General features: G+C 43.8%; 1 protein-coding gene across 1 annotated transcript; it reads right to left on the bottom strand.

Moving 5' to 3' along the window:
• Positions 1–58,054: 58,054 nt before the first annotated feature.
• Positions 58,055–71,661, bottom strand: LOC126284435 (uncharacterized). Its single transcript, XM_049983358.1, has 2 exons — positions 70,820–71,661; positions 58,055–58,181 (listed from the first exon to the last, which is right to left on the bottom strand). The coding sequence occupies exons 1-2, from the start codon at positions 71,618–71,620 to the stop codon at positions 58,137–58,139; spliced, it is 846 nt and encodes a 281-aa protein (XP_049839315.1). The 5' UTR covers positions 71,621–71,661; the 3' UTR covers positions 58,055–58,136.
• Positions 71,662–72,089: the final 428 nt, after the last annotated feature.

Below are 72,089 nucleotides of genomic sequence, written 5' to 3'. Positions count from 1 at the left end.
GGACTTGGAAGGGCAGTTGAACGGAATGGATAGTGTCTTGAAAGGAGGATATAAGATGACCATCAACAAAAGCAAAACGAGGATAATAGAATGTAGTCGAATTAAGTCGGGTGATGCTGAGGGAATTAGATTAGGATGTGAGACACTTAAAGTAGTAAAGGAGTTTTGCTATTTGGGGAGCAAAATAACTGATGATGGTCGAAGTAGAGAGGATATAAAATGTAGACTGGCAATGGCAAGAAAAGCGTTTCTGAAGAAGAGAAGTTTGTTAACATCGAGTATAGATTTAAGTGTCAGGAAGTCATTTCTGAATGTATTTGTATGGAGTGTAGCTATGTATGGAAGTGAAACATGGACGATAAATAGTTTGGACAAGAAAAGAATAGAAGCTTTCGAAATGTGGTGCTACAGAAGAATGCTGAAGATTAGATGGGTAGATCACATAACTAATGAGGAAGTATTGAATCGGATTGGGGAGAAGAGAAGTTTGTGGCACAACTTGACCAGAAGAAGGGATCGGTTGGTAGGACATGTTCTGAGGCATCAAGGGATCACCAATTTAGTATTGGAGGGCAGTGTGGAGGGTAAAAATCGTAGAGGGAGACCAAGAGATGACTACACTAAGCAGATTCAGAAGGATGTAGGTTGCAGTAGGTACTGGGAGATGAAGAAGCTTGCACAGGGTAGAGTAGCATGGAGAGCTGCATCAAACCAGTTTCAGGACTGAAGACCACAACAACAACAACATGCATGCTCAGCTGTGGCTCATTTATCCATGTGTTCCAGACGATAATTACTCTTATTTTTGTAATTTTTCCATAACGTGAGTTCAACAGCCGTAAAGTAAAAAGCTCATGGAGAAAATACATTTTCTAAAAAATACCTCTTATTTTCAACAAAGCGGTTTTTAACGCGTTCATCCGTGTCACCAACTTATACTAGCTCTCAACTACAGGGAATTTTATATACATCTGGAGTAGCCAAAGGATGTCATCCAACTTTTACCGTTCTTAAATAACGTTTTATCTACCTGGCAGATCTAATAACAATTTCAACTCCATAGTAGCCCAGCACTTTCTTAATGCGATCTGCAATCTTACTTTTAAGGGAAGAAAAGTTTTCCCGCTGCCGAGCCATTGTTCCTCGTTGATTTTCACAGTCTTCCTTATCAGGAAAACTATTCTTCTTAAAGGGGGATCATAGTTGATTAACCTCGTGTTGAGATAAAACGGTTCACAAATTTTATTGGCTCTGACCACCAAGGTTTTTGTAATACCTCTTTGTTGTCTGGGGTGATGGTTAGAATCTTTATGAAAGTAACGATCAATATACGTGACTTCTTTACGCATTTATGATCCAACGTCCAGTCTGGTTGTTTAATTACCGACACATGCAGATAATAAAGTTGGCCATTATCCTCTGTCTGCAAACTAGATTAGATTTTTAAGGTTTACTAAGAAAACATCTATCTCTTCTGCACCATGTGATCATACTATGAAAGTATTATTAACGCATCAGTGCCACGTATCTGGTCTCTTACTGGCTGTACCCAGTGTTCAAAAGTCTTCATAAATAAATTGGCCACAGTTGGACTGAGAAGAGTAGCCCGCCCATTATTCTGATGGAAATAGGTTGTGGTGCGCTATATCGAAATCACTACATAATCACTCTCGCATGTACAGAGATTCTATGTCGACTGCAACGTCTGCGTCAGTCATCGTTGATAGAATGTCTTGGAGGTATGTTGACTCCAGCCACATTCTGCCGCAGCCATTAGGCCAAGACATATTCGAGGTTAATGATATGTCCTGAAAATCGAAAAATTTATAGTTAATAAATACAAGTAAAATATGTACAGTGTGGACAAACCCCCAAGTGCTGATGACATTGTTGAGTTGCTTGTCTCCAGGTGAGTGAAATACTTCTCGGGCTGTTTAGATTTTGACAACATTGTATGAGCACTGACTGGAGCAAACTTTGCAATCAAATGAGTGAGTTACACTCAGTAATTAAGATGGAGAGCTCTGATTATCAACCCTAATAAGCGTCAATTCACAGTCATACTACTGACTACGTTAAAATGCTTTCTTACACTGCTTAGCACAGTTACTGTTTCTAATCATGGACACCTTCAATACTCGAGCAATTTAACTTCGTCAACAATTTCTTCAGTGATTTATTACTATCTCTTTCCCTTAATTTTTTAACCAATATCGTTCCTCTCGTCATATTTTCATTTCCCGCCTATCGTTTCGTGTGTGAAGGAGAGAGGAGAGAGAGAGAGAGAGAGAGCAAATTGGCTGGGACAGTTGAATGGTTTGAGGCTGTGACGTGTACTTCCCTCATTGTTCCTTATTGTGATGAAATATGAAATAATGATCAGAATGGCAGAAATAATGGGCTAAGAAAAGATGAAAGTAATGGTGGTTATAAATAATTCCATGATTTTGGATCAGAAGGGGGGTGGGGTGAGGGGAGGTACAGGAATACCTGGACCCATGGCAACGAATAGTACGAGCTTAAAGGATCAAATTTAGCATAATTAAGTGTGAAATTATGAGCAGAACCTGGAAAAAGGAAGCAGTCAAAACTGGGGTAATAACTGGTGAGGAACGACTAAAGTGGAGAGTTACAAGTACCTGAGAAGCTTCGTACACGAGAATGGAAGAAACAATAGAGAAACAAATGAGCGGGAGAGATAAGTAGAAACATTGAGGAAAGAGTGTTACAAACCTGATGTAAAGCAAAGATGGCCCTAAAAACAGCAAAAGGGTTATATTTAAGGTGTACTATGTTCCAATCCTGACGTATGCTCGAAGTCCTCAGTAATGAATCCAAGAAGGAGAAAAAAATGCCAACTAGTGATATGACATTCTGGAGAAATAATACTAGACTGAAAAAGATGGACAGGTTAAAGAATGGGAGGAGTAGGGATTTAGTCAAGGAAGAACCTTTAAAGTATAAGATGCAGGAATCAAGGCTCAGCTGATAGGAACATGTTCAGAGAATAGAGTATATCCAAGAAGGTGAACTTGATAAAATGGAAGGAAGAAATACGAAGATCCTGACAGAGATTATGAAAGGATTGGAAGGCTATGCAAAAGGAAGAAAAATATGACTCAAGGTGGAGATGGAGAATTGGTACAAATGCAGAAGACGCTAGAGAGGCTTATCCGTACAGAACTAGTCAGCAAATGGAAACCGTACAATTTGATGATGATGACCACCTATACATGACACTTACTTCACATTTAATCTGCACTAATCTTCCAGTATCACTGCATCACTCCAGGTTCTGTGAACCTCTATTACGTTAGCTGCTCTCTCGACTCACACTGACTACCAAAAGCACTCACTCTCTAGTCGTGAAAGTCGCATCCTCAGCACGATAGGGCTCAATGAATTTACGCCTCCTCCCAGTAGATATGGTAGGCTGCTTACATTAGTCAAGATTTTCCGTCTCCGAGGTTGACCCCACATACTGACTTGAGCTTTGCAGTTGATGGTCTCTACCATGCATACTACCACTGGCTCGAAGTAACAAAAGTAGGTCAACAGGCACTTCATCCCGTAACGTCTTTCAAGATCATCCCGACATCTAGCATTGTGCAAACATCCCACACGCAGTAGGACCCACATCAGCGGGAATGTACAGTACGTAACAAATCGTCGTACACAGCGGTCAGCTCCAGCTGTTGTGAATAGACTGCAGACACAGTGCCTATACTTATTACTTATAACAATATGAAAAAATAATGTTGTTAGTTGATTTCAGAAGATCTACATCTACAACTACATTTCTAATCCGCAAGCCACCCAACGGTGTGTGGCGGAGGGAACTTTACGTGCCACTGACATTATCTCCCTTTCCGGTTCCAGTCGCGTATGGTTCGCGGGAAGAACGACTGCCGGAAAGACTCCGTACGCGCTCTAATCTCTCTAATTTTACATTCGTGACCTCCTCGACAGGTATAAGTAGGGGGAAGCAATATATTCCATACCTCATCCAGAAACTCCCCTCTCGAAACCTGGACAGCAAGCCACACCGCGATGCAGAGCGCCTCTCTTGCAGAGTCTGCCACTGGAGTTTGCAAAACATCCGTAACACTATCACGCTTATCAAATACCCCTGTGACGAAACGCGCCGCTCTTCTTTGGATCTTCTCTATCTCCTCTGTCAACACGACATGGTACGGATCCCACACTGATGAGCAATACTCAAGTATAGGTCGAACGAGTGTTTTGTAAGCCACCTCCTTTGTTGATGGACTACATTTTCTAAGGACTCTCCCAATAAATCTCAACCGGGTAACCACCTTACCAACATCTAATTTTATATGATCATTCCACTTCAAATCGTTCCTCACGCATAATCCCAGATATTTTACAGAAGTAACTGCTACCAGTGTTTGTTCCGCTATCATATAATCATACAATAAAGGATCCTTCTTTGTACACTCCTGGAAATGGAAAAAAGAACACATTGACACCGGAGTGTCAGACCCACCATATTTGCTCCGGACACTGCGAGAGGGCTGTACAAGCAATGATCACACGCACGGCACAGCGGACACACCAGGAACCGCGGTGTTGGCCGTCGAATGCGCAGCATTTGTGCACCGCTGCCGTCAGTGTCAGCCAGTTTGCCGTGGCATACGGAGCTCCATCGCAGTCTTTAACACTGGTAGCATGCCGCGACAGCGTGGACGTGAACTGTATGTGCAGTTGACGGACTTTGAGCGAGGGCGTATAGTGGGCATGCGGGAGGCCAGGTGGACGTACCGCCGAAATGATCAACACGTGGGGCGTGAGGTCTCCACAGTACTTCGATATTGTCGCCAGTGGTCGGCGGAAGGTGCACGTGCCCGTCGACTTGGGACCGGACCGCAGCGACGCACGGATGCACGCCAAGGCCGTAGGATCCTACGCAGTGCCGTAGGGGACCGCACCGCCACTTCCCAGCAAATTAGGGACACTGTTGCTCCTGGGGTATCGGCGAGGACCATTCGCAACCGTCTCCATGAAGCTGGGCTACGGTCCCGCACACCGTTAGGCCGTCTTCCGCTCACGCCCCAACATCGTGCAGCCCGCCTCCAGTGGTGTCGCGACAGGCGTGAATGGAGGGACGAATGGAGACGTGTCGTCTTCAGCGATGAGAGTCGCTTCTGCCTTGGTGCCAATGATGGTCGTATGCGTGTTTGGCGCCGCGCAGGTGAGCGCCACAATCAGGACTGCATACGACCGAGGCACACATGGCCAACACCTGGCACATGGTGTGGGGAGCGATCTCCTACACTGGCCGTACACCTCTGGTGATCGTCGAGTGGACACTGAATAGTGCACGATACATCCAAACCGTCATCGAACCCATCGTTCTACCATTCCTAGACCGGCAAGGGAACTTGCTGTTCCAACAGGACAATGCACGTCCGCATGTATCCCGTGCCACCCAACGTGCTCTAGAAGGTGTCAGTCAACTACCCTGGCCTGCAAGATCACCGGATCTGTCCCCCATTGATCATGTTTGGGACTGGATGAAGCGTCATCTCACGTGGTCTGCACGTCCAGCACGCACGCTGGTCCAGCTGAGGTGCCAGGTGGAAATGGCATGGCAAGCCGTTCCACAGGACTACATCCAGCATCTCTACGATCGTCTCCATGGGAGAATAGCAGCCTGCATTGCTGCGAAAGGTGGATATACACTGTAGTAGTGCCGACATTGTGCATGCTCTGTTGCCTGTGTCTATGTGCCTGTGGTTCTGTCAGTGTGATCATGTGATGTATCTGACCCCAGGAATGTGTCAATAAAGTTTCCCCTTCCTGGGACAATGAATTCACGGTGTTCTTATTTCAATTTCCAGGAGTGTATGTATTCGCAATACGTTACATTTGCCTATATTAAGGGTCAGTTGCCGCTCCGTGCACCAAGTGCCTAAGCGCTGCAGATCTTAGTGCATTTCGCTACAATTTTCTAATGCTGCAACTTCTCTGTATACTACAGCATCATCCGCGAAAAGCCGCATGGAACTTCCGACACTATCTAATAGGTCATTTATATATATTGTGAAAAGCAATGGTCCCATAACACTCCCCTGTGGCACGCCAGAGGTTACTTTAACGTCTCTAGACGTCTCTCCATTGAGAACAACATAGCAGTGTTCTGTTTGCTAAAAACTCTTGAATCCAGCCACACAGCTGGTCTGATATTCCGTAGGCTCTTACTTTGTTTATCAGGCGACAGTGCGGAACTGTATCGAACGCCCTCCGGAAGTCAAGGAAAATAGCATCTACCTGGGAGCCTGTATCTAATATTTTCTGTGTTTCATGAACAAATAAAACGAGTTGGGTCTCACACGATCTCTCTCTCCGGAATCCCTGTTGATTCCTACAGAGTAGATTCTCGGTTTCCAGAAACGACATGATACGTGAGCAAATGAGATGTTCTAAAATTCTACAACAGATCAACGTCAGAGATATAGGTCTATAGTTTTGCACATCTGCTCAATGACCCTTCTTGAAGACTGGTACTGCCTGTGCTCTTTTCTAATCATTTGGAACCTTCTGTTCCTCTAGAGACTTGCGGTACACGGCTGTTAGAAGGGAGGCAAGTTCTTTCGCGTACTCTGTGTAGAATCGAATTGGTATCCCGTCAGGTCCAGTGGACTATCCTCTGCTGAGTGATTGCAGTTGCTTTTCTATTCTTTGGACACTTATTTCGATGTCAGCCATTTTTACGTTTGTGCGAGGATTTAGAGAAGGAACTGCAGTGCGGTCTTGCTCTGTGAAACAGCTTTGGAAAAAGGTGTTTGGTATTATAGCTTTACGCGTGTCATCCTCTGTTTCAATGCCATCATCGTCCCGGAGTGTCTGGATATGCTGTTTCGAGCCACTTACTAAGATTTTCTGTCAAGTCGGTACATAGAATTTTACTTTCGAATTCACTGAACGCTTCACGCATAGCCCTCCTTACGCTAACTTTGACATCGTTTAGCTTCTGTTTGTCTGAGAGGTTTTGGCTGCGTTTAAACTTGCAGTGAAGCTCTCTTTGCATTCGGAGTAGTTTCCTAACTTTGTTGTTGAAATACGCTGGTTTTTTCCTGTCCCTCACAGTTTTACTCGGCACGTACCTGTCTAAAACGCATTTTGCGATTCCCTTGAACTTTTCCATAAACACTCAACACTGCCAGTGTGGGAACAGAAATTTTCGTTTGATCTGTTAGGTAGTCTGAAATCTGCCTTCTATTAGTTTTGCTAAACAAAAGAACCTTCCTCCCTTTTTTTACATTCCTATTTACTTCCATATTCAGTGATGCTGCAACGGCCTTATGATCACTAATTGCCTGTTCTGCGCTTACAGAGTCGAAAAGTTCGGGTCTATCTGTTATCAGTAGGTCCAAGATGTTATCTCCACGAGTCGGTTCTCTGTTTAATTGCTCGAGATAATTTTCGGATAGTGCACTCAGTATAGTGTCACTCCATGCTCTGTCCTTACCACCCGTCCTAAACATCTATCCCAGTCTATATCTGGTAAATTGAAATCTCCAACTAAGACTACAACATGCTGAGAAAAGTTATGTGAAATGTGTTCCAGATTTTCTCACAGTCGCTCTTCCACTAATGCTGGAGAGTCGGGAGGTCGCTAAAAGGAACCAGTTATTAACCTAGCTCGGTTGTTGAGTGTAACCTCCACCCATAATAATTCACATGAACTATTCACTTCTACTTCACTACAGGATAAACTACTACTAACAGCGACAAACACGCTACCACCGGTTGCATGCAATATATTCTTTCTAAACACCGTCTGTGCCTTTGTAAAAATTTCGGCAGAATTTATCTCTGGCTTCAGCCAGCTTTCCGTACCTACAACAATTTCAGCTTCGGTGCTTTCTATCAGAGCTTGAAGTTCCGGTACTTTACCAATGCAGCTTCGACAGTTTACAATTACAATACCTATTGCTGCTTGGTCCCCGCATGTCCTGACTTTGCCCCTCACCCTTTGAGGCTGTTGCCCTTTCTGTACTTGTCCGAGGCCATCTAACCTAAAAAAAAACGCCCAGTCCGCGCCACACAACCCCTGCTACCCGAGTAGCTGCCTGCTGCGTGTATTGGACTCCTGACCTATCCAGTGGAACCCGAAACCTTATGGCGCAAGTCGAGGAATCCTTGAACGAACCAGGCAACGATCATTATATGACTAGAGGTTCCAGACCAGTAATAGTTCTGTTGTCTCTTCTATTTTTTATTCTGTTTCGTAGTTTACGCAGCTGAATGTTTCCCAAAGGATTATTTTACTTTGGTATATCTTGCAGGATATGTCGCTTCAATTTACCGATTTTACTCTTAGAAGAATGAAAAACAGTAACCAGCTTAAAGGTAACGTATTAACAGAAGATTCTACGCATTAATCGATAGTTTAAAAAAAGCATAATAGCTAAGTATGGCTTAGAGTAGCTGGTGTGAAAATTTTTAATTCTCGTTACGCTTTCAGTATACACTGCACAAGAAAATTAAAAGACAACTTTTGCGAAATCTGATATTTGTCTCCCATTGGGACGTTCGAAACTTGGCTCAAAGCTCCCTACAACCTTCTCGTGTAATGGTGCAAAAGCGTGGGCCCTGCGACGTCACCTTCGGGCTCTGCGACGCTTCAGACTGCAAGGAAAACGACCACAGCTCAGAAGGTCATGTGTCTTGTAAAGTGGGTCAACTATATCATATTGGCACCAAATTACATCTCAGTTCTATCCAACACCAACATAGCCGTGTCACACGATGAGAAGGTCGCCACAGGCTCTTTTGTCCACATTTTACTCATTCTTTTGACGCCTCTGCGGTAGAAATCAAACAGCCAGCTTTGAAAACTGCTTACTTCCCTGGGGCGTTGGCTTTCCCACATTCCGCTGTCGCAGCGCGATGAACAAGAGGAAAGCTTCTTGACATTCTTTGACGCTGGTGACAACGCTGAACGTTTCAACCATTCTCTGAGAACATTGCGGGGCTGCATCCCCATTGTACTTGAAAGCACTCCATTGGAGTGCAGTGTGACGGCAGTTTTTGCTCTTGTGTACAGGATGGAACCACTAGGGACAGTTCAAACCCACTCGATAAAATCAAAGGGCCCTCTAATTTCCCGACACCCACGCAACTTTTTTGAGCATGTTAAAAACGTACCTGTCGGTAATTTCGACATCAAATCAGCCTGACTGCCCATTTACTTGAGTAGTACTCTTCGACATCCATGGGTGCAGTTTGCCTACCATCAGGTGATGTTATACAGCGTAGCATACTCACTAATCAATATAAATATTTCTCATCTGCCCAAATCCGTCGACATCCATGGGTGCAGTTTGCCTACCATCAGGTGATGTTATACAGCGTAGCATACTCATTAATTAATATAAATATTTCTCATCTGCCCAAATCCTTTGGTTATAGCTTTCATCTAGTCATTCGTTACAAGCACTACTTACTTTTAATTTCACAAAACTGTTGTGTTAATGTTGACTACTATAATTGTTTTTCTTCACTAATTATCGTACAACAAACGATAAGCGTAGATAAACGATTATAGCACCGGTAAACAAGTGCCATGAATCACGAATGTCTTCGTTTGATGGTAGTTCAATCTGATATCAGTGCTGAAAGTTAATTGTTCTCTGCCTCACAACTGAGCGCAGGGAACATATCTAAGGTAAGCAGTGTGTTGGCTGACTTACGGAGTGTAATTTTCTTCAATGCTACAGTCGTGTCCTGAAGCCATAACTGCAAAGCTAACATTTTTGCTCGAATGATACGGATTCAGTAAGTTATCACAATACTCACTAAGGCCAAAAATTACTACTTTTTGTTTCCTCTCTACTACACACCTAAACCTCTCCCAATTGCGTTTTGTTCTCCTCGTTCCTGTCGGCTGACATTCTGACGTCACTATGCATTTTGCTCAGATGATTTAGACATGTGTTATAGGGAAAATAGTGGAATCAGTTGAAAAGTAACAAGGCACATCCATATGTTAGTATTACCCGGCTGCAGGTTTACAAACACTTTTTGCCATAGCTGCTGATCATCTAGCACCAACGAAAGTCTCATGTAACAGGAAAGCATGGTGAAAACTTTTGCGATCTCTGTCCCAAATTTTAGCCGATGTGTACCCTGGGAAGCCATTACCTCTGGTTAAAGACAACTGTTCGTAGTGACGAAGATTATCAGCCGAATCAAGATGGAATACCATTGCCTGAAGATGACGAATAGGAAACTTGGCGAAACGTTGTCGCAGAACGCTGTCTTGACTCGGCTGGTAACCCGAAAAACATAATCATAAAGACTGCATGTAGAACCGTTATTGTCGTTCTGCCGTACTAAATTTGCGAAAATTGGCGAAAAAGCAAGATTCCTAGGTGGATTTCATTGGTGGAATTTTCTGGGGTTAGTAGCCGATTCGTAGCGTCCCCTTTAACCACCGTTTCTGCGTGTTCCTCACACTCGTTATACTGGCATACAGGCTTCTTTGCATGAATGTAGTGAGTCAGAATCTTGTTCAACTGCTGCTTCAGAACGTCTGACAATCGCGTAACATTGCATCAGAGAATGCTGAAGCTTAACTATAGGTGTAGGAAAGTAAATATGCGTCGTACCACCCGAAACAGGACTTGCTGAGTCTCTTTGGCAGTACAGATGACACGAAGTAGTAATACCTAATAGCACACGCGACGAAAGCAGAGAGGTGGCACGAAAGCAAATAAAAGCAACGAAAACTACCCTTTCTCGATGTAATTGTAGAGGGAACAGGACCTGCACATGTATCAGTATTATGGTTCATGCAAATATTACAACACCAGGAAAAGGTTCATATGAATTGGAAAGTACGTGGAAATGAGGGGTAGAACGAAGGAACAAACGTAGCGAAGAACAAACCATTAGAAAATGTGCAAAAGACTTTACTCTCTGTCAAGGATTATCGCTGTCGATGGACGAAAAGGAGAAGACTTGGTGAAGGAAAGAAAGGCATCATCAACCAGAAATCGGAGCTAGTGACTACCAAGAAACTTCCTTAAACAATATGTTAGGGCGTGCCTATATGGAAAGCACGCTTAAAGTGAAAAACTAGGAAAGACAAAGTTGAAATATTATAGAGGACTGCCGCAGAGAGGATTGCTGACAAATAGGAAGATTAAGAGGGAGAGGTATTAAACGGAATATACGCACAAAAACGTGCTTAAAGCTCTAGTAAGTAGAAGTACCCTGACCGTGCGAGCTGAGAATTTGAAATTAACTTCAGAATGGTGGGAGTAACGGACGAGAATACTTCAGCAGGCTAAGACTTTTATCACACTTTGAGCGAAGTTTAAGGGAACATCAAGGATAACGTCAGGATTCATCACTGACATCAACTTGTAATACAAAATTTCTAAGGCTTTCGTGGCCACCTGTTGAAAAATAGCCTATTGGCTTCTGTCTCGGGTTCTCTGGCCGACGTTCGTCTGAGTTTCATCACCAGCAATGGAAGGTTAAGCTTTGACAATGCCAGCCACTCGTGCTGGAGAAATGTCAGTAAAATCATCAGACGAAAGTCGGCCGAAGAACCCGAGACAGAAGCCAATAGGCAATTTGTCAGTAACTTGTAACATAAAACTGAAGATCTTAAAGATGTGTTCAAGAGGCCAGCACATTTTAAGAGAATTTCGAGGAAAATGTAAAAACCCTTGATAAATTTAAAGAAGTTGAAACGAAATAAAAACGAAAGGTAAGGGATCGTGATCATCTAACTGAATAATTTAGATGTGCAACACACAGTTATTCTAATTTCAATTTTCAATTACCAATTTTTGTACCTTGATGTCTGCGTAATCTTTCTGGATATTATGCACATTTTTTTGATAAATAATAATAAGGAGAAATTGATTTATTCCCTAATAATAAAGAAACATGTACAAGCTGTAGAAAGAAAAAAATTTAAAGTGACTTTTTATGTATTTACAGATTTATGGTTTATGTGTTCTTTTGGATTACGCAACTATAATATTTGGTAAGGTACTGAATGAATTACGTTGCCTGCAAGAGTAAAACAAAAACTGAGGATCTTTCAACACTTTCTGTTATTATTTAATGGCTGAATATGGACAACCAGTTGACTGGTGAGGGGAGAGAGAGAGAGAGAGAGAGAGAGAGAGAGAGAGAGAGAGAGAGAGAGAGAGAGAGAGAGAGAGAGGGAGAGAGAGAAAGAGAGAGGGAAAGATAGAAAGAGAAGAGAGAGAGAGGAAGAAATAAGAGGGAGAGGCGCTCGTAAATAGGTACATGGATATATACATAAGTGGAAAGATATACACAAGTTCTTGCTGAAAAGTAATGGCTTCTAATTTTTGATGTAAAATTTCTTAAAGCTTTTTAAGTAAAACATACGTTATTAACGTTCGGTAGCTTTGTTCTTCGTGTCCAGAGTTTTGTTCTTCGTGTTCAAATATTTCAGCCGTCTTCCCATAGAAGGTTCCGAATTGTAGTGTGTAATATAACGGTGTAGAACGTTAACTGTATCTGTGCATGAGAAACAGCGTGCTGTAATTGAGTTCCGAATTCGTGGGGTTCTTCCACATGTGGAGCACCCTCTCCTTCAGCATGACAATGCCAGACCACGCATGAGCCCTGCAGCTATGCGTCGCATTGGTTTCACTGTCATCAGTCATCCTTCTTACAGCCCGACTTGCCCCATCCGATTTTCATCTGTTTCCAAAACTTCAAGAACACCCACGAGGACTTCACTTTACCAGTGATGAAGTGGTATAAGCAGATGAGACTTGTACCTTCGCCAACAAAGTTGAACATTCTAAAGTGGTGGGCTTAACAAACTTGTCTCTCTTTGGGAGAAATGACTTCTTTTCCAGGGTTCTTATGCTAAGAAATAAATATTTAGACATGAAGAATAAACATGTAAATTTTAATAAAGTTTGTTTTAATTAAAGAGCGTGTTTTCACAAATTATTGGATTGATTACTTTTCCGCAAGTCCTCGCAGATGCAGAACACTAGACGGAAAGAGAACCCGACAGTAGTATTGTGAGTCCATCAGTCAGTAAGTGCCATGGACTAGGCAGGCTGTCTTAGAAAAAACAACGACAATCTTGTAATATTTTATTATTTATGTTCTCACGTCGCGAACGGCCGTGCCGCAGTGGTAACACTGCTTCCCGTCAGATCACCGCCGTTAAGCGTTGCTGGGCTGGGCTAGCACTTGGATGGGTGACCATCCGGTCTACCGAGAGGTGTTGGCAAGCTGGGTGCACTCAGCTCTTGTGAGGCAAACTGAGGAGCTACTTGATTGAGGAATAGCGGCCCCGGCCTCGTAAACTGACAAACGGCCGGGAGAGCGGTGTGCTGTCCACATGCCCCTCCATATCCGCATCCAGTGACGCCTGTGGTCTGAGAACGACGCGGCGGTCGGTCGGTACCGTTGGGCCTTCATGGCCTGTTCGGGAGTGAGTTATCTCAGGTCGCTCTAGAAGTGTAACTTCTATTGACGACTTATTACAAATTCATCATCAGATGAACTGCTTCATAAGAAGCTAAGAAAGTAAATTACATATTAAATTAGTTTTTTACACTGACATTCGCACGTCACACAATAACTCTTCAGCTGGACAGGTCCGCAGAGGCGAATACAGTGGAAACATATCTGCGCTCCGAATGTCGGAAGCGAAGGCTGTTACAGGTGATAACGTAATATGAACATGGTAACTCTTAAATTACAAACATGAGGCCAAAGATATTTAAAATATCAAACGGGTCGTGCAAGCAAGTTTTCTGACTGAAAATTACTAAAAACACTTCCTTAATTACGGGTGCAATAAGCGAGAATGTACACTAGAAGGAGGACAGATTATTCCTGACTGGAGACGCGATTTGCATCTTGCAAACCAGTGGGCTCTCTGGCACTCTCAGCAGTGTACAGGAAACGGCCAGTGTGAAAAAAACTTATCTATGAAGCTACCATTACATAAGTGTGAGTCGCCAGAAAAAGGAGACCTGAAAAAGAAAAGGCAAAAAAAAGGAGAAATGTTTTAACAGATAAGAAAGTATTTCACAGACGATTTTGTTATGGAAATATGTTTTTTGTTTAACAACTGTATGGCTATCTTTTTTAAATAGGTTAAATTATTATTGTTTTAAAGTTTACTCAACTAGCGCCCTTTAGAAACATATGACACCAAGATTTTCATCTACGGGGACCACTTTCTGTGAGCATTTTTAAAAATTGGTGCCAAAAGCTGTTATTTTACTACCTACGTGACAATTTTCGCTAACGCAGACAGCTAAACACCCGCAAGTTTGGTCTAAGTACAAGTTTTGACAGGCGACACTTGCTTCTGTCGAAGTTGATTTTCGGTACTCCCGTTTCATTTTTGGGGACAGAGCTAGAAATACATTCAGATGATTTTCTTCCGTAAGTCAATTAACTACTTGCTTTTTGTTTCACATATGTCCTCTAGAAGGCTCGTCCACTCGTTTAATCAACTTCTTATGGAAGTCAATGACGTTTTTGCTATATAATAGTAAATCATGGATACTTTTTTTAATATACAGAGTTCATCATTGTATTCCTTCTGATTTAGAAGTAAAATGTATAGTCTGTCTACCATAGTCTGAAATTTCGCAAACTTATGCAACAAAAGATGCTTTGTGTTCTCATTAATGGTAGTATGGCAGTATGCTCGGTTGATACGACTTTCATCTCACAATATCAGCGAACCGTCGACATATCAATAAGCAAAATAGTGGTTGCATAACGGGGTAGACAAAATCAGTTTTTGTTCTGCGTCCAGACACACATTTTAGAGACGGAGTATAGATAAACAGCTTTTACGCGTCCGTGCTGGGAATTACGTTCATCGCATTTTTTATTTTGCGATGTTCATTTTTCTCTGTCTTCTGGCCGTTCTTATCGAGTTGGTATCTTAGCGAAAAAGGAAAGAATCCGTCACTGTCTTGCGTTAGTACTAGACTGAGAACACGTTGGATTTAAACTGACATACTGATAGCAGAGGAGCACAGGCACTGATGTACTTAATTGTGTTGAGCGCAGATACTGAAAGCTTAAGAGAAGATGTAATGCAGTAATAACATTTTTTCGTGGTATTTAGTCGCCGTATTGAATGTACTCATTTTATAACAGTTTTAATCTGTTAAAGAAAATTTATTATATATATATATATATATATACTGTGGCTGTACGTGTATATGCGTAAAGGCGTACATATCAGTGGAGGTACGTCATAAAATACGAACCTCTGAGCAGTCAATACAATTTATAGATTTTGTGACGAGAACCATTAACGCTGCCTTCAGCTGCCTTAATCAAATTATTACCGAATATCATCAAATATAGTGTCCGCCCCCGGTAGCTGAGTGGTCAGCGCAACAGAATGTCAATCCTAAGGGCTCGGACTCGATTCCCGGCTGGGTCGGAGATTTTCTCCGCTAAGGGACTGGTTGTTGTGTTGACCTAATCATCATCATTTCATCGCCATCGAATTGCAAGTCGCCGAAGTGGCGTCAACTCTAAAGACTTGCACCCGGCGAACGGTCTACCCGACGGGAGACTCTAGTCACACGACATTATTGTTGTTATCAAATATAGTTATCGGAAATATATTAATGTGTCTGTCACATCTCGTTCAAAACTTTATTATGCGAACACTACATTTCGTAACATCACTTCTCATTTTATTTTCGTATGTACCATTTATCCGTTATCTGTACAACGCTACACTCATGACAAACACTTTTCGAAAAAACTTACCAACATTTAAATTTATATTACACGCTAAAAAATTTCTTTTCTTGTCTTGGCCAATGAACATTTCGTATCTGCTTTATTTCTTTCGTCTTCATTTATTTGTTTACCGAAGTAACAAAATTCATGTAACTTTGGATGTCGGTTCTCCTGCTTTAATTCTCTCAGAATCGCTCGATTTAATTCAGCTACACTCCATTACTCTTTATTTGCTTTGATTCATGTTTATTTTATAAAATCTCTTAAGGCACTGTCAATTCTGTTCACCTGACTACTATGCCATTTGTGGTCTGTTGCCTAATTACAATATCGTTCAAAAACCTTAAATTTTATCTTCTCTGGCAGTTTCTGTTTCTTTACATAATTCTTCCTTGTTTTCCTTTACTGGGTACTGCGTAGATAGTTTACATAACGTAAATTATAGACTACAGCCCGGTTTCACTCCCTTCTGAGCTGCTGCCCCTATAACACGTCTTTCGACCGGTATAACCGCAGCAGAACTCGAGTAAATGACGTATTTAATCACTGCTACTGTATTTTATCCGTGACAACTTGAAGTTTCGAAGAGTGTATTCCAGTCAACAAGAAAAGTTGGGAAAATATCACTGACATGGCTTCTCAGTTCTGTTGCCAAGTATGATCTCGACATAGGTTTCACAAAGTATTTTTTCCAGATTTCACTTCGATAAACAGTTAACTTATTCTATACATTAATTGAAGCGAACATGGCTGCTTGGTTCAATCACCATTTAGAAATTAAAATTGAAACAAATGAGTCCTTGGTCACAAGTTTTTAGTCTTTTTTACCAGATTTCAACACTTCTAAGAGTACCTTCATCATAATTTAGACATTTAAAGTGGTCTATAACATAATTACAAATTTCTGGGAAGAAAAAAAACTTGTATTACATAAAAAGTATAACCATTGACTAACAATGCAAGACAAAGACAGTACTAACATGTCATGAAGGGCTTTAGTTATGAAATATTTAAAAGAAATGTGTGAAGGCGAGCCTCTAAGGGCTGCTCATACCTGTACAGCCATAGGTTGCAGTGGTACGAGCAACCCTTAGAGGCTCGCCTTTACACATTCCTTTTAAATATTTTATGACTAAAGCCCTTCTGGCCTGTTATTTATTTTATACGTGACATGTTAGTACTGTCTCGGTCTTCTACTATTAGTCAGTAATTACACTTTTTTATATAAAAAAGTTTCTCCTATAAGTTTGTAATATGTTATAGATTATTTTAAACGTGTAAATTCTGATAAAGGCACTCTTAGAAGTGTTGAAACCTGGTAAATAAGACTAAAAATTTTTGACTGAGGGCTCATTTGTTTCAATTTTTATTAACTGAAGACAAATTCATAATGCATGAAAAAGGAAGGTGATAAAAACACGAAACAAAATTTTAATGCAAAATAATTTCCAAAATATCCATTTATGTCTCAAAAATATCTGTGCATTTATTTATTTGATATCACAAGGAAATACGTAGAAGGCCTTATATCAATCAGATTGCTTAATGTAGCTACATACGAAACATTTGAAAAGGGCTAATGGACATTACAATAAACAATAAAAAATTAAAATTAGAGTCTATACTGACTTAGCAGCGATAGAAGAAATCTTAATAGTTTAAAGAGCTATAAGAGTAAATACAAGAAAACAAGAAAATGGTGATTTACATTGAGAATATGGAACTGTAACAATTAAAAAATATTTTACACCATATGACGTAAATATGTGAACTGATAATACAAAGTGAGAATGGGGCGTGAATGGTACTTTTTGTGTGCCCTAAATACACAGGCTCTGTAAAAACGACTTGCTTGGAGAAGCTCAATAGTTTATTGGTGCATCGTGACAGCGATGTGGGAAGTCACATTCCTATCTGAGCAGCGAGAATCCGCCAGAGTGCCAGCAGCAACAGCACGCTCCCTAAAGCGATCAGTGTGTAGTGGAAATCAAGTAACCTAAAACAGTGAAACATAACCACACGTAAATTACATTAATACAGTCAAACAATTCAGTCTATATTGTCAATATCACCTCCTAATCGCTGGGTAACTGATGGAGCGTCACTGAATTTTGTAGTTACACAAGATGGGTGATGCATATCGAGACTGTCAGTGATACGCACTCATCGATATGTCTCGTAAGCTAGTGGAAGTGCTTTGAGTTTGAGCTCTTTGGTTCGCTGCAAGACTGCGCTGTTTCACATGTTACCACCGTAATTGAAGGATCGATAATGGGGAGCTCCTGTCATCCGTATTGCATAGTAGCTGAGTCGTTACCTATTTTTTTTATTCAAATTTCTAGGGGAGGACCAGCTGTAACTTCAGAGTGTTGTGGAGGATTTGAATGTGCCTGTAATTATTGCACCGCCTGGGTGGTATTTTGCCATGAACTGCTTTTGGCTCTTGCTTAAATGTGCGCTGTTCACCCAAAGCGGCTTCTAATAACTGATTATACGTGACTGAGTTGATTTGGGTAGTTCGTGGACGGTAAAGGTGCAAAACTATTTCCTTACTTTAAATAATATGTGATAGTTTTTAAGTTACTACAACATGTCAGGTAACATTGCTTTTTTACATGTGTGGTAATATTGTTTTTTTTCTCTTTTATTGCTTTAAAACTTTTTCTCTTCTTATTCTACCTATGTAAAACTAGTGGAACGTCCTGTTAACGCCAGTGTCGAACATAATGGCCAGCTCTTGGGCAAAATTTCTGAGCAAGGCCGTCTTCGTTGCCATAAAATATGGGTTGTAATTTAACCTGTATCATGGTAAGACTGTTTGTACTAAGTTTAAAACCATGGAACGATACAGTCTTTGTTCTGAGTAATGGTACCTGTAAAGTACGTTTTGATATTACATTGATTAACTTGGCCTCTGAAGTCTTCTGATGCTAAACTATCTTATTATTGATGCCTTTTGAAATTGTTTTTATTGCATTATGTAATTTGGTCTTCGGTGTTTTTTTAAAGGTTTTGAGGCTATAGTATTCTTTATTGGCGTCTGTAATGTATTTTGTTAATAGCAAATTCTGATCCAAGTATTGACACCCCTTTTAAATAATTTTGATGTTAAATTGTAAGCTACAGTTAAAATAATTGGTGTTGTGTTGCTGATTTAATCAGTGACGCTTTAAAGAAGGATCCTTTATTGTATGATTATATGATAGCGGAACAAACACTGGTAGCAGTTACTTCTGTAAAATATCTGGGAGTATGCGTGCGGAACGATTCGAAGTAGAATGATCATATAAAATTAATTGTTGGTAAGGCGGGTACCAGATTGAGATTCATTGGGAGAGTCCTTAGAAAATGTAGTCCATCAACATAGGCGGTGGCTTACAAAACACTCGTTCGACCTATACTTGAGTATTGCTCATTAGTGCGGGATCCGTACCAGATCGGGTTGACGGAGGAGATAGAGAAGATCCAAAGAAGAGCGGCGCGTTTCGTCACAGGGTTATTTGGTAAGCGTGATAGCGTTACGGAGATGTTTAGCAAACTCAAGTGGCAGACTCTGCAAGAGAGGCGCTCTGCATCGCGGTGTAGCTTGCTCGCCAGGTTTCGAGAGGGTGCGTTTCTGGATGAGGTATCCAATATATTGCTTCCCCCTACTTATACCTCCCGAGGAGATCACGGAGTCTTTCCGGCAGTCGTTCTTCCCGCGAACCATACGCGACTGGAACAGGAAAGGGAGGTAATGACAGTGGCACATAAAGTGCCCTCCGCCACACACCGTTGGGTGGCTTGCGGAGTAGAAATGTAGATGTAGATGTAAATATTGATTTGGGTGTTACCCTAACAGATCTATTGCTAACACCATTTTCATACTCATAACGTTTGATTTATGACAGACAGTGATAACAATTCGCATTTGCTTAAACTGAACGCTTAAACTAGCGCATTCGACCAGCATGTGTCTTATGTAAATAGTTGCACGAAAATGCGAAATTTTGATTAAGAGTGGGTTTACTCACTTACCATTGTCCAGATCCCCACATCCTGTACCCTTTTTATTGGAGCGAGTTGTATGGTTATTGAGCCAGTGCGCAATAGCACACGCTGCTAATACGCAAGTAATGCTTCATTTAATTAAATTGTTTTGCTTGTATTGCTTGTAATGAACTGGAGGAGATCTGATTAGTTACGTTGGCGGTGGCAGGTAGCATTAAGTCATCATGTAAACATCAGATGATGATGATGATGATGATGATGATTAGTGTTTTAGGGCGTACAACAACGTGGTTATCGGCGCCCGTTCCCAAAAGAAATGCTGTCGAGAGCAGCCAAGATCTATTAAACAAGGATCAATGTGAAACAGTGTTTGCACGTGTGTTAATAACTCAGTAAGGGACTGGATAACAGCATTGCTGGTTCTAAGGACATTTCAACAACAATTTTTCTGAGTGCACAAGTGGTGGTTATGGACTTGTTATATTATCCGCAAGACTCTTCAATGGTGTTTGTGTGCCTGCACAGTCAAACAGATGGCTGCTGGCCGTCTCTACAAGGACTACAGTGGGTCTACACCTTTGATGACCCACCAATACCATTATTTCTACAAGGACTGCAGTGGGTCAGCACCTCTGGTGGCCCACCAATAGTAATCTCTACCATGACTACAGTGGGTCTGCTCTGTGTTGACCTACCTACCGATAGTCTTCAACATCGACTGACTCTGCTGTGGCCCATTACCTGTCTGCATGTCAAGAGTCAGCACTGTCTTTCGTTGGAAGGACAACACTACTTCTTCAAGATTGCTTAGAAATCCACTACTTCCAAGTGCAATTTCTTTTATTGCTCAGACATTGAAAAAAAACACTGCAATTTCACTGTGATGAATGATCAGGACTGTCTTTATGGACTGTGAGAAAGTTTTAGCTTTTGAACAACATTGCATCGATAAGTGTGTGCATTTCATTTCTTTGTCATTGTAATTATGAAAAAATTTTTCAAATCTGTATTGGCCACTGCCCAAAACAATTTGTAAATTTTTTGTGGGGAGCATGGGGGCTATGTAAGAAGGCTGTTTAGGATTTTTTATTGGTAACGCCGCCGCCACGTAACGCTCTGTATGAAGATCACTGGCTGTGCTGTGCGCAGTCTGTGTTTGGTTTGCATTGTTGTCTGACATTGTAGTGTCGAGCAGCGGCAGCTGGATGCTAACAGCGCGTAGCGTTGCGCAGTTGGAGGTGAGCCGCCAGCAGTGGTGGACGTGGGGAGAGAGATGGCGAAGTTTTGTAATTTGTAAGACTGGATGTCATGAACTATCATATATATTTTGACTATTAAGGTAAATACACTGTTTGTTCTCTATTAAAATCTTTCATTTGCTAACTATGCCTATCAGTAGTTAGTGCCTTCAGTAGTTTGAATCTTTTATTTAGCTGGCAGTAGTGGCGCTCTCTGTATTGCAGTAGCTTGAGTAACGAAGATTTTTGTGAGGTAAGTGTTTTGTGAAACGTATAGGTTAATGTTAGTCAGGGCCATTCTTTCGTAGGGATTTTTGAAAGTCAGATTGCGTTGCGCTAAAAATATTGTGTGTCAGTTTAAGCACAGTCATTTATAATTTTTCTAAGGGGACGTTTCAAATGTAAACATCTGCATGGATGCCGTCGGGGAAGTAAGTGGCACATGCTCCACTTGCCGCGGATTTCCTCACTGAAGTGTGTCCATGTTAACTGACGCCTCCTCATCTCACATTCAGATTTCTCGCTTACAACTGCCCCTGGAACAGGTAGCTAATCGGGTTCGTGATGTGCGTCTGCTTAACACCGATCCCAAGTATGGCTTGACATTCAAGCACTGCAAGAGGAAATATTGTTCTTGCACTGACGAATTTCTTTTCATAATTATCAGACAGAGAATGAAGTAATTCGAACTGACATGAGCAAAATGTAAATAGAATCGAAGGGCTGAGTAAGAGCATAGCTGTGAGAAAAGATTTCAGTAAGTTGCTAAAATTGCTAACAGTGATTATTCAGAATGTTCGGAAGTTATCTGTTGAAAATGTTATCCAAATTTTAGGCTAACTGTAGTCAACTGTTAGGATGCAAAAGCAGGGTGATGTATGGCAAGTTCTCCATGGCGTCATGTTCCAAGTTATTTATCTATTAAGTGTCTTAACGATTAAGTGGGCTAAAGGTTGCAATTCTGCGGAGCAGTGGCTCATTAAGAGAGCTTCGGAAAAAAGTTATTCTTGAAACTTTTAGCCCCTGTAAACTCGTAGAGCAGCATTTTTTCTGGATGCAAGCGGTGAATCAACCGTTAGGGGATTATACTGAGAGTGTACGTAGGCGTCGACGGCACTATCCTTAAATACTTCCGAAGGCGAAGCAGTGCTTAATATTTTAGAAAGGATACAACCGTAAGACTGGTTGAGGGTTTTATTTGCCGATAAGCAGTACACATTTTCTCATTTTGGTTCCAAACAGTGAACATATTTTTATAGCATTATACTGAGGGTAAACGTACAGCAATGAGGCATTCTGCTTAGATATTTCCGAAGACGAGGCATTGCTTAATAGTTTGGAAGAGAACACTGTTTCAAGGTTTTATTTGCTGATAAGTCCTACACATTTCCTGATTGTAACAAAATGGCTCTCCATCACTGCAGTGTCACTATTTGACAGTGTCTTCGAGTTTAAATGCTACATTCTATCTACCTTGCATGCAAGTCCGAGGGAACAGACACTGGCTGTACTGAATCATGAAATGTACACTCCTGGAAATGGAAAAAAGGACACATTGACACCGGTGTGTCAGACCCACCATACTTGCTCCGGACACTGCGAGAGGGCTGTACAAGCAATGATAACACGCACGCCACAGCGGACACACCAGGAACCGCGGTGTTGGCCGTCGAATGGCGCTAGCTGCGCATCATTTGTGCACCGCCGCCGTCAGTGTCAGCCAGTTTGCCGTGGCATACGGAGCTCCATCGCAGTCTTTAACACTGGTAGCATGTCGCGACAGCGTGGACGTGAACCGTATGTGCAGTTGACGGACATTGAGCGAGGGCGTATAGTGGGCATGCGGGAGGCCGGGTGGACGTACCGCCGAATTGCTCAACACGTGAGGCGTGAGGTCTCCACAGTACATCGATGTTGTCGCCAGTGGTCGGCGGAAGGCGCACGTGCCCGTCGACCTGGGACCGGACCGCAGCGACGCACGGATGCACGCCAAGACCGTAGGATCCTACGCAGTGCCGTAGGGGAAGACACCGCCACTTCCCAGCAAATTAGGGACATTGTTGCTCCTGGGGTATCGGCGAGGACCATTCGCAACCGTCTCCATGAAGCTGGGCTACGGTCCCGCACACCGTTAGGCCGTCTTCCGCTCACGCCCCAACATCATGCAGCCCGCCTCCAGTGGTGTCGCGACAGGCGTGAATGGAGGGACGAATGGAGACGTGTCGTCTTCAGCGATGAGAGTCGCTTCTGCCTTGGTGCCAATGATGGTCGTATGCGTGTTTGGCGCCGTGCAGGTGAGCGCCACAATCAGGACTGCATACGACCGAGGCACACAGGGCCAACACCCCTCATCATGGTGTGGGGAGCGATCTCCTACACTGGCCGTAAACCTCTGGTGATGGTCGAGGGGACACTGAATAGTGCACGGTACATCCAAACCGTCATCGAACCCATCGTTCTACCATTCCTAGACCGGCAAGGGAACTTGCTGTTCCAACAGGACAATGCACGTCCGCATGTATCTCGTGCCACCCAACGTGCTCTAGAAGGTGTAAGTCAACTACCCTGGCCAGCAAGATCTCCCCATCTGTCCCCCATTGAGCATATTTGGGACTGGATGAAGCGTCGTCTCACGCGGTCTGCACGTCCAGCACGAACGCTGGTCCAACTGAGGCGCCAGGTGGAAATGGCATGGCAAACCGTTCCACAGGACTACATCCAGCATCTGTACGATCGTCTCCATGGGAGAATAGCAGCCTGCATTGCTGCGAAAGGTGGATATACACTGTACTAGTGCCGACATAGTGCATGCTCTGTTGCCTGTGTCTATGTGCCTGTGGTTCTGTCAGTGTGATCATGTGATGTATCTGACCCCAGGAATGTGTCAATAAAGTTTCCCCTTCCTGGGACAATGAATTCACGGTGTTCTTATTTCAATTTCCAGGAGTGTATTTGCAAATTGCGAATATCGTACCAACAGCTATACAAGTTATAGGAAACAATGAAAATTTTTTCGAGATATGGACTCGAAGTCAAATCCTCCTACTTTTTATTTTCAACAAGGGAAAAGGAAAACACATCAATGTTTATTTTGCACAGGTAGTTTATCTGAAGAAAACAACATCAACACAATGTACAATAACGAGAAACACAAAAAAGACTGTCCTCCCAGCGGAACAAATATCAGTGCCTCACACCCGCGGCAGCGAACGAGGGCTTTCTTTTAAAAAATTCTATTTTTATATTTATTTATTTATTTACAGGGGAAAGGGAATCACATAAATGTTATGTTGCACAATTGGTTCCTTGGGTAAAGAAAACAATAACAACACATTGTACGATGATGAAATACAGGAAAAGACCGCCACCACCGCGCAACAAACTAAAAGTCCACACACTTGTGGCTGCATATGAGTGGCTACAAGTGGATCCCTGCATTCAACGTCTGGCAACGTCGTCTCGAAGAGAAATGCCGTATTTCTCTACGGCTGTTCCTGTGCTACGTTTTCAGTACTCGCTATGAAGTTATCGTCTCATGCCTGGTATGCCCCAGCTGCTGGAAGGGTGCAAGAAAGCACCGCCCAAAAGATTGGCATAGTATTATCGATAGCATGTTCCAGTAGAAAAGCCAAAAACCGAGATTGCCCTTGTCACGACTGTGGAACAGCCATGTCACAGCATTAGTCTTAGTGTGAGTGGAGAACGTATCATCCAGCCTTAAACGGGACTGTGGGAACACTGCTTGTGGAGCCGTGCGAAGAGAAAGGGCAAGCATTTTTCTTATCGGTTGTCACACCTCTGCAGAAGATCCACATTACGAGCAATGTGTATCTGTGTCAGGCAGACGACAGTGTTGACAGAGTGTGTAGTTGGCAATATCAACGGCATGGAGTTGGTTGACCGCCATATACCAGGTCGTCCGTGCGTTTTGAGTCGACAAAGTGGTAGTGCACTGTTCACCACAACACCGAACAAGCTGCCAAAGTTTGACGTTGTTCCACCGCGTTCCAGTTACGTTCTCTCACCGTCAGGCAGGAGCTCTCGTACACGAGAAATTGGTGTGGATATAGTGGACGTAACTATAGTCACCGAAAAAAGTCCTGACATGGGAAAGGGATGAGGATATACAGTTATGCATCACTGCAAGGGCGGTAGTGAGGAGGAGGGAGTCAGTTCGTCGATCCACTAATCTGTGCCGACGTCGGGTCCACAACTTCATCCCCGTATTGACATACAAGGCCACCGCTCGTACGTGGATACTGGTGAGTCGTAGGTTGGCATCGTTGGAGTGTGGTGAGTGAATCGTACCGAGCTTTTAGTATCAGAATCGCGCTCATGAAATAGACAAAGGCCGCCGTCAACTTGTGAGCCATCAACTTACATCCATTCTGGACGCCAGGTGAGCGTAGACGTAAGCAACCCTTTGAGTCATGTCTAACATCCAGAGCTGATTGCCTCGGACGCTTGTGCGTGGGTGTAACTTATAACCGCCATCTGCCTGAAGATAATCCTCAGGCATTTAAGTGTATCTTGTAACTGAAATGGGCCCCACTCCCTTCCAGGAGGCTACTGCCTATTACCATTGCTGTGGACTTCGTTAAATTCATACAGCGGCCTACAACACCTCCGTATCTGGCAATCGATTCCAATGTCCCTTGCAATTCGTCACACGGTCACGTAAAAATAGCAGATAGTTCATGTACGCTCGCCGGATGAACGCATGACCTCTCAACGTAATTCACGTCAGCCGACAATACAATATATACAACACCAGCTCGAGGGCATTGCTGTGCAGAATGACCGATAACGCGCCTCCCTGCTGTACCGAGCAGGCGATGACAATTGGGCCAGCCACGTGTCCACTGATCATCACTCGCGATGTAGCACCTTCGAGTAGACGGATCATACTGCAAATAAAAGCCAGGAGAAACTGCTGTAGTACCGCTTCGATGTAGTCGTGATTCACCCTAACGAAGGCGTGGTGACGGCCCTTGTGGCCGAGCGGTTCTAGGCGCTTCAGTCCGGAACCGCGCTAGTGCTACGGTTGCAGGTTCGAATCCTGCCTCGGGTGTGGATGTGTGTGATGTCCTTAGGTTAGTTAGGTTTACGTAGTTCTACGTCTAGCGGACTGATGACCTCAGATGTTAAGTCCCATAGTGCTCAGAGCCATTTGAACCATCTGAAGGCGTGGTCTGTCTACCTACGCCGAAGCTCTGTTCAGGCGACAAGCCTCTGTCACAGCCATGACACCCCTAAAATTTCCGAGCACAATCTGTATATTACTGTTACCACGCAGGCTCATTTGGTCAACAGAAACAATTCGGAGCGGGACACACAGAATGAAAGCAGCAAGAATCTGGGTAAAAAATTTTAAAGTCACTCTCAAGCTTAGTGAGAGGGCGATAATGTTTAACGCCACTGCCACCCTACGGCTTGGGGATCGGAATAAGAAGACGTTTGACGTAATCAGATGGTATGAAGATAGGATCTGTTCTTTCGGACATATCCGAAAGAACAGATGCCATCTTCTTCAGTGCGGATGCACACGAATTGCCTGAACTCTTACGGGAGTAATGGGTATAATGGCAGGGACACTACGAATGTAGTGTTTGGACTATAAGTTGAGAATGTGGGTCTCACGGAGGATGTGCCAGCGACAAATCGCTGCAATCGCGCATTCCTCTCTGCCCTCGGTGGCTCAGATGGATAGAGTGTCTGCCATGTAAGCAAGAGATCCCAGGTTCGAGTCCCGGTCGGGGGACACATTTTCAACTGTCCCCGTTGGTATATATCAACGCCTGCCAGCAGCTAATGGTATTGATTTAATTGTAATTTAATCAGATGTAGGTGGACGCTGGGGGTCATCAGTTCCTGAACGTCGTTACCAAGCAAGGAGCAGTAAGATCAATGAATGTGTGGCAGAACTCTGTCGGGCCTGGTGATTTGTTGGATGCCCCTTTGAGAATATTCATGTCACTAGTCGTGATTGTGTCTGTTAGAGTTGCCACATCCTCCCCGTTGAGAACCCCAGTCAATGGACAGAGCACGTCGTCTGTCGCTGAGGTGTCATGATCCTCGGCTTCATACAACCGCCGGCATTGTTCCACAAAGGCACTTGCAGTATCTTTCTGGGCCGTCAGGCGTCAGCCGCCCAGTATGTCGAAAGCGCACTTGGATAGCAGTTAAGTGGTTAAGACGGCCACCCGTGACAAGGTGAACGGGTTCGAGTGCTAGTCTGGCACAAATTCTCATTTGATCCCAATAAAGTCTGTACTTTTTGTGGTATCATACTCGTAATTTGCGAATGCATTTCATAAAAATGTTTGTCGGTGTTGGCCATACCAAATTCATTGACAAAAGGCGGGATTTTGGGGACAGAGCATCCAGGAAAGGTTGGACGTTGCAGCTGGTCCTGCATGCCAGGGAAAAACTCGGAGATTGCCTAGGAGTGCTTGTTTCCGGTGTGGAGAGGTGGGTCGTTTTCTTAAACGATTGTGAGGAGCCACAGGATCGGCATCAGAGATGTCGGAGCCGTCGAACGGTAGCGAAGTACACTATGTGATCATAAGTATCTGGACACCCCCAAAAACATACGTTTCTCATATTAGGTGCATTGTACTGCCACCTACTTCCAGATACTCCATATCAGCAACATCAGTAGTCATTAGATTTCGTGAGTGAGCAGAGTGGGGCTCTCCGCAGAACTCACGAACGTGGTCAGGTGACTGGTGCCATACGTCTGTACGCGAGATGTCCACACTCCTAAACATCCCTTGGTCCATTGTTTCCGATGTGACAGTGAAGTAGAAACATGAAGGGACACGTACAGCACAAAAGCGTACAGGTCGAACTCGTCTGTTGATTGACAGAGACCGCCGACTGTTGAAGAGGGTCGTAATGTGTAATAGGCGAATATCGACCCAGACTTATCACAGAGGAATTCAAACTGCATCAGGATCCACTGCAAGTACTATGGCAGCTAGGCGGGACGTGCGAAAACTTTCATTTCATGGTCGAGCGGCTGCTCACGTTCCGGTAAATGACAAATGACGCCTCGCTTGGTGTAAGGAGCGTAAATATTGGACGATTGAAGTGAGGAAAAACATTGTGTGTAGTGACGAATCACGGTACACAATGTCACGATCCGATGGAGGGTGTGGGTATAGCAAATGCCCGGTGGACGTCATCTGCCAGAGTGTGTAGCGCCAACAGTAAAAATCAGAGGCGGTGATGTTATGCTGTGGCCGTATTTTTCATGGATGGGGCTTCACCCCTTGTTATTTTGAGTGGCACTATCACAGCACAGGCCAACATTGATGTTTTAAGCACCTTATTGCTTCCCACTGTTGAAGAGAAATTCGGGGACTGCGACTGCAGCTTCCGACACGATCGAGCACGTTTTCATAATTCACGGCCTGTGGCGCAGTTTAACATCCCTGTAATGGACTGGTCTGCACGCAGTACTGACCTGAAATCTTCAGAATACATTTGGGATGTTTTGGAACGCCGATTTCGTGCCACGCCTAACCGACCAACATCGATACCTCTCCTCGGTATAGTACACAATGAAGAATGGACTGCCATTCCCCAAGAAACCTTCCAGCACCTGATTGAACGTATGCCTGCGAGAGTGGATGCTATCCTCAATGCTAAGGGTGGACCAACACCATATTGAATTCCAGCATTACCGATGGAAGGCGCCACGAACTTGTCATTTTCAGCCATGTGTCCGGATATTCTTGATCACGTAGTGTGTAAGTAGGCTGTTTAGGTTTTTATGTTGGTAACGCCATGTAGCCCTCTATATGAAAATCGCTGACTGTTCTGTGTGAAGGCTGTGGTTGGTTTGCATTGTTGGAGTAATATTCGCCATTGTAGTGTTGGGCAGTTGGATGTGAGCCGCCAGCAGTGGTAGATGTGGGGAGAGAAATGGCAGAGTTTTGAAATTTGTAGGACTGGATGTCATGAACTGCTATATATATTATGACTTTTGAACACTAGTAAGGTAAATACATTGCTTGTTCTCTATCAAAATCTTTCATTTGCTAACTATGCCTATCAGTAGTTAGTGCCTTCAGTAGTTTGAATCCTTTATTTAGCTGGCAGTAGTGACGCTCGCTGTTTTGCAGTAGATCGAGCAACGAAGATTTTTCTGAGGTAAGTGATTTGTGAAAGGTATAGGTTAATGTTAGTCAGGACCATTCTTTTGTAGGGATTATTGAAAGTCAGATTGCGTTGCGCTAAAAATTTTTGTGTGTCAGTTTAAGCACAGGCATGTATAGTTTTTCTAAGGGGACGTTTCAAGTGTATACTGGGTGCATTTCTCCACAAAACGACTGTCATAATTTATACGATGTTGACAAAGTGAATCTCCCCTCTTTTTGCTTCAACCTCGGTTCGGAACGAGTTTATTCGATTCTGGTAGTAATATTTCTTTCATTGATCGCCGCTGATGTAGTAGGAATCGTGGGTTAGAGAATTCTCCTACGTAGCAGGCCGCTCTTGAAAACTGTATCACTGTTTCAGGTGATCACTTAAATGTAGTTGGCGCATTTCAAACTAAGGTTTCGTGATTTCATTTGGCTTTCAAAGTTCATGGTCGCCAAAGGGCTTACAATCAAAATACAGATGGGCTGTGTGTCATATTATATGGGAAATGGCCTTGGCTTTAATTTTCAGGCCGAAAAGAGACACAGATTCTGTAGATGTGTCAAGACCGCTGGTGCGTACAGTGTTTAACAGGTGATACTAAATTTACTATCGGTCACTTAGATAAAACGGAGGCTGCGAAGTTATTACAGTTGCTAGATGAGTTTCCTGATGTTTCGATAGACACGTCCGTGTAAACTATGAGCAAGTGTCCAAAAGAAAATTTTCAGACCTCTTGGTAAACCATTATAGTCACTAACAGCCAACTGAATATTTCAGTTTAAGTGCCGACTTCACAGTTGTGTAATATTTTTTGTAAGAAAAATTGTGTATCTTTCACTGGTAAGTTTACATAAAAATTACGATAGATGTTTATATAAGCACCAAGTCTCCATTGTTAATGTCTGCTTCAACATGAAATATTGCACCTGAAAGTGATCCTGTTGGCGAAATTACAACCTTATTTCTTAAACCTGGTGTAGAAACTTCCACCAGTTTTCTTCACGTACTTACAATTGCACTGCGAGCACTTAATACAATTAACCCTAATTTAGTAAAATGGCTGGGAGCCTTATATTCATGCCATATCAGCCACTTCCATTATTATTATTAGGTATAAAGAAAGCAGGAATAATATTCAGATCCCTCAGTCAGTTACCCACTTTGTCCGAAATATTCGCCATACCATCGTCAGATCCAGATAAGATAAAACACTACTATGGTCATACTCAATCGTAAAATTAATGCTGGGCGATTGTCTATTGAGCGCCTTGTGCATATCGTCAAATTTGTCTTTGTTCTCTTCGTTAGTAATAATTTTCAACAACAGATGGCACTGCAAGTGATGTGAAAGATACAGAATACAACGCAGTCTGTGGGTGTGCCATTCTGTACGTCGTCTTTCTGCTGTAAGCATGTGCTGTTCACAACGTGCAAGTGTGCTGTGGACAACATGATTTATTCCTTAGAACAGAGGATTTTTCTGGTGTTGGAATTCCACCGTCTAGAACACAGTGTTGTTGCAACAAGACGAAGTTTTCAACGGAGGTTTAATGTAACCAAAGGACCGAAAAGTGATACAATAAAGGAACTCTTTGAAAAGTTTCAACGGACTGGGAACGTGACGGATTAACGTACTGGAAAGGTAGGGCGACCGCGTACGGCAACCACAGAGGGCAACGCGCAGCTAGTGCAGCAGGTGATCCAACAGCGGGCTCGGTTTTCCGTTCGCCGTGTTGCAGCTGCGGTCCAAATGACGCCAACGTCTACGTATCGTCTCATGCGCCAGAGTTTACACATCTATCCATACAAAATTCAAACGCAGCAACCCCTCAGCGCCGCTACCATTGCTGCACGAGAGACATTCGCTAACGATATAGTGCACAGGATTGATGACGGCGATATGCATGTGGGCAGCATTTGGTTTATGACGAAGCTTATTTTTACCTGGATGGCTTCGTCAATAAACAGAACTGGCGCATATGGGGAACCAGAAAGCCCCATGTTGCAGTCCCATCGTCCCTGCATCCTCAAAAGTACTGGTCTGGGCCGCCATTTCTTCCAAAGGAATAATTGGCCCATTTTTCAGATCCGAAACGATTACTGCATCACGCTATCTGCACATTCTTCGTGAATTTGTGGCGGTACAAACTGCCTTAGACGACACTGCGAACACCTCGTGGTTTATGCAAGATGGTGCCCGGCCATATCGCACGGCCGACGTCTTTAATTTCCTGAATGAATATTTCGATGATCGTGTGATTGCTTTGGGCTATCCGAAACATACAGGAGGCGGCGTGGATTGGCCTCCCTATTCGCCAGACATGAACCCCTGTGACTTCTTTCTGTGGGAACACTTGAAAGACCAGGTGTATCGCCAGAATACAGAACAATTGAACAGCTGAAGCAGAACATCTCATCTGCATGTGAAGCCATTCCGCCAGACACGTTGTCAAAGGTTTCGGGTAATTTCATTCAGAGACTACGCCATATTGTTGCTACGCATGGTGGATATGTGGAAAATATCGTAATATAGAGTTTCCCAGACCGCAGCGCCATCTGTTGTTGACAATTGTAACTACTGTAATTTCGAAAGTTTGTCTGCCTGAAAATGTACTGTTGTCCCAAGCATATTGCAACAAACGGTATATTTCTATTGCTGCTCTTTTAGTTTATATTGCCGTTTCAAATATACCGATCATTTTTGAAACACCCTGTATAAGCCTTCAGCAATAAAAATATTGTACAACTGTAGCGGAAGTTTCATTTGTGGACTATTTACATAACAGTTATCACTGTCTTACTGACAGAAATTTATGAAATCCACTTCTTCAATTAGAGAACGTTGCTACGAGAAAAAAGAGCTTGCATATCATTATGTAAATAGACTGACGAGATTAGTGAAAAAAATCCTGTTCACATAATAAATTCAAAACCAGTTAGGATACATATAAAGTGTTGCTTAAGCGTAAATCAATGTTACACTTAGATAAAGTGATACTGCGGTTATGAGGCGGTGAAAGCTTGTGTGCTATGTTCCTTTCTAAAGATCATATAAAAATGTGCTAAAATAATGCTATGACGCTGAATAGCAATATTATAGTTATCACTCATTTTACAAAATGTTAGACCACAATCAATTGATCAATGTGTCTCAAGCACAGAATATTATGCTTTTAGTGATTCTGAGTGGTGATTTATTTGACGGACTTGTTCAACCAGTAAGTAGCAATAGTGCTGTGGCTTATTTTAGACTACTCACTGCCTTTGAACATATGTGTGGTTGTGAAAGCACCCTTGAAGAATGCTTTCAGTTAAGGGTAGTTGCAAATTTACATTATTTGTTGTTTTATTGCTTACGAGGTGTTGGAAATGCTATGCACTACAACTAACTGTTAACTGTGTGGCTGATATAAGTAATTATCCCATTTAGGCTTTACGTCGGCCTTGCGTGTCATGACAAAATATAACCTTTTCAACTATTTTTTTAGTAACTGTTGAAAGAGTTATAAGGACCTCAGTGAGTTATTATTAGCTTCATTCATACTTTCAGACACTACAGTTGCAAGCAATACCACGAAAAACAGAACACACTTACCGACGGTGTCTTCTTCTGGCCGCTTCCAAGTTGTCGAAGCTCTCATCCATAAGGTAAAGGTGCAACCCACGCATAATATTGCTGAGGTACCACTCCCAGTCGTAATCTACGATGTCAAAGGGAAACAGCTGTTTATCAGCTGTACCAAGACGGCCAATCTGGGTCACCGCATTGTTATCTTTGAATGTCCATTATTTAGTCACGAATGGCTCCAGAGCTTGTGAGAACCCATGTATACGCGAGTACATTTTCCACGGTCTGAAACATCGAAGTGTCGTCATTACTTCAAACCAAATCCATCAGTTACGATTCAGTATGAGGGCGAAAGTAATAAAAGGCAGACTGCAACTACTGTACACGTCACAATGTCCTTACAGAATCCTTATTTGGCTATGGTTTGCGATATGAGGAACAGAATGAAACATTGCGCCAGCACAAATTTCACTAAACATGCGTATTTAGAAGCAGATCGTGGATATTAACGTCTTCGCTAGAGAAACGGGTAAATAGCATCTATGACACACATCTTCACACAACATCTTGGAAAATCTTGGTATTTAATCTGGCGCCAAGTCTCTCCTTCCATTACCGGACAAATAACGGTGACATATATGGATACTGGATCATCTCCGATCTGTAACATTATAAAGCGGATTATACGTATGAAGCGCTCGGTACTCTCCTAATGATACTGTTGCCACAGATAGTATTTAATGGTAAGTTTACCTGTTTCGGGTTGGCTGACTGCTGCAGCACTGACTGAAATGACTGAACTTCTATTCACGATACTCTCCAAGGAATACATTCATGTTTTAGAAGAATGTATGCTGCCAACCTTCTAGTCTCTCTGTTCAGTAATGGAGAAGCCTATAGTCGACCTCATATAAGATGATAACTGCTTGTAAACATTAGAAACAACCTACAGTTAGGTCAACAGACCTCCAGAAGTATCGGCATAGGGGTGTCTCGAAAAGTCTCCAAACGTAAATCCAGTTGAGTATTATTGGTCAGTGACGGTTCAAGACAACAAACTGTGTCAGGAATCTATCGAAGACAGTCTTTGTTATCACGTTTTTACTATGTGCAAGAGCACTGGCTAACATCAACTTCCAGTGTATGCTCCAGCCCTCATATACTCATTGAATGGTGGCGCTGTGAGAAACGATTGTTTTCGTATTAAAATAAAATAAGCTACTTTTATTTTAAATTTCGCCATTTTCACACCCATCTTTTAGTTTCTGTTCGTAAAAGAATGCTTTTTCTCCCACAACCTTGAAGCCTAAATAGTTTATGTCATCGGAGATTTGTAAGCCTCACACGCTTAGCAAAATAATGTTTTTCATTTTAGCTTTGTTGTTTTTATGTTTTTCATTTTTCTTATTGTTTAGTAAACTGTGGTCATTGTGTTCCAACAATAAAGCATTTTTTTCAATTTTACTATTGCATTGTAATAAATGTTCCAGTAGTACTCACTGGAAGCTTAGTATTACTTTGTAATTACAATTTTCGTCTCAGTATAACCAAAACGACGACGGAAAGTTTCTTGATCCTCCCCATAGAGAGCAATTTTATCAAATTTTTGTGTCATATATTCTTTGCAATCTACATGTAAAAGTTTAATCCGAGCAATACAACCAATTTTATTTAATACATGCTACCAAGTGGGATAGTTATGCCCACCACAAAATAAAATTTAAAAAAGCCAATTTCGTTTGAAATTGTTAACTATTGTTAACAAAATACTTTTTGAAGACGTACTGCTGTATAACTATGGTCCATAACCGACTACCGATACCTTCTTTCTCCATCTTAGCAATACAAACTCATTCCCCGTAATTTGAGCACTGAGTAGGGAGGAGGGGCGGGGTGAGGGGGATGGAGGGGGGGGGGGGGAATGGGGACAGGACTTTATGATAACACCGAAAATTTTTTTAATAATACAGATTTCGATAACTGTGGCTGACATTTGTTCACAACATGCTTTTTAAAGACATATAGATGTTTATGTTGGGTCCTGAATGTGAAAATGTGCATATGACATTTGCTGCAAAACATCGCATTCTCTACTTAGATTTATGTGCATGATTTCAATGAAAACGCTAATATATTTTAGTATAAGAAATCGTTGAACACAAGAAATATTTTCTTAAAAAATTTAAAATGTGAAGTACATGAATAGATTGCAATATTTTCAAAAGGTGGGCGTACAGAACACCCCACCTCCTTTGTATTGTGAGTGTTTAAATCAGTGGAACAAGTTTATACATTTACTGCCAATAATGATAATAATAATAATAATAATAATAATAATAATAATAACACGGTGCATAACTTACCTGACAAAAGTTAGAATTGTTTTTGTGCAATTTTGTTGTTTTGTACACAATTAATTACAGTTTGGGACAATAACGAAGTAATGTGTTACCTTACGCAACTCTCCATTTCCAATTTTTGTGTAGGTGGGAATTTTCGTGCTTTTCCGATTGTTTGGACAAATGTAGAAGATCCCTAACAGATGTATTAGTTCACGAATTTACTTCCGGGCTGAAAATCAGATATTCTTATGCTGCACCCACACAATAACTTGTGCTAACTGTACCCTTCCTTTTCAGATATTCGCCTGTAGTCATCACTCGTTCAACCAAAGGATCAATCCTCGGAGGCCCTAGTTCCTTTGCCTCTAAGTTTTCCTAGTAATTTACTTTTCTGTTCCCAGAATGAGATTTTCGCTCTGCAGTGGTATGTGCTCTGATATGCAGCTTTCTGGCAGATTAAATCTGTGAGTCAAACTCGGGATCTTTGCCTTTCGCGGACAAGTGCTCTACCGACTGAGCTACCCTAGCACTACTCACGACCCGTCTTCGCATCTTTAACATTTGAAATAAATTCAGCATAGTTCATACTGCACACTAAAACCGATTCCTACACAATTAACAACCAACTGCAAACACAAAGTGCCATTTGCAGGAATGATTAAACACAAGTATTAATATCTACCAACATGGTCACTTGGCTAGAAAACAAATGAAGAGCTGAGATCCATAAGTACACTGTCGTTGATCCCACATTTAAGTGAATATCAGAGAAACCAATTTTTCAGCCTTTCATGAATTTTCATATATACAAAGTGAGCCTATAGCGCAGATAAAACTGACTCGCCACAAGATCAACAGATTTGAAAAGCATGAATAAATGCTACAGTCTCATAATCGACGGTGATGTGCTTTAGGTCCTTTTGTTTCTCAGCGCCCCAAATGGATTACTGTATGATAAAAGTCATAGCTTAATATACTACAACCCATTACGAAACCCATAAAATAGGTTTATTGTGTACACATCTCTAACATATGCAGATAGTATTTAGTGGATGAATTAGCTTGTCTGTGTAGTGTGCTATCACCTAGTAGGATTTATGCCGAGCGAACGGCGATAAAAGTCTGCTGGAGTGTGCTACCACCTAGTGGCACTGACGTGAACTTCTAGTTAAGTGTCAAGTGTGCTCATCGTGAACTGTGCACGTTGTTTATCAAATCTCTATGTATAAGGCAATTACGTCAAGCGAGTTGCTCATGCACAGAAACCCCTTAGAACGTGCACAACAGAAGGTATGCTCCCGACCCTAATGCCAAGTTTCATAGAATGTAGAGGAGCAGCAGCATGGTTGATTTAAGTGCCGTATCTTTCAGGATTGGCATCTATGTTACATTTAACAGGACTCAAAAAGAAATAACGAATAAATCCCCAAGTTGTCGAAAGTTAGAGTGTTCATATGCTCTTGTGCACTTCCACAGCAGCCGCCACTGGTAAATGAAATGTCGTGTGGCTATGGCCTCCCGGCGAGTAGAGCAGTCGCCTGTGTTTAAAGTAAAAGTGGCAGACCCAAAAATAATAATGGCAACAATATATGACGGAATTCAGGAAATTGAACCACAAACAGTTAATGCGGATATTGAAATATCTGATGTGGAAAGTTAACTATCTACAGAGCTAATTATGTAAACTGGGCATTTTGGTAAATCTGTGAGGCACCTGAGTAATAAGATAAAGACCAATGTGAAGTCTGCCAAACTGCACAAACCACAAAATCACATGAAAATGATCAGAGCTCACAGTATAATAGGAAATTTAGAAAGTGAGAGTAAATATAGGAGTGGTTGCTGTCGAAACGAACTTGTGTGAAATACTAGTTAGGAAACCAGAAGTAAATCCGTTAGTAAGATGTAGAATAGAGCCAAAGTCAACTGCTGACTGGCTGATAAAAACGGACAATTAGCAAAAGTGGAAAACCAAACACAGGAATTTGGTGAAAAGTGATATGTGTGTTTGGATGGTAAGGGAAAGGTCATGAAACAACATAATACCCTGACCACCAGGTCAGAGTTGAAGAAATAAAATTTGTGCGTCTGGGTAAGGTGAGGGGCTCTAGAAAGAATAATTGATTCTGCATCTGGTAATGGTCATTAAACACTTGAAAGAGAATCACAAAACGCATAGCACTGCAGCTGAGATATATGGTGTAGTGTCAGATAATCTAAAGGAGAAACACAACTCCAAGATGGGAACCAGCCCAATATTCCTAAAATGCAGTAGCTTTAGTATTTTTTCAATCGAGATTCGTGTGTCTGCTTTTAAGCTATAGCGTGCAATAGATTTGTTAGGAGATTCAACCTTAATCAGTGTGGAAAGGAATCAAGAATTGCGACAATAAATTGCAATAGTATACCAACATTTAGCCACAAAATTTTGCGTACATCAAAGAGCTCTCTGCTTGTGGGATGGTGGCAGAATTTAACCTACAGGAGTCAAAAACGGTAAGAAGTCTGGTTGCGTTTTCTCCAGCTCAGCAAAATGATACATTTTGGCAAGAGAACACAAGAGATATTTGTATAACGTATGTTAATAACAATATGTGCAGGTGAGACATGTGATCGATTTACAAATGCTTTTCAACTCTTCAAGAATTCTTCAAACCAGCTCAGCAAAATGATACATTTTGGCAAGAGAACACAATAGATATCCAGCTCAGCAAAATGATACATTTTGGCAAGAGAACACAATAGATATTTGTATAACGTATGTTAACAACAATTTGTGCAGGTGAGACATGTGATCGATTTACAAATGCTTTTCAACTCTTCAAGAATTCTTCAAGTATGGAGACACTAACGTTGCCAGTTTGCCGGTAAATGGAGCTTGTGCCAGCAGGACAAAGGCAAATATGGAAAAACGTGACGCATTAAACGAATGATATGTAAACACAATATTAAAAAATATGACTGAAGAGCACTACTGTAGAAAGTGATTAATACTGAATTCTCAACAAATGTAGCAAAATTGCAGGTCAGGGGTCTGTTTAGTAGAGTAGTTAACACTGGAATGAGACGAGGCTGTGCCTACTTCAGAACTCCAGTAAGTGGGTGTTTGGAGACTTCAGGAATCCGTCAGAAGGTGAAAGTAGTCACAACACTTTATCATCATGCTCTTCTCTTATATCTCCGATGTCTTCACCGCTAGTAGGCCACTGAGCCTACCTGTTTTAAGTGTTCTTGCGCAAGGTTGCTTCGCCATCTGGCAGTAGTGGCATGCACAGACATTTGAGCCAATGCTCCTTGGATGCGGCACAGGAGTCTGGTCACACATTGACTTAAGGTGGGGTGTCGCTAATAGCAAAAAAACAAGCTAAATTCAGTAGTATACTGCAACATAATTTCATAGCCAGAGCAGCAGAGGTGCGTATTTGACTGGACGGAACTACTATTTACTATTTGTCCTGCCAACAAGAGATGACTCCTTAACATCACGAGGCTCGTAGTAAGTGAGGAAAATTAACCTTTGAACACAGTCAGGTTCGAAATATCATGCGTCTACACCAAGCAGGTGCAACTTGCTCCCGTGTGATCAGCCCTGCCCATATACATAAGGGTAGAAACTTACAGAAGGATGGGGGCGTGCGCAAAGGCACCTACAAAACGGCTACCCACCCTTTTCTAGTGCAAGGTTTGGGGTTGGTTTTGGTGCCACTAGATGGAGGAACGCTAAATAGAGTACAGGAATTGACAGAAGGCCCCTGCACCACACCATCGCAGAGCCAGAGGGTCCTCGCATCGCGCCATAGGAGCTCCAGAGGGTCATCGCACAGAACCACATCAGAACCAGAGGGTGGGTGCACCGCACCATCGAGGGGTCAGAGGGGTGTCGCACCACTCCATCGCAGAGCCAGAGGGGCGTCGCAACTCCTCATCGCAGAGCCAGAGGGGCATCAAACTGTGCCATCACAGAGGCAGAGAGTCGTCACAGCGTGCCATTGCAGAGCCAGAGGGACATCGCACCAAGCCATTGCGGAGTCAGAGGGTCATCAGACCCTGTCATCGGGTGGCCAGAGGGGTGGCACACCGAATCATCGTGGAGCCAGAGGGGTGTAGCACCACACATTCGCAGAGAATGTCGCACCTCATCGTTGTAGCGCCAGAGGGGCGTCGCATCTTGCGATTGGATGGCCAGAGAGGTGGTGTACCGCATCATCGTGGAGCCAGAGGGGTGTCGCAGCGCGCTATTGCACAGCCAGAGGGGAATCGCACCTCAGCATCACAGAGCCAGAGGGGCAACGCACAGTGCCATCGCATGGCCAGAGGGGAATCGCACCACGCTATCACAGAGCCAGAGGGGCATAGAACCTTCTCTTTGCAGATCCAGAGGCGCATCACACTGTGCCATCGGAGGGCCAGAAGGGTGGCGCACCGCCTCATCGCAGAGCCAGAGGGGTGTCAGTTCCATCTGATGGCCCGAGGGCTGTCACACCGCATCGTCGTAGAACCTGAGGGGTGTTGCATCGCCACATCGCAGAGCCAGAGGGTCATCACACTTCGTCAACACAGAGCTAGAGAGGGTCACACCACGTCATCGCAGAGGCATACTGAATCACATGAGTGCATGCAATTAATTCAATGGCGACAAGTGAAAATTTTTGCCCAGCCGGAACTCAGTCACGGATTTCCCGCTTTAAGCAAGCAGCCACCTAAACTACTTTAGCTAACCGAGACCCAAATTACCAACTTGTCGTACATCACTTTTGTAGCGCCCCGGTAATTATTCTCCTCTTTGCTCGCAGCATCTTGCATGACTCGCGCAAGAGAGTGGACCTAGTGTGCATCCACACTGCAGATATCATGAAATACCATCAAGGCTTATATATTGCTATTATAATCACATATGTGGAGCCAGGGGAGTGTCGCAGTGCGCCATTGCCGAGCCAGAGTGGCAATGCACCTCATCATCATACAGCCAGAGAGACGCACTGTGCCAATGCATGGCGAGAGGGGCATCGCACCACGCTATCGTTGAGCCAGAGGGGCGCTGCACCTCGTCATCACAGAACCAGAGGGGTGTTGGAACTCGTCATCGCAGAGCCAGAGGGGTGACACACTGTGCCATCGCCGAGACAGAGGGGTGCCGCACCATGTCATTGTGGAGCCAGAGGGACGTTGCACCGAGCCATCGCACAGCCAGAGAGTGTCGCAACCCGCCATTGCAGAGCCAGAGGGGCGTCGCACCTTATCATTGCAGAGCCAGAGGGGCGTCGCAACGTGCCATGTAATGGCCAGAGGGCTGGTGCACCACTTCATCATGGTCCCAGAGAGGTTTTGCACGGTGCCATCGCAGAGTCAGTGTGGCTTCGCACCTCGACCTTGCATAGCCAGAGGGGCGTCGCAGCATGTCATCACAGAGTCAGAAGGCCGTCGCACCTCGTCATCGCAGATCCAGAGGGATGTCGCTCCTTGCTATCGGATGGCCAGAGGGCTGTTGCACCGCATCATCATGGAGCCATAAGGGTGTTGCACTGCGTCACTGCAGAGCCAGAGGGGCGTCGCACCGTGTCGGCGCCGAGACGTATGGGAATCGCACAACGTCATCGCAGAGCCGGAGCGGCGTCGCACCTCGTCATCGCAGAGCCAGAGGGGTGTTTCACCGTGCCATGGGATGGCCTGAGGGCTGTCACACCGCATCATTGTGGAGCCAGAGGGTCATCATACATCGTCATTCCAGAGCCATAGAGGGTTGCACATCGGCATCGGAGAGGCAGAGGGGCATCGCACCTCGTCATCGCAAAACCAGAGGGCGTCACACCTCGTCATCTCAGAGTCAGAGTGGTGTCGCAACTCATCATCGCAGAGCCAGTGGGGTGTTCTGTAAGTTGTTCGTCAGAAGACACAGTTCTTTCTGGTATCACATTTTTAGAGTGGAAATCAATAACGAGCTAAGTGCCACTAAATCATTCCAGGTTACTCTTTATTTTACTCTGACCTTACGCCCAGCTACATTATTTCTTTATTTGATGAAAGAGAAGTACAGTCGTCAGCCACATGAGTGCATGCAATTAATTCAATGGCGACAAGTGAAAATTTTTGCCCAGCCGGAACTCAGTCACGGATTTCCCGCTTTAAGCAAGCAGCCACCTAAACTACTTTAGCTAACCGAGGCCCAAATTACCAACTTGTCGTACATCACTTTTGTAGCGCCCCGGTAATTATTCTCCTCTTTGCTCGCAGCATCTCGCATGACTCGCGCAAGAGAGTGGACCTAGTGTGCATCGACACTGCAGGTATCATGAAATACTATCAAGGCTTATATATTGCTATTATAATCACATATGGGAGAAAGAACAGAAAGCAGATATAATATCACTATTTCTTTATTGTTCATTCCAGTTTGTACAGCTAATTAGTTGCAGTCTTGCTGACTTACCTTGTGCTCTCCTGTTCTTGACACACTACATGCATTTTCAGGTCCAGGATTTTTGTGCACCGATCTTTCATTTTACATATCAAGGAACACGAGTAATGTTTCCTTAAGCTTTTAACAAAGCTTTTGGGATACAATTTGCCGCATTGTGTTATTAATAAATGATTTTAAACTTGATAAGTATTTACCCACTCACATCAATCTACCACTTTTCTCTTTCAACGTTTCCTGTGCCACTCATGTTAATCCTTCAGCGATTACGCCGAACCGAAAATTCCGTATTAGCTGTCAGCTTTCTGCTGATGACGTGACGATCATCCACGACGCTGAATCAAACTGTGACATTAAATCATTATTTTTGACGAATCGCATAAGAAGTAACATTCCAACCTACCGGAAGAAAAGACAACAATCTATACTCCCAGACCTAAAGAACAAGTCTGATGCAAAGTTATTGTTACCTAGATCCTTGAATACGTCTCATTTCTCAAGCACCTTGGATGTGATGTCTTAAGCGTTAAAATTAATCGGATCTGGTGCATGTGTTACACTCCTTATCATTGCAAAAATGAAAACATCGTGAAGGAGAGAATCCTAATCTGTATGATATGAATTATTTGTAGTGTGAAATCAAGAACGTCCTTTTGAGGGCTGGTGCATGAACTTGAAACTTTAAAAACATTTTCTCGATATATAAATAAATATAAATGTATTATAACTAAATTATCTCTTTCCCAAACTAACAGCTATGTTCATGATATCAGTCTGGAAATAACAACAATCTTCATAAAAATTTTAAGTCATCTACTCTGGGTTAGGGGAATGTCCAGTACTCAGTAAACAAATTTTGAGTAACCTGCCGCAGAAATAGCTGTAGTTTAGCTTCCCACATAGTTCAGTTTAAGATACGCCTAAAGGATTTATTGAGGCAACTGCTTCTAATTTTAGTAGCTCATTTCCATGTATACGAGTTCTGTGTATGTTAAATGAGGCAAGTAAATATCTCAAAAAAACCATTGTACAGAAAAATGTTCTTGGCGAAAAGTTAATACTAGTAAATCGGAAATCTGTCAGTGCTACAACTGGCCACATCCTAACCACCCCTCCTGTGTGAGTTGAGTCCCCTTGCCTTTCACGATTGTGATGCTTGATTTCAGTGAATCCCCTTGACTCTCACTACTGAGATGCTGTCCCCTTGCCTCTGACCATTGGGGTGCTTGATTTCGGTGAGTCCCCTTGCTTCTCACCATTGGGGGTGTTTGATTCCAGTGAGCCCCATTGTCTCTCACAATTGGGTGTTTGATGTCGGACTGTCCACTTGCCTCTCACCATTGGGGTATTTGATTTTGGTGAGCCCCATTGCCTCTCACCATTGGGGCGCTTGATTTCTTTGAGTACCCATGGCAGTTGGATGTGTCACTGTTACTTAGCGGACATTTTATCTGACTACAAGTAGCTGTGGTTTGTATTTCGCCGGTAGCAGCGTAGCAGCCAGTGCCAGAGCTGCTGCTGAAACACACACAGAAATCAGTCACCCTATTGGCGGGGTTCATGGCCGGCCGCCGAAATCAAGTATTCCGATGCTTCACTACCATCAAGCCCATAAGGAACAGAAAGCTACGTTACCATACAAGTAACGTATATGTCAAAATAATCAACCTCTAACAATATTGTTTGTACTGTAGAAACACATTTGCAACACTGAAGTATTGTATGGACATGGATGTCAATTGTTAGAACACAAAGATTGACATTTTCATCGTAAATGAAATGCAGAGTTAAACGTGCCAGTTCTTAATTGTAAAAACAGGCACTACTGATATTTGTCGAATACTGCGTCATCTGCCATGAATAGAAACAATGATTTGAGTAAACAATACGAATTCTTTTGGCGTGGAATCCGAATATGCAATAAATACGGGGTTACCATTTGAAAATACAAAGTTGACCCCACCCACGCAGGAGCTGTGGTTAGAAGGTGGCCAGTTGCAGCTTAAACAGATGTCCATTAATATTAAGCGTCACTTATAACTTTGCTTTTCGTAAGATGCCACGTTTTCGAGTTATTTCGTCGTCTCAAATTTAAAAAAAACGGATATTATCAATAATATCAAATAACATGTTATATGAAATGCGACTCCTGGCCATTATCAGGGCAGTAATGTGACCAAAACATGGAATTGTTCTAAACTGATCCTCTGATGATTAGCGTTTATAACAGCTTAAGAATTATCCTTTGTACCTCAGTCTACTTTACATTTAGTTGTTTTTCCACATGTTTGTTATTAGCTCTTAAATGGAAATGTGTTTCACATGTTTCTACCATATTTAACATCCATGAATACTGTTTTACTTACTATCTGTAAAAATAATATCTGTACATGACCTCACTGTAAATAAGTTTATCTCCTTACTTTAAGTATGTATTGAGTTTTCTTGTTTCATGACCTTTTTTTACATCCTTGAGTATCTCTTAAGTTTGAATATATGGAACAAGGTGTATCTAATTAAACATAATCTTGATATATCCCACTGAAAAAGAATATTTTGTGAAACACTTTAAGAAAATGCTAGTATGCAAGTCCAGCAGAAAGTGAGATATAGACGATTGTGGAAGATAAAGGGTGACCAATAACCGGATTATCACATGAAGTTGAGACTGGAATCGGTCCAGGATGTGCAAGAACAAAAGGAGAAGGTGTCTCAGGTGATCACAAAACTGACAGAAAACAAAAAACAATTATTCTTCATGCAGAGCCTATTATCGAGTAGTGTGACATGTTGTTGTTGTTGTGGTCTTCAGTCCTGAGACTGGTTTGATGCAGCTCTCCATGCTACTCTATCCTGTGCAAGCTTCTTCATCTCCCAGAACCCACTGCAACCTACATCCTTCTGAATCTGCTTAGTGTAGTCATCTCTTGGTCTCCCTCTACGATTTTTACCCTCTACGCTGCCCTCCAATACTAAATTGGTGATCCCTTGATGCCTTAGAACATGTCCTACCAACCGATCCCTTCTTCTGGTCAAGTTGTGCCACAAACTTCTCTTCTCCCCAATCCTATTCAATACCTCCTCATTAGTTATGTGATCTACCCATCTAATCTTCAGCATTCTTCTGTAGCACCACATTTCGAAAGCTTCTATTCTCTTCTTGTCCAAACTATTTATCGTCCATGTTTCACTTCCATACATGGCTACACTCCATACAAATACTTTCAGAAATGACTTCCTGACCCTTAAATCTAGACTCGATGTTAACAAATTTCTCTTCTTCAGAAACGCTTTCCTTGCCATTGCCAGTCTACATTTTATATCCTCTCTACTTCGACCATCATCAGTTATTTTGCTCCCCAAATAGCAAAACTCCTTTACTACTTTAAGTGTCTCATTTCCTAATCTAATTCCCTCAGCATCGCCCGACTTCATTCGACTACATTCCATTATCCTGGTTTTGCTCTTGTTGATGTTCATCCTATATCCTACTTTCAAGACACTATCCATTCCGTTCAACTGCTCTTCCAAGTCCTTTGCTGTCTCTGACAGAATTACAATGTCATCGGCGTACCTCAAAGTTTTTATTTCTTGTCCATGAATTTTAATACCCACTCCAAACTTTTCTTTTGTTTCCTTTACTGCTTGCTCAATATACAGATTGAATAACATCGGGGAGAGACTGCAACCCTGTCACTCCCTTCCCAACCACTGCTTCCCTTTCATGTCCCTCGACTCTTATAACTGCCATCTGGTTTCTGTACAAATTGCAAATAGCCTGTCACTCTCTATATTTTACCCCTGCCACCTTCAGAATTTGAAAGAGAGTATTCCAGTCAACATTGTGAAAAGCTTTCTCTAAGTCTACAAATGCTAGAAACGTAGGTTTGTCCTTCCTTAATCTAGCTTCTAAGATAAGTCGTAGGGTCAGTATTGCCTCACGTGTTCCAACATTTCTACGAAATCCAAACTGATCTTCCCCGAGGTCGGCTTCTATTAGTTTCTCCATTCGTCTGCAAAGAATTCGCGTTAGTATTTTGCAGCTGTGACTTATTAAACTGATAGTTCGGTAATTTTCACATCTGTCAACACGTGCTTTCTTTGTGGTTGGAATTATTATATTCTTCTTGAAGTCTGAGGGTATTTCGCCTGTCTCATACATCTTGCTCACCAGATGGTAGAGTTTTGTCAGGAATGGCTCTCCCAAGGCCGTCAGTAGTTCCAATGGAATGTTGTCTACTCCGGGGGCCTTGTTTCGACTCAGATCTTTCAGTGCTCTGTGAAACTCTTCACGTAGTATCATATCTCCCATTTCGTCTTCATCTACGTCCTCTTCCATTTCCATAATATTGTCCTCAAGTACATCGCCCTTGTATAGACCCTCTATATACTCCTTCCACCTTTCTGCTTTCCATTCTTTGCTTAGAACTGGGTTTCCATCTGAGCTCTTGACGTTCATACAAGTGGTTCTCTTTTCTCCAAAGGTCTCTTTAATTTTCCTGTAGGCAGTATCTATCTTACCCCTAGTGAGATAAGCCTCTACGTCCTTACATTTGTCCTCTAGCCATCCCTGCTTAGCCATCTTGCACTTCCTGTCGATCTCATTTTTGAGACGTCTGTATTCCTTTTTGCCTGCTTCATTTAATGCATTTTTATATTTTCTTCTTTCATCAATTAAATTCAATATTTCTTCCGTTACCCAAGGATTTCTAGTAGCCCTCGTCTTTGTACCTACTTTATCCTCTGCTGCCTTCACTACTTCATCCCTCAAAGCTACCCATTCTTCTTCTACTGTATTTCTTTTCCCCATTCCTGTCAATTGCTCCCTTATGCTCTCCCTCAAACTCTGTACAACCTCTGGTTCTTTTAGTTTATCCAGGTCCCATCTCCTTAACTTCCCACCTTTTTGCAGTTTCTTCAGTTTTAATCTACAGGTCATAACCAACAGATTGTGGTCAGAGTCCACATCTGCCCCTGGAAATGTCTTACAATTTAAAACCTGGTTCCTAAATCTCTGTCTTACCATTATATAATCTATCTGATACCTTTTAGTATCTCCGGGATTCTTCCATGTATAAACCTTCTTTTATGATTCTTGAACCAAGTGTTAGCTATGATTAAGTTGTGCTCTGTGCAAAATTCTACAAGGCGGCTTCCTCTTTCATTTCTTTGCCCCAGTCCATAATCACCTATTACTTTTCCTTCTCTCCCTTTTCCTACTACTGAATTCCAGTCACCAATGACTATTAAATTTTCATCTCCCTTCACTATCTGAATAATTTCTTTTATTTCATCGTACATTTCTTCAATTTCCTCGTCATCTGCAGAGCTAGTTGGCATATAAACTTGTACTAGTGTAGTAGGTGTGGGCTTCGTATCTATCTTGGCCACAATAATGCGTTCACTATGCTGTTTCTAGTAGCTTACCCGCATTCCTATTTTCCTATTCATTATTAAACCTACTCCTGCATTACCCCTATTTGATTTTGTGTTTATAACCCTGTAGTCACCTGACCAGAAGTCTTGTTCCTCCTGCCACCGAACTTCACTAATTCCCACTATATCTAACTTTAACCTGTCCATTTCCCTTTTTAAATTTTCTAACCTACCTGCCCGATTAAGGGATCTGACATTCCTCGCTCCGATGCGTAGAACGCCAGTTTTCTTTCTCCTTATAACGACATCCTCTTGAGTAGTCCCCGCCCGGAGATCCGAATGGGGGACTATTTTACCTCCGGAATATTTTACCCAAGAGGACGCCATCATCATTTAATCATACAGTAAAGCTGCATGCCCTTGGGAAAAATTACGGCTGTAGTTTCCCCTTGCTTTCAGCCGTTGGCAGTACCAGCACAGCAAGGCTGTTTTGGTTATTGTTACAAGGCCAGATCAGTCAATCATCCAGACTGTTGCCCCTGCAACTACTGAAAAGGCTGCTGCCCCTCTTCAGGAACCACACGTTTGCCTGGCCTCTCAACAGATACCCCTTCGTTGTGGTTGAACCTACGGTACGGCTATCTGTATCGCTGAGGCACGCAAGCCTCCCCACCAACGGCAAGGTCCATGGTTCATGGGGGGGGGGGGGGGTAGTGTGACATAGTTTTTATATAAACGTACAGTTAGCAAAAATTCGATTACTTCAATAGTCATATTTTCATTAACATGTGGAACTGTGATGGTTTCCCAATTAGTGCTTATCCTTATTTAAATAAATTTTCTTGCTGGACTAAACGACCATCATGCAGTCTACATGTTAAACACATTACCCACTTAATTAAAAGTAACCATACTCTACTGTGATCTGCCCTTCATCATTAGATAAACCAGTGGCTTCAATGGAACATTGTAATTACTAAAGAATTTCATATATTTATCGCCTGTTTCATCATAAACAGATATACTGAGTAATTTGTTATGATTTCTCGTTTTAAAGGTACATTATCATCGCTGCAGGCGGTTTTCATGTGCTTGTCTGTTAGCGATGTTCTGAATCGGAACGCGTCCGTCAACAACGAAATAGTCATGAGTGTGAAGGCTATAGCTTTTTATCATGAATTATGTACATTGAACGTTTTTTAAAACCCACAGTGCCCTTTGCAAATATTTGACAGCATGAAACAGAACAAGTGTGGGGAAATTTTAAAAAATCTGGTTGTCCTATGTTGTGAATGCATTGTATTTAATGGATTACAGATCAGAAATCATTACATAAATCTGCTTTCTGCACTAATGATGTTTTCTGTCCTCAGGATCTTGTTCCAAGTTGTCACGTTACGTCGGTTTCCAAAACGTTGTTTCAACAGGCAGACACGTAAAAAAGTTTTTGACGAGAAGAAACTGTACTTCATCAAGATAACGCACCCGAACTGTCATTAAAATCGGAAATCATAAACAAATGCACTTTTAACTGCACGGCCTAACGGTGTGCGGGACTGTAGCCCAACTTCATGGAGACGGTTGCGAATGGTCCTCGCCGATACCCCAGGAGCAACAGTGTCCCTAATTTGCTGGGAAGTGGCGGTGCGGTCCCCTACGGCACTGCGTAGGATCCTACGGTCTTGGCCTGCAACCGTGCGTCGCTGCGGTCCGGTCCCAGGTCGACGGGCACGTGCACCTTCCGCCGACCACTGGCGACAACATCGATGTACTGTGGAGACCTCACGCCCCACGTGTTGAGCAATTCGGCGGTACGTCCACCCGGCCTCCCGCATGCCCACTATACGCCCTCGCTCAAAGTCCGTCAACTGCACATACGGTTCACGTCCACGCTGTCGCGGCATGCTACCAGTGTTAAAGACTGCGATGGAGCTCCGCATGCCACGGCAAACTGGCTGACACTGACGGCGGCGGTGCACAAATGCTGCGCAGCTAGCGCCATTCGACGGCCATCACCGCGGTTCGTGGTGTGTCCGCTGTGCCGTGCGTGTGATCATTGCTTGTACAGCCCTCTCGCAGTGTCCGGAGCAAGTATGGTGGGTCTGACACACCGGTGTCAATGTGTTCTTTTTTCCATTTCCAGGACTAGTTGCAGGCTATTTTCACAATTTTCCATTCATTCGGTATATATGACTCACACTGCACTGCACAATGTTATTTCACATGCTCAGACAATCTTAATTAGTCACTAATTCAACATTCATTCTTCATGTAGACATTCCACTTACTGCACAAACATTTTAATAATATGCCAACAGAAACGCAACCAGTGTAGCCGTCTCCGTCCCGCAGTACAGATGTCAAGGAGTTGTTCCCCTCGAAGACGACGGATTCGCGTCCTCCCATTGGCATGATGAAGAAGGTACCGTGGTTCATCATACAGCGCCCTGCCATTGCGCCGGCGTCCAGTGGCGACGGTCACGTGCTCATCTCAGTCGTAGTTGTTGATGTTGGCACTCGCACGGGTCGTCGGCTACGGAGGATCATCGTTAGGAACGTTCGGTGCTCTGTGTGTTCTGACATACTTGTATTTGGTGGAGCGTTAAAGTCTCATATTAGCTCCGCCATAGTTCGTCACATGTCCTGTTTCACCAGTCTGTAATGACGGGTGGCTGCCCAAACCCACGACGTCTGGACGTGGTTTCACCTTAGTTTTGCCACGTGTTGAAAAGATCCCACTACCCCTCGAACACCAGACACGTCGTTCTGTTTCCTAAATACTCGATCTGAGGCTCCGGACCGTCACAGTCTGCCCCTGGTCACATTCAGACAGATTGCGCGTCTTCTCATTTCTACAAGCGGGCGGTACGGCGCTGATATACGTGCATATATTTGACTAGCAGTCATTCCTCTCCAGGTGAAATTGTTATCGCCTGGACGAGTTTGTATCGATAGAAAGTCCACCGTCATAATGTTCTGGATTATCAGTGTATATCTCTAAACTATGATTGACTTTGAGTCCATATGGTGAATTCATTCTTTTATATAATTGCTAGTACAACATTTCGTTGATATTGGACCAAGGAGGCAAGTGGTATTGTACGATTTACACTACTGGCCATTAAAATTGCTACACCAAGAAGAAATGCAGATGATAAACGGGTATTCATTGGACAAATATATTATACTAGAACTGACATGTGATACATTTTCACGCAATTTGGGTGCATAGATCCTGAGAAATCAGTACCCAGAACAACCACCTCTGGCCATAATAACAGCCTCGATACGCCTGGGCATTGAGTCAAACAGATCTTGGATGGTGTGTACAGGTACAGCTGCCCATGCAGCTTCAACACGATACCACAGTTTATCAAGAGTAGTGACTGACGTATTGTGACGAGCCAGTTGCTCGGCCACCATTGATCAGACGTTTTCAGTTGGTGAGAGATCTGGAGAATGTCCTGGCCAGGGCAGCAGTCGAACATTTTCTGTATCCGGAAAGGCTCGTACAGGACCTGCAACATGCGGTCGTGCATTATCGTGCTGAAATGTAGGGTATCGCAGGGATCGAATGAATGGTTGAGCCACGGGTCGTAACACATCTGAAATATAACGTCCCTGTTCGAAGTGTCGACAGTGCGAACAAGAGGTGACCGAGACTTGTAACCAATGGCACCCCATACCACCACGCCGGGTGATACGACTGTATGGCGATGTCGAATACACGCCTCCAATGTGCGTTCAGCGCGATGTGGCCAAACACGGATGCGACCATCATGATGCTGTAAACAGAAGCTGGATCCATCCGGAAAAATGACGTTTTGCCATTCGGTCACCCAGGTTCGTCGTTGAGTACAGCATTGCAGGCGCTCCTGCCTGTGATGCAGCATCAAGGGTAACCGCAGCCATGGTCTCCGAGCTGATAGTCCATGCTGCTACAAAAGACGTCGAACTGTTCGTGCAGATGGTTGTCTTGTAAACGTCCCCATCTGTTGACCCAGGGGTCGAGACGTGGCTGCACGATCCGTTACAGCCAGGCGGATAAGATGGCTATCATCTCGACTGCTAGTGATACGAGGCTGTTGGGATCCAGCACGGCGTTCCGTATTACCCGCCTGAACCCACCGATTCCATATTCTGCTAACAGTCATTGGATCTCGACCAACGCGAGCAGCAGTGTCGCGATACGATAAACCGCAATCGCGATAGACTACAATCCGACCTTTATCGAAGTCGGAAACGTGTTGGTACTCATTTTTCCTCCTTACAACGTTTCACCAGGCAACGCCGGTCGACTGCTGTTTGTGTATGAGAAATCGGTTGGAAACTTTCCTGATGTCAGCACGTTGTAGGTGTCGCCACTGGCGCCATCCTTGTGTGGATGCTCTGAATAGCTGATCATTTGCATATCACAGCATCTCCTTCCTGTCTGTTAAATTTCGCGTCTGTGGCACGTCACCTTCGTGGGGTAATAATTTTAATGGCCAGTAGTGTAGCTTTTCTCTATATGCACGTATGCTGCAGCATTCCAGACGATGTAAGGCTAGGCGCAAATTGAGAAGCGTATAGCACGTGTGACGTGACACGACACTACAACGCGAAACGCACGTGCCGCACGGGTCACGCGGGTGCAGCGAATATTGCGACGCGTACAAGATACTTCGCACGCGACGACTGGCGACGCTCTGCGCTGACTGAACCGAAGCACGCGCAACCTCTTATCTTTCTCAAACCTTTTTACAGAAACTATTCTCTGAAAATATATGATTTTTGCCTTACTTGTAGCGTTATATGTCAGCTTCGTGCCCATCACCTCGCTAATGACCATTCTTATTGTGATGTACACATTTTAGTAAGACACTACGCAAAACTCATAACGTTTGCAACGAAAATTAGGGGTCGCTATGATTTTGCGTTTGGTGCGTATTAGTCCATATATTGCTGCGTATGAAATGTAGCTAACATGCTGAATTGTTGTTTAGGCTTGGGAGGAGATCTCTATCTGCCTCCGATCTCGAGAAAATGGATCCCATGTAGCGCGCTCACTTCCGATCTCACCCCAGCGAGAATGAAATACTCGCAACGTCTCTCGTATCTCCTAAACCGCTCCAGACATCGAAACGAAAGTTTGGGAAATGATAGCACACAAGGAGGAGAGTGTTTTGCCAATTATTAAACACACGGAACTTTCTTATCTATGGCGACTTATCACTACTTATACTTCTCCTTGCCAAAGGAGCAAGCAGGTTTTAGGTCTAAAAGAAATTGTTGTGATCAAGTCCTTGCCCACACAACCTTTATCGAAAAGCGTTATCAGGATAAGAAGAAAACTGGCGTTGTCCTTTTGGATCTAACCTCAGCATACGATACAGTGTGGAGGGATGGCCTACTTTATAAACTGATGGAAAAAACTCAGAGCAGCCAGACCTATAATCTTATGAAGAACATTCTAACTGGAAGAAAAATTAGAGTTACTCTTAATGGCAGAACCAGCAGATGCGTAGCGCTCAACAACGGACTCCCACAGGGCTCGGTACTAGCCCCCTTATTGTTTAACTTGTACACTGCGGATATCCCAGAAACAGCGTCCCGTAAGTTTATATACGCGGACGATTTGGCAATAGCTTATCAAAGCAAATATTTTGAAACAATAGAGCGGAAAGTGAACGAAGACCTAAACATGCTGCACCTATACTACACCAAATGGCATCTCCAACCAAATCCAGACAAGACAGTAAGTGTAAACATGCATCTCTATAATAGAGCAGCCAAGAGAAAGCTGAACATCTGCATGAGTAACCAGACCATTAGACATGAAGACAATCCTCGGTACCTTGGAGTGAAGCTCGACCGATCCCTAACGTACAGAGCCCATCTAGAGGACACAAAACAAAAACTGAAAACTAGAAATGCCATTCTAGCTAAACTCACCGGAACCACTTGGGGATGTGATGCAAATACCTTGAGAACTTCTGCCTTGGCACTGGTATACAGCGTGGCCGAGTATTGTGCACCTGTATGGGCCAGAAGTGTGCATGTATCAAAAATCGATATCCAGCTTAGAGAAACAATGAGAATAATATCGGGAGCACTTAAACCTACCCCTATAGATTGGCTACCCGTACTGTCCAACATAGCACCACCTGAAATCAGAAGAAATCAGCTGCTGTCAAGAGAATATAGCAAAATACTGGCAAATCCAAACCTACCCATACATCAGGACCTGACACCGAAAAACCGCCTGAGATCGAGGTCACCTCTATGGCAAATAGGTGAAGAGGTGTTTCCCTTCGACCCAGAAAATGAATGGAAAAGTTTATGGAGTAGAAGCGCAGTAAAGAACAAAAAACTAGTTACTGACCCAAGCATACAAATAGAGGGCTTTAAGCTTCCCAGAAGAGTTTGGACTACGCTGAACCGTGTGAGGACGGGTGTCGGAAGATGCAGGGAGATGATGACAACATGGGGCCTCGCGAACGACCCTCAGTGCGAATGTGGACTCAATCAATCAATGGCCCACTTGATCGAGTGTACTGTGCATGGTTTTAATGGTGAACTGGAGGATATACATAATCTCACGGACAATGCCATTGAATGGCTAAAAAAATAAGTCATATAGTATAAAATTTTGTATTTTGTATTATGTAATTAGGTAAAGCTGAATGTCTCATTTTTAATGCTGTAATGTTCAAATTTAATATTTCGCCTTGTAAATGCCGATCGAGTAAATAAATAAATAATAATACTTCTCTTTTTATTTATTTCACTCCAGTGACAGCTAGGGAAGCAAGAGCTTCCTAGTATGAAAATAAACATGAAATTTCTTCTTTTATGTTACTGCAAACCGATACTATGAGGTTTTTCGTAAGCTATTGAGCTCTGTAATTGCCAATTGCCTGTTTAATGAGCCCCTAAGTTTCGGAATGCTGTCTCAATAGCTGCTGTGAGATGAGTTTGGCAAATTACATTGTGACAAAGGAAGTACAATTAAACCAGTCACCAAGAGAAATGTGGCCTTTACTCATAAATGATGATGCTTCTTCGAATGAGAAAAGGTTAACAAATCACACAAAAACAGACTGGAAATTCTGTTGGAATTTTGCTGGAATCCCCGTATTTTTAACACTGAGCGACGGGAATGGAAACTTACCAAAGGATTTTATTCCTTCTGTTGATCTGAGCAGTATTAAAATAATGACGAGCGTTCCTTCAGACGGAATGGCACATGCCAGATACTGTTTGCTCACCTAGGGTATGCTAAACTGACAATGCGTGATCGCGAATAAAATAGTTGTTATTGAGAAAAATAAACAATTTATCTGTCCCACAACACAATGGTCAGTGTATTGTCAGCAACAAAGCATGATGCGCGGGACAGGAATGCACAAGCTAGCCATGTGTGCCTTGTGAGATGGCGTTCGAAAAACATTGTCATGAAGTTAGATCTGCCTTTGTCAGCAGCACATTTCAACAAATGAAATATATCTGATCATAACACTCTTTTAGGATATTCCTACTTTCGTAATAGTACCGACCATTTTCTTCATTTGTGTAGCCTATTGTTGTATAATTAGTTTATTAATGTTGATAATGTCCATGCAACAAGTGAAATGCTTTTCTCATCAAGGCGAACCAACTAAAACATTGTTATTTGTGAGTGCTTTTCGACTGTTTCTAGCTTGCAGTGGAAATATGTTGTTCACATGCATGTACTACATCCATATCAGAGCAATCACAGTGAAATTTCTATACTTTAGATCTTGGACGCTTTTTACCAGAAGCACAAAGGGATCACAACTGTGGAGATCATATCTTTTTAAATTTTTGTAACAGATCGTACAGATACACTAGCTTACTAGGCAGCGAGAAGATAACCTTGCTTTACTTTCCTGCCTTGATTCTCAATCACATAATTTTATAATATTCCTTGCTTCCTTATTCACTACCCTCTGTCCCTTCTTGCGATCTGAAAACATCACGGAGGCATATGGTGCAATTCCAGCGGCCAATGGCTCATCAGTTACTGAAGTATACATTTTTCTTGACAGAAGAAAAACAAACCAGAACTATGCAGATATAAATAACAGAAAAGTATAACGTGCTAACGAAGAAAGCTGGAGCTTTTAAATGGCGAATAACGAAACACTTCCCAAAGGCAATAAAATTCAGTACACAGAAAGGCAAAATTTATCGTATGCGATATACTGCCACTGCTGATATGCGCCGTTCCGATGTGGGCACATGGCCGAGCTACTTTTCCGCTCCCCGCCACAAATTTCCCACGGTGCTAGCGAGGCAAGCGCGGCGCGAGAAACTGTGCCTCAACCACAACGCCGCGCCACCTGGCGGAGGCGCGTGTCGCGTCGCAGTTTGCGCGGTCACACTTGAACCTGTGATGTTACAAAAACGTGCGCTGCGCTGCGTCGTGCCACACGTGCTATACGCGTCTCAATTTGGTCCTAGCCTAACGTATAGCCTGTGAAGCATCCACCTGGATCCCTCTCCACACAGCTTTCCATATGCTTATGTTTATGACAATTGCAGATTAAAAAAAATGGCTCTGAGCACTATGGGACTTAACATCTATGGTCATCAGTCCCCTAGAACTTAGAACTACTTAAACCTAACTAACCTAAGGACATCACACACATCCATGCCCGAGGCAGGATTCGAACCAGCGACCGTAGCAGTCACGTGGTTCCGGACTGAGCGCCTTAACCGCGAGACCACCGCGGCCGGCAACTGCAGATTATTACGCCATATATCGACGACATAACAGGACTTACGCACGGAAATTCGGATCTCTCCGTGTAGTTGGTATCAATTTACAATGCCTAAAACAATTTACCTTCAGTACTGTGTGATATCATCATGACAGTAATGTATACGATTGTGTAATGCTGCTAAGTACCACTCCACACTCCATTTCATTAAAAGTTTTCGTACAGACTCACGTAGAATCCACAGCACTAGACGTTAACGCGGGAAGTGGAAACAAAATCAGAAAGTAGCTTGATAAATGCGAATACACTCCTGGAAATGGAAAGAAGAATACATTGACACCGGTGTGTCAGACCCACCATACTTGCTCCGGACACTGCGTGAGGGCTGTACAAGCAATGATCACACCCACTGCACAACGGACACACCAGGAACCGCGGTGTTGGCCGTCGAATGGCGCTAGCTGCGCAGCATTTGTGCACCGCCGCCGTCAGTGTCAGCCAGTTTGCCGTGGCATACGGAGCTCCATCGCAGTCTTTAACACTGGTAGCATGCCGCGACAGCGTGGACGTGAACCGTATGTGCAGTTGACGGACTTTGAGCGAGGGCGTATAGAGGGCATGCGGGAGGCCGGGTGGACGTACCGCCGAATTGCTCAACACGTGGGGCGTGAGGTCTCCACAGTACTTCGATGTTGTCGCCAGTGGTCGGCGGAAGGTGCACGTGCCCGTCGACCTGGGGCCGGACCGCAGCGACGCACGGATGCACGCCAAGACCGTAGGATCCTACGCAGCGCTGTAGGGGACCGCACCGCCACTTCCCAGCAAATTAGGGACACTGTTGCTCCTGGGGTATCGGCGAGGACCATTCGCAACCGTCTCCATGAAGCTGGGCTACGGTCCCGCACACCGTTAGGCCGTCTTCCGCTCACGCCCCAACATCGTGCAGCCCGCCTCCAGTGGTGTCGCGACAGGCGTGAATGGAGGGACGAATGGAGACGTGTCGTCTTCAGCGATGAGAGTCGCTTCTGCCTTGGTGCCAATGATGGTCGTATGCGTGTTTGGCGCCGTGCAGGTGAGCGCCACAATCAGGACTGCATACGACCGAGGCACACAGGGCCAACACCCGGCATCATGGTGTGGGGAGCGATCTCCTACACTGGCTGTACACCTCTGGTGATCGTCGAGGGGACACTGAATAGTGCACGGTACATCCAAACCGTCATCGAACCCATCGTTCTGCCATTCCTAGACCGGCAAGGGAACTTGCTGTTCCAACAGGACAATGCACGTCCGCATGTATCCCGTGCCACCCAACGTGCTCTAGAAGGTGTAAGTCAACTACCCTGGCCAGCAAGATCTCCGGATCTGTCCCCCATTGAGCATGTTTGGGACTGGATGAAGCGTCGTCTCATGCGGTCTGCACGACCAGCACGAACGCTGGTCCAATTGAGGCGCCAGGTGGAAATGGCATGGCAAGCCGTTCCACAGGACTACATCCAGCATCTCTACGATCGTCTCCATGGGAGAATAGCAGCCTGCATTGCTGCGAAAGGTGGATATACACTGTACTAGTGCCGACATTGTGCATGCTCAGTTGCCTGTGTCTATGTGCCTGTGGTTCTGTCAATGTGATCATGTGATGTATCTGACCCCAGGAATGTGTCAATAAAGTTTCCCCTTCCTGGGACAATGAATTCACGGTGTTCTTACTTCAATTTCCAGGAGTGTATTAGAGGAAGAATTACAAATAAAAGCACCAGAAACATAACTCTAGTAAATAACACACAGCCCAAACCAAAAGAAAGAGACGGTAATGGCATGAGAGAATAGGATGACAGGAGCCACAGGAAGCGAAATGATGAAGGCGAAAAGGAAGGTACCGAAAAGAGCGCAGGGATATTCATCAGGAGTATACAGGGTGATTCTGAGAACAGAAGAAGCAATGGATGAGGCCTTTGGTCATCAAGGACCGGGTAAGGCTGCCACACACTCCATCTGCATTCAGGAGAACGCCGATTCAAATCTACGTCCCACCTAGATCGCTGTTGTCCTCGATTTCCATAAATAGCTTTAGGCAAATGCCAGTATGCTTTCGTTAAAAGGACACGGCCAATATCTGTGATTATATATCCCCAAACATGGTACGTACTACGCCTCTAGCTAGTTCATCTTCAGCGTGACATTAAGCCCCAATCATCTTTCCTTTTCCATAGATTAGCAGTGGAACTCTAAAGACAATCGATGGTTGTAATAAACATCATTCCTCTAGACAATGCTGGCCATTAGAGACGTGCATATATTCAGATTTCTCTTATTTTGGTTACCAATTACTGTGCAGTACACTTATTTAAAACTGATAAAATAGTCATACGTATACATCTGGAATGCACAGTCATATCTGGTTAGTGTACCACCTTGGAATTTACTCAGCAGAAGGAATTTTAAGGGATGCAGTTAAAGGTGGAATAAAATTACAGAACACCAACGTTGAAGGTAATTTACTGACATTTCTTTTCATTTCGATACAATAAGTCTCCGGCTTTTATCGTCACAACTAATCTTCTGTCATTCAATGGGAGCCGGTCTGTCATTCGTATGGCGTGGCTCTAGCTGCAACAGAGAGAACGACAAATGGACTTAGTTAAGGCACAGTCTATCAGAGGTATGGAACACATCCTGACCATCTATATTAAAATTTGCTGAAACCTAAAGCAGACAACATAAAACTTCTTGGACCTGCTACCTACTTCGAGGTGATCGAAACTCGTCGAATACCCAAGTAGATTATTGAAATACATTTATTGCCTAAAATAATACAATTAATAATAATAAATATAATTATTTGAACATTCCCTTTTGCTAATAGCAAAAGCAAAAAGATTAAGTAGTAGAGCCTACATTATAATGATAATACATTTATTAGCAAGTAATATCAATCTCTATCGCCTTATAATAGAGAAATTTAATTGAATTTTCCTTCAGCGCTTGGCAAAATTGATAATAATAGAAAGTCTTCTCTACCTAATATTACAATAGAGAAATTTCTGGAAGTTTTTCTTAAAATGTCCGCAACTTTGCGGCTAAAACATTACACAGTATGAACTTAATTTCCTGTTATTCTACGTAATAAAATTGTGTTTCTGTTAAAAGAAATGATGCCAGCGCAATATAAAAGTTTAATGCGTATTTTATAAACGCTTAAAGATTAGTGACGTGGTATCTGTTCCGTCCCTCCCCATCGCTAGCTGTTATTTAAGGAGCTCTCGAGAATGCTGTCTTGACGTTGAAAAAGTGAAGAGGAAGAAAAAGAGCGAGAGAGTCTCAGATTTAGCTTGCAGAACAGCTCATCCGCTACGGTGAATGGAAGTGCCCTCCGTAGGATGAAATTTTGTTATGAGAAGAATATTTCATTTTGTTTTACACGTTCAACCCAGATCAGGTGGCCTGAAATCACTTATAAATGTACAGGGTCACTGTTTCTTACCTGAATATCATGCAATAGGCACGAATTTACAGGAGGCAGTCTCCAACTCTATTTAAACAAAAGAGCCAAAGAAACTGGTACACCTGCCTAATAGCGTGTAGGGCCTCCGCGAACACGCTGAAGTGCCGCAACACATGGCATGGTCTCGACTAACGTCTGAAGTGATTCAAATGTATGTGAATTCCGAAGGGACCAAACTGTTGGGGTCATCGGTCCCTAGACTTATACACTACTTAAACTAACTTACGCTAAGAACAACATTTACACCCATGCCCGAGGGAGGACTCGAACCTCCGGCGGGCGTGGCCGCCTAATCCGTGACATAGCTCGTTAAACCGCGCGGCCACTCCCCGCGGCGTCTGAAGTGGTGTTGGAGGGAACTGACACCATGAATCCTGCAAGTCTGTCCTTAAATCCCTAAGAGTATGAGGGAGTGGTGATCTCTTCTGAATAGTGTCTTGCAAAGCATTCCAGATATTCTCAATAATATTCATGTGTGGGAAGGTTGGTGGTCAACGAAAGTATTTAATCTCAGACGAGTGTTACTGGAGTCACTCTGTAGCAATTCTGGACGTGTGGGGTGTCGTATTGTCCTGCTGGAATTGCCAAGTCCGTCGGAGTGCACAATGGACATGAATGGATGCAGATGATCAGATAAGATGTTTACTTACGTGTCACTTATCAGAGTCGTATCGAGACGTATCCGTGGTGGCATATCACTCCAACAACACACGCCCCACACCATAACAAAGCCTCCACCAGCTTGAACAGTCACATGCAGGGTCCATGGATTAAGGAAGTTGTCTTCATGCCCGTACACATCCATCCATTCGATATAATTTGAAACGAGACTCGTCCGACCAGACAGCATGTTTCCTGTCGTCAACAGTTCAATGTCGGTGGTGATGGGCCCAGGCGAGGCGTAAAGCTTTGTCTCGTGCAGTTATCAACGGTACACGAGTGGGCCTTCGGCTCCGAAGACCCATATCGATGAAGTTTCGTTGAATGGTTTACACGCTGACACTTGATCGCGCAGCTTTGAAATCTGCAGCAATTCTCAGAATCGTTGCACTTGTGTCACCTTGAACGATTCTCTTCAGTCGTCGTTGGTCACGCTCTTGCAAGAACTTTTTCCAGCCTCAGCGATCTCGCACATTTGATGTTTCGCCGGATTTCTAATATGCACGGTGCACTCGTGAAATGGTAGTACGGGAAAATCGCCACTTCATCGCCACTTCGGAGATACTATTTCCCATTGCTCGTGCATCGACTATAACAACATGTAGAAACTCACTTAAATCTTGATAAGCTGCCATTATAGCAGCAGTAATCGATCTAACGACTGCGCCAGACACTTGTTGTCTTATATTGGAGTTGCCGACCGCAGTGCCATACTCTGTCTCTTTACATATCTCTGTATTTGAATAGGCATGCCGATACCAGTTTCTTTGGCGCTTCTGTGTATTTCGCCCTTTGGCGAAAGCAAATTTTTTTGTGCCTTGCGTCTATAAACCATTATCAACAAATATGTGGCCAAGGTTAGAATTCGCAGAGACCAACATGAACCAGCATGTACTGCAAGGAACGTTACGTATAAACATTGCAGATTTTCAAGTAGGGCCATTATTAGTGTTTACATATATCACGTAAGAGTACAGAAAGTGCTTTTGGGTGACCAACTCCCACAGAAGTATAAGAAGCAGTCTTTTTTATCTTAAACGTACAGCAATGGAGTAGTATTTTCTCAGCAGACGTTTTTCACTTTTATTTGTAAAGCGTCATCAAATGTGATCAGTAACGTTTCTACATACGATAAAAATAATATGTTTTTATATATTGTCTCCTGTACACTCAAACACCATTTTTCTTGCTGCGTTTATAGCTACTTTTCACTATTTATGAAACAATAGTTTTTTCATTATGTTGCAGGCGAAAACAGATTTTACCCCGGGACTCGCTTTTCTCGCATATTTGAAGACTTTTTTCGTTTAACTCCAGTTCGATTTTCTACAATTCACTGCATTTTCGTAAAACTTCACATAATTTGACTTCATACAAAAATACATTAAGGTTTTTTCAACCGTAGCTTCTGCTAGCAGTGACAGCAACAATCATTTATCTTTAAAACATCTAAAACGATACTCAAAAGACGTAACTAACAAGTACAAAAAAACATCCGTTAGAAAATTTGTTTTTAATTCTGTAAAATCACAAAGTTAAATACCTTTAATATAGGTAAAATGTTTAGTGAAGAGCCACTGATGATGTGTAACAAATGCAGCGAAATGCCTCTGGTGCGAAAACTTGTGTTGATTACAGTACACTTAGATTAGAAAAGAATGCTTAGAGTATCACAAGAATTATTTTATATTATTGTGTTAATACACTGACGGAAAAAGTAGCAACTCCACACAGCGTCGTGTGCTAGTACTATGAGTGTGTGTGAGTACTAGCACACGACGCTGTGGTGCATTATGCCTACTACCTGAGCCCCATCTTATTCTGTTACTCGCTTCTGTGAACGGGAACGCGTTATGTAGATCTTGGTGCCTCTCGCGTCCATCTAGAAAAGGTAATGATTTTACTATTTTATATTTCTAGTTTTTACTGAGTTTAACGAAGGCGATGTTGGCCTGATATATTCGACGATGCCCTTTGGCTACACTGACTAAAGGATTCCTCTAAGAAATACCAAATGAAGGTATTTGCTCTTTCAATAGTTGATCTGTTTATACATGCTTATAAATTATCCAAGTCTGCACAACGCGATCGAGATTCTTAAGTAGATGTATTTGTTCTCCGTTTTCTATGTAGATAACCTGAAGATGCCAAAAGAAGGCGAAACGCGTCGCTGAAAAATAAAAAACTAAAACTACAACTAAGACCGTTTTTAACCAATACCGTTAAGCACTGGTTTGCTGTATGTCACATATGGATTGGAAGAATTTCTTTCGTTCTTATTGATATCAAGTTAATATACAAAGAGGTACTGAGTTACTAGTAGCTTCATATGTAGTAAGTTCTACATCTGGTTTGATTTGCGCACTTTCTTCTTGCATATGGTTCGCTACGCACTGTGGCGATATTCCTGTAGTCCTGCGCTGTTAGAAAGGGAGGAATTTATGACGCGCTTCCTCTTCGGGAACCTGCCGAGCTGGGTGCACGGTATGGCGAGGCAGGTAAAGTCTGCCAGGGCCACTTACAGCGGAACAGTGGCGACCGACTGTGTTGCAAATGGCAGAGGTCTCGCACTGCTCACGTTATGAAGACTCACAAGTGAACGCTTTTCCTTTCTAAACAGGGAGTCAGCAATGCAAAGATACCTTCTGGGTAATGAGAGCGAATTTTCAGCAGCGCTCAGCTGAACGACAGAAACTTTGTTCATTAAAAGACGTGACGTATTGGAATGCAACGGCTGAGTGTTTCAGGGCAGACATCGTCTTTTTCAGAGCCTCTCGAAAGCGCTGTGCACTTGAAGTTACATGCTCTTTTGCATTCTTGTGGTGGGAGAGGGGGGAGGAGGAGCATGCCACCGGCGTGAGGGGCTGGAGGTGAGTTTGGCCAAGCATCTCAAGCAGGCTGGAGCGAGTTCCAGCAGCTCTTCTGTGCTGACTTTGGTGTACGTGTAACCAATGGCACTCCATACCATCACGCTGGGTGATACACGCTTCCAATGTGCGTTCACCGCGATGTCGCCAAACACGGATGGGACTATCATGATGCTGTCAGCAGAACCTGTATTCATCCGAAAAAATTACGTTTTGCCATTCGAGCACCCAGGTTCGTCGTTGAGTACACCATCTCAGGCGCTCCTGTCTGTGATGCAGCGTCAAGGGTAACCGCAGCCATGGTCTGCGAGCTGATAGTCCATGCTGCTGCAAACGTCGTCGAACTGTTCGTGCAGATGGTTGTTGTATTGCAAACGTCTCCATCTGTTGACTGAGGGATCGAGACGTGGCTGCACGATCCGTTACAGCCATGCGGATAAGATGCCTGTCATCTCGACTGCTAGTGATAAGAGACTGTTGGGATCCAGCACGGCGTTCCGTATTACCCTCCTGAACCCACCGATTCCATATCCTGCTCTGTCATTCGATCTCGACCAACGCGAGCAGCAATGTCGCAATACGATAAACCGCAATCGCGATAGGCCACAATCCGACCTTTATCACTGTCGGAAACGTGATGGTACGCCTTTCTCCTCCTTACGTGAGGCATCACAACAACGTTTCACCAGGCACCGCCAGTCTACTGCTCTTTGTGTATGAGAAATCGGTTGGAAACTTTCCTCATGTCAAATGGCCCTGTGCACTGTGGGACTTAACTTCTGACGTCATCGGTCGCCTAGAACTTACAACTACTTAAATCTAACTTACCTAAGGACATAACACACATCCATTCCCGAGGCAGGATTCGAACCTGCGTACAGTTCCAGACTGTAGCGCCTAGAACCTCATGTCAGCACGTTGTAGGTGTCGCCACCGGCGCCAATTTTGTGTGAACGGTCTGAAAAGCTAATTATTTGCATATCACAGCATCTTCTTCCTGGCGGTTAAATTTCGCGTCTGTAGCATGTCATCTTCGTGTTGTAGCAATTTTAATGGTCAGTAGTGTATTATTGTCAGTTCTTTTGATTCGGGGCTGCATCTTGGTTACGGGGGCAAAAAGATCGCACAGATCCGAACTCGGATGGTGAGTCATGCTGACCTTGTCAACCCGATTCTGCGGTGTAGAGAACACTTGTTCGTGTTTGGAGTTAGGGAGGTTTCAGTGAGCAGTAGTTTGCCTTTATTCGAAATAGAAGTCTTTCACCCTGCAGTGCGCAGTGCAGTGGACTTTACTATCAGCATCAGTGGGCAGCGGAGGCGTACTAAGGCATCAGCATATCTACGTACACTGCTTACAAAAGAAAGGAGATCCTGCCTTGCAGCCACAGAGCGGCATCTGCAGCCGTAACCATCGGCGAGAACAGCGCACAATGCGAAGTTTCGATTCGGCAACGTGGGTAGGAAGGTTAGATATCATATTAGACAACGTGGCGGTTAAATTAACTGTAATATGTGGTTATTCCGACCAGAAACGTAGTTAATGATCTTTTGGCCTTTTCTTGTCGTGTTGTGTGAGTCGAGTACTCACCCATCTTAATTGTTTAAGAGTACAGATATCACTAAGTCCTCGACGTGCTAACTGTACTTGTTTCTCGGACTCTGTCCCTGTCGGTTTTCGCTCCGGTACTTCTGAATTCGCACCGCAGACACCGATAAAAATAGCTTCTCTGCCTGCTTCGGCGATCATTGTCAGCTGTGTTTTGAACTCTAGTATCGGGTGGCGCCGTGAATAGCCGGAATCGTCACGAGTAGAGGACTGCTTGGCCCATTGGATAACTCGTTAAAAATTAAACGCGGATCAAGCATGAAAACAGGAAGAAGGAGTACTGCACTGTGTTGCGATCCGTGTTGGAAGATTTGACTCTTGAATTCCTTCATTGTAACATAGTTCACGCCCATTTATTTGTTGTTTTCATTTCTGTGAGAGGTCTACGCGGCATTTCGCATGCTCCTCTCGTCATTCATCACAGAATATGAATCGAGTTGTAGAAATACGTTACCGTCGCAAGTAAATGTGATGAACAGTTCAGAGCGGAGACCACAACAACAACAGCGACCAAGAATAATAAATTATATTTTGACCAAAATCCCCTTTTTCTCAAAATTTTATCCCGACTTCTCACTGACAGTCTCCTACGTGACGTTGACGACATATTGAAAATAGGTACTCGAAGTGCACTGATGTGACTGGAATTGTCAAATACTCCTACGCTAGCTTTTACAACTGGGAAATAAAACTTCCATGTCTTCTCAATGCTATAAGGAATTAGTCCACAGAAATACGTGACTGCGTTTTTTCTTTCTTTCGTTTTCTGTATCCTACTGTCTTGTGATGACTCCACAGCTATTTACGAGATATGGTATTTTGAAAAGTTCCACCATAGACACCTGCACAATACCTGTGATAGCACACACTCAATAATAACGTAAATGCATACACTAGTTATATGGATTCCTATCAATAACCAGACAATTGACCATAACAGGTTGTGTTCAAAATGATCACCGGCAGAGGACATACACGCTTCCAGTATGGTATGAAACGACTAGCATTTCAGAGGAGATATTCGAGCAGGCTGCAGTAATACATCGTTGCATATCATCGGGTATACTTAGTATTTCCTTGCACACAACTTCTTTTAGATTTCAACACAGAAAAAGTATACAGGCATCAGATATTGGGAACAGACCAGTCAACGTACAGGTCCTCTCCGTCCACTCAAACGATTTGGAAACAATTCTTGAACACATGCTCTAGTAGTTCGTGCACAGCATGGACAGTCATCATCTGGACGCGATAGGTTCCACGTAGTCTACAGAGGAACGTATTGTACCATCAGTGGAAGATGGTCTGTTAGGAGCCTGCGATAGTTGTGCACGTTCAGTGTTCCTTTTATCTGAAACCGGCCTACGACCTGATGGTTCACCATCCCACATCATACTTTTAAGCTACACGGATGCTGACGGTCCACATGACAAACCCAACGAAGGTTGTCAAGAGGCCAACAGTGCATTGTTTGGCGGTTGACCTGGATATCATTATCAAAGGTGGCTGGATCACTAACCAAGATACATGATACATCTGGAGTGTAAAGTCTTAATGCCCACGTACAGAAGTTCACACGATTCTTATAGTGGTTTCCATGTAGCTCTTGATGGAGAGAGATGTGAAGCGGTGGAACCTATGTCTATTGCTGCATTACTAACCAAGATACATGATACATCTGGAGTATACAGTCCTAATGTCCACGTATAGAAGTTAACACGATTCTTATAGTGGTTCCCATGCAACTCTTGACGGAGAGAGATATGAAGGGGTGGAACATATGTCGACGGAGAATGAGTAGAACGCTTGGCTGTGTCATGCCACTTCTACGCACGATAGCGAGGAAGGTAACGTGCGGATTAACTGCAACAGCAGCAAGAACATTAATTTCCCCCATCTTCTGTCGTCATTTGTTTCTTTCTGTTACGTTGTATTGGTGTACCATCACTTTCAAGTAACTGGTTGACGAGGTTGATAAATAACTAATCTAGGGGACTGATGACCTCAGTAGTTAAGTCCCATAGTGCTCAGAGCCATTTGAACCAAATAACTAATGTTGATGGTTGATGTCTGGCGGGATGTATTGCGCATCCACGGGACATGGGCACCTCGACTTCTTCCGCATTAGTAAATCCCATCGCCCACGCCGGCCGGGTTGGCCGAACGGTTCTACGCGCTACAGTCTGGAACCGCGAGACCGCTACGGTCGCAGGTTCGAATCCTGCCTCGGGCATGGATTTGTGTGATGTCATGAGGTTAGTTAGGTTTAAGTAGTTCTAAGTTGTAGGGGACTGATGACCACAAAAGTTAAGTCCCATAGTGCTCAGAGCCATTTGAACCATCGCCCACTTACGACCTACTGTTTGGACTACCATAAACAAACTGACTAGCAAGTAACCGTGCACTAAAGCAACACATAAGCACACTGCAAGCAAACATAACAACACCGCACATGGCAACTACACAGGCTGAATGGCACAAACAAGTGTCGGTGTGGAAACTTTTCAAACCACAATATCTCGAAAACGACTCGCACTAGACCCCTGCAACAAACACCATTGACATTCTGATTTACCCCACTTTTAGTTTGTTAATACCACGAGGCACAGTTCCGTTTAAAAAGTACACTATGTGATCAAAAGTATCCGGACACCCCTCAAAACATACATTTTTCGTATTAGGTGCAGTGTGCTGCCACCTATTGCCAGTAATCCATATCAGCGACCTCAGTAGTCATTAGATATCGTGAGAGAGCAGAAAGGGGCGCTCCGCGGAACATGGACATCGAACGTGGTCAGGTGATTGGTGTCACTCGTGTCATACGTCTGTACGCGAGATTTCCACACTCATAAACATCCCTAGGTCCACTGTTTCCAATATGATAGTGAAGTGGAAACGTGAAGGGACACATACAGCACTAAAGGGTACAGGCCGACCTCGTCTGTTGTCTGACAGAGACCGCCGACAGTTGAAGAGACAGACGTCTATCCAGACCATCACGCAGGAATTCCAAACTGCATCAGTATCTACTGCAAGTACTATGACAGAGGCGGGAGGTGAGAAAACTTGGATTTCATGGTCGAGCTGCTGTTCATAAGCCACACATCACGCCGACAAATTCTAGACGACGCCTCGATTGGTGTAAGGAGCGTAAACATTGGACGACTGAACAATGGAAAAATGTTGTGTGGAATGACGAATCATGGTACACAATGTGGCGATACGATGGCAGGCTGTGGGCATGCCCGGTGAACGTCTTCTGCCAGCGTGTTTAGCGTAAACAGTAAAATTCGGAGGCCGTGGTGTTATGGTGTGGTCGTGTTTTTCATGGTGTGGGGCTTGCACGGCTTGTTGTTTTGCGTGGCACTGTCAGAGCACAGGCCTATATTGATGTTTTAAGCACCTTATCGCTTCTCACTGTTGTAGAGTAATTCGGGGATGGCGATTCCATCTTTCAAAACGATCGAGCACCTGTTCATAATGGACGGTCTGTGGCGGAGTGGTTACACGACAATAACATCCCAACATCCCTGTAATGGACTGGCCTGTACAGAGTCCTGGCCTGAATCCTATAGAACACCTTTGGATGTTTTGGAACGCTGAATTTGTTCCAGGCCTCACCGACCAACATCGATACCTCTGCTCAGTGCAACGCTCCGTGAAGAATGAGCTGCTATTCCGCATGATATCTTCCAGCACCCGAGTCAACGTATGCCTGCGAGAGTGAAAACTGTCATCAAGGCTAAGGGTGGTCCAACCTCATATTGAATTCCAGCATTACCAATTGAGGGCGTCACGAACTTGTGAGTCATTTTCAGCCAGGTGTCCGGATACTTTTGATCACATAGTGTATATGTTCGTACAAACAAATTACACTTCCCAAGTGTTATTACAGTCTGTTTATTGGCTAACGGTACGAGTCCCTAACTACAAATCCATATTGTCAAAAACTCAAATCTATAGCATTTTTCATTTCCGCACGTTTTGCGGCGCAAGTTTTAGATGATTTTTCCTGGCTGGCGCCAATGGCAACGCCAGAAATAGTTGCTGATAAAATCCTTATTATAGAAATTGTCCTAGCAGAAGCTCTGGGATCCTGAAAATCCATATACAGGGCGTAACGGATGTAAGTGCAGATATTTTGGTTGGTGACAGGACGTTGTTGTCAGCAACATTACATCAGTATTTATGTCATTTTCAGACCAACAGTTAATTAAGTTAATTATAGCCGTTACAAGTCGTACGTTTTTGGGTTGGTTAGTACTCCCAAGTACATGTGGCAAGAGCAAACAATTGATGCTCATTTTACCGTGTGGAGCAGATCAGGTTTGAAATGCAGACACGTGGGCGCAAATCGGTTGTCTGTACAGACAAGTGCAGACCGCTTCGCGGCCACTGTACAAGCATATAGAAAACATTTGATCGTAAATTTTGTGAGATGTTTGTGGGAACACTGTTCGAAAACCATCAACACACTGATGAGTGTGCATACACTCCTGGAAATGGAAAAAAGAACACATTGACACCGGTGTGTGTCTGACCCACCATACTTGCTCCGGACAGTGCGAAAGGGCTGTACAAGCAATGATCACACGCACGGCACAACGGACACACCAGGAACCGCGGTGTTGGCCGTCGAATGGCGCTAGCTGCGCAGCATTTGTGCACCGCCGCCGTCAGTGTCAGCCAGTTTGCCGTGGCATACGGAGCTCCATCGCAGTCTTTAACACTGGTAGCATGCCGCGACAGCGTGGACGTGAACCGTATGTGCAGTTGAAGGACTTTGAGCGAGGGCGTGCGGGAGGCCGGGTGGACGTACCGCCGAATTGCTCAACACGTGGGGCGTGAGGTCTCCACAGTACATCGATGTTGTCGCCAGAGGTCGGCGGAAGGTGCACGTGCCCGTCGACCTGGGACCGGACCGCAGCGACGCACGAATACACGCCAAGACCGTAGGATCCTACGCAGTGCCTTAGGGGACCGCACCGCCACTTCCCAGCAAATTAGGGACACTGTTGCTCCTGGGGTATCGGCGAGGACCATTCGCAACCGTCTCCATGAAGCGGGGCTGCGGTCCCGCACACCGTTAGGCCGTCTTCCGCTCACGCGGCAACATCGTGCAGCCCGCCTCCAATGGTGTCGCGACAGGCGTGAATGGAGGTACGAATGGAGACGTGTCGTCTTCAGCGATGAGAGTCGCTTCTGCCTTGGTGCCAATGATGGTCGTATGCGTGTTTGGCGCCGTGCAGGTGAGCGCCACAATCAGGACTGCATACGACCGAGGCACACAGGGCCAACACCCGGCATCATGGTGTGGGGAGCGATCTCCTACACTGGCCGTACACCTCTGGTGATCGTCGAGGGGACACTGAATAGTGCACGGTACATCCAAACCGTCATCGAACCGATCGTTCTACCATTCCTATACCGGCAAGGGAACTTGCTGTTCCAACAGGACAGTGCACGTCCGCATGTATCCCGTGCCACCCAACGTGCTCTAGAAGGCGTCAGTCAACTACCCTGGCCAGCAAGATCTCCGGATCTGTCCCCCATTGAGCATGTTTGGGACTGGATGAAGCGTCGTCTCACGCGGTCTGCACGTCCAGCACGAACGCTGGTCCAATTGAGGCGCCAGGTGGAAATGGCATGGCAAGCCGTTCCACATGACTACATCCAGCATCTCTAAGATCGTCTCCATGGGAGAATAGCAGCCTGCATTGGTGCGAAAGGTGGATATACACTGTACTAGTGCCGACATTGTGCATGCTCTGTTGCCTGTGTCTATGTGCCTGTGGTTCTGTCAGTGTGATCATGTGATGTATCTGACCCCAGGAATGTGTCAATAAAGTTTCCCCTTCCTGGGACAATGATTTCACGGTGTTCTTATTTCAATTTCCAGGAGTGTATTAATATACCACAAGTAAAAACATTTATACTTACACTCGTAACACGGTGTATTTCAATCTTGGGTGAAGAAACAGGCACGGAACTGCAGCTAAGTGAATAGTTTAATTTTGTTCAGTTCAGCGTTCTATTTGTTTGTTTAGGTCATATTTTATTGCCTCTACTGACCTGCTTCAGGAATGTCATCAGTCATGCAACCAAAATTCTGGGTGAATGACAAAAATGGCACTACGGTCGCAGGTTCGAATCCTGCCTCGTGCATGGACGTGTGTGATATGCTTAGATTAGTTAGGTTTAAGTAGTTCTAAGTTCTAGGGGACTGATGGTTCAAAAATGGTTCAAATGGCTCTAAGCACTATGGGACTTAACACCTGAGGTCGTCAGTCCCCTAGACTTAGCACTACTTAAACCTAAATAACCTAACGACATCACACACATCCATGCGCGAGGCAGAATTCGAACCGGCGACCGTAGCAGCCAAGTGGGGGGGACTGATGAACTCTGATGTTAAGTACCACAGTGCTCAGAGCCATTTGAACCATTCTGAACGGGTTATGTACATGGACAGACACGATGCAAATTTAGAAAACGTTTCTTCAGAAAGACGGCCTCCTTTCTGTATGCAACTGGAACCAAGCTGCTGCTCGATATGAGTAGTTGTGAGGTGTGAGAGAACGAAAATAAAAACAGCAAGTGTCACACTTACCAGGTAGCGAGAAACAGCTTCCGGGAAACTGCAATCGTAGGTGGAGCCGCTCTGCAATAGTAGCTGAAAGTCCGCGGCCCCATTGGACGTTTCGTGCGGGAAGCATACGATACGTGGGCGGGTGCCATCCACGCGAGTGGGGAGTCCGCTGACTAGAGACCGGTACAGGCGTTCTTCGGCGTGCGTGTCCCCTAAAATCCACTCTGAATACACACGGAACGCGCACTTGAATGGGTCATCAATACCTGGCAGGTTAAAACGATAAGGCCCCGCTTCAATGCCAATTTGGCAAACGATGGTCGGGTATCCTGGAAACCTGATGTACAGCCTTCCACTGTCGTTGAGGACACGGCATTTCACCGGACGATCTTCATGAGGACGCTGCACCCTCACCTGGAAGTATTCGTCTGGTAGCTGTGAATTCGTAGTGCAGTACATTTTATTCTCACTAAACCCTCCTACGGCACCTGTTCCGGTGTAGTAAAAATACGAAAGAAGGGGTCGTATCAGGCTGAGGTTAGAGCCTGCCGTTGCGTTTCCTTCGAACGAGCATGTGTAGTGCGAGTACCCGCGTGGTAGAGCGAGGCGAAAGTCGGCGACTTCGGTCCCTTCCGATAAGCCGTCCTCCGGCTCACAAATGAGGGGTGGCGCACTGGCTATGAAAAGGACGAGTGCGTCTTCGGGCCTGGAAGGAGAATACCGGAATCGCGCCTCCTCGAAGTAATATCCAGCGTTGCGGCCGCTGGACACTGAGGCCATCGTCAGCAGCAGCAGGCTGCAAACCCTGCCCGAGCTCTTCATGGCGCACGGCACTCCGTCACTGCCCGATCCCCAGACACTGAGCCTACTGTTGTGCTATGAATGCGGCATCCCGGCGTCACAGCCGTACGTCACTGTGCTAGTTTTTGTTTCTGCGTTTGTCCGCCGCCGCAGTTTCTTGTGAGCGAGTCTTTTGGCTGACGTCACCACAGCTGCTGCGGCTGCTCTGTGTCCCAGAGCCAACTTTTTATTGCCTCCTGTGACTTTCTCCTTGCTTGCTTTTTGTGCCTGATTGACATGTGACAAAATCGTGTAACACTGTTTCATTGTGAACTGAATGACGTCATTCCGCAAGAATCTCCAATAAGACTCCTGCGAAATTCTCTTCGCCGAAGCCAATGGGGCATTATTTTACTCCTCCCACCTCTTTTCTCTCACCCTGCTTCCAATGCCGAAAACACGCGTATATCTTGGAGAATCGGGTTTTCTTCCGGTAATCTGCGTCGTACTT

Source organism: Schistocerca gregaria, chromosome 8 (assembly GCF_023897955.1).
Source record: "Schistocerca gregaria isolate iqSchGreg1 chromosome 8, iqSchGreg1.2, whole genome shotgun sequence".
Taxonomy (NCBI): Eukaryota; Metazoa; Arthropoda; class Insecta; order Orthoptera; family Acrididae; genus Schistocerca; species Schistocerca gregaria.
The sequence above is the reverse complement of the archived record's forward strand: the minus strand, read 5'-3'. Positions and strand labels throughout refer to the sequence as shown.

Excerpts from the sequence above, each read along its gene's own strand:
- LOC126284435 (XM_049983358.1), bottom strand. The coding sequence starts at position 71,620 with ATGAAGAGCTCGGGCAGGGTTTGCAGCCTGCTGCTGCTGACGATGGCC. Across the intron at positions 58,182-70,819 it reads AAGCTGTTTCTCGCTACCTG|CTAGAGCCACGCCATACGAA; the intron begins GTAAGTGTGACA and ends TCTCTGTTGCAG.